This window comes from Phalacrocorax carbo, unplaced genomic scaffold, assembly GCF_963921805.1.
Source record: "Phalacrocorax carbo unplaced genomic scaffold, bPhaCar2.1 SCAFFOLD_38, whole genome shotgun sequence".
In the NCBI taxonomy this organism is placed as follows: domain Eukaryota; kingdom Metazoa; phylum Chordata; class Aves; order Suliformes; family Phalacrocoracidae; genus Phalacrocorax; species Phalacrocorax carbo.
In genome coordinates this window covers 691,733-763,515 of record NW_026990518.1, presented here as the reverse complement: position 1 = coordinate 763,515, position 71,783 = coordinate 691,733, and positions in this window count along the sequence as shown.

Sequence of the window (71,783 nt, the reverse complement as noted above, 5' to 3'; positions counted from 1 at the left end):
GGCAGAAAGTAAAGAATAATGTTTTGAAATTTTTAAATTTTCTGGGCCAAGGAAGATGCGGAGTTTCCAGAAACAAAACCCAAATAGGAGAAGCAACAGCCATTTATTTAGGATTCGAAATATCTCAAAGACAAAGACAATTAGAAAGTGAAAAGAAAGAAACTATTTGTCAAATTCCCGAACCTTGCGGCCCGAAGGAACTGAGAGCTTTTCTGAAAATAGTGAAATAGCGTCAGCTCTGGATTCTGAACTACAGACTGTATGTAAAACCATTATATGAGGCACTGAAAGAATCAAAGGATAAATATTTAACCTGGACGCCCGGATGCCAAACGGCATTCAAAGAACTGAAAAGAGCCTCAGTGATGGCCCCTGCATTAGGCCTACCCGATTTCGCTAAACCTTTTGAGTTGTTTGTCCACGAAAGACAACATTTAGCCCTTGGAGTGCTGACACAGCGACTGGGAACCTGGAAGAGACCCGTGGGCTACTTCTCCAAACAACTCGACCACGTGAGTAAAAGATGGCCTGGATGTTTACGGGCAGTGGCAACAGCAGCGCTGCCGATCCAGGAAGCCCCAAAGTTAACAATGGGACAAGAGATGACAGTATGTGTCCCGCACATAGCGGTGACTGTTTTAGAACAAAAGGGGGGTCGTTGGCTATCCCTTAGCAGAATGTTGAAATATCAAGTTGTTCTGTTAGAACAAGACCATGTGGAATCGAAGACTACTGCTATACTGAATCCTGCTATGTTTTTAACAACAGAAAACCTTACGGACAATTTCGAACACGATCGCTTGCTAACTATTGAACAAGTCTATTCCAGCAGACCAGGCCTGAGACACAAACCTCTGGGAAAATCCTGATCTGGAGTTGTTTACAGATGGAAGCAGCTCTGGGCGAGAAGAGAATGGCCGGATATGCTGTCGTTATCACCGCCGAGGGAATGGAGTCAGGGGCGCTGCCTGCGAACACCTCAGCACAGAAAGCAGCATTGGTAGCGTTGAAGCGAGCTCTGCGAATGGCAGAAGGACGAAGGATAAATATCTAGACTGATTCCAAACATGCATTTGGTGTGATCCACGATCATGGAGCTACTGGGAAGGAAAAAGGACTGCCATCAGCCCAAGAATCATTGATACAGCATAAAGAAGACATTCTCCAACTTCCGGAAGACGTGCAGAAACCAAAAGAAGTGGCGGTAAAGCGTTGCAAAGCTCATCGATTCGGCCAGACGGCTGTAAACATAAGCAAACGATTGACAGATAAAGCTGCAAAGAGGACTGCAGAGCAAGGTATCCTTGCACTAGTACCAGTAAAACAGATCGGAATTCCAAAGTTGAAACCGAGATTATTATAATAAATTGGATGAGCAATTAGCAGAACAATTGGAAGCATCACAAAACACAGAGATGGTAGGTAACACCAGAAAAACAAGTAATAATAATAACAACCCCACAAGTTATGACAGAACTTGCAAAAGAAAAGCATGAGCAAACACATTAGGGTGTAGATGCTACGGTTTTGAGTTTAAAAGCATCTGTAGCGTGTGTAGGCATGACAAGAACAGTTAAACCCATGGTAGCTAAGTGTCCAATCTGTCCTAGAAATAATCCCCTGAACCAAAGGAAACCACCTTTAGGAGTAACAAAACAAAAAATTCTCCCGGAAATTATTAGCAAATTAAGTTTTCTGAGTTACCCAGACAAAATAGATATAGCAGTATTTGTTAGTGCTGATGGACAAGTTTTCTAGTTGGCCAGAAGCTTTCTCGTGCTGCACCAACAAAGCTAGAGTAGTAGTTAAGATGTTGCTGAAAGAAATAATACCAAGATTTAGAGTGCCAACAGGAATGTCCTCTGAGAGAGGACCACATTTTTTTGCAGAGGTAGTTCAACAAATTAATAAAATTTTGGGTATAAAATGGAACCTGCATATGCCCTAGAGACCACAATCAAGTGAAAACTTTGAGAAGATGAACCAAACACTGAACTGACATAGTGGAATATTATTGATCTAAGATGGAAGTATTGAGAAAATGATTATTTCAAAACTTCCAAAGGGGGGAAATGTAACCAAAGCGATGAAATCAACCAACCAGAGACGGTGTTCCATTACGGGAACACGGAGCGTACGAATCAGCGCATCTGTCGATCTGCATTTTAGTCCCTAGGCGATCGTTAATGTCAGCAGAACAACAGACAACGTGCTTCTGTCAGAAACGGATGACAAAACGCGGTTTCGTGTAGCGCACTGAGAAAACTAGCCAAGACTGCCAAGATTAAGAGCCAAGAAGGTAAAAGGCAATTCTGGCAGGGGGAGATTGCGACCACCGACTCACGGACCACCACCGAGCCTGCGCAGCGATTTACATACGGAACGAGCAAGTTTGTACCGATCAGTAGACAGGACGATAATGAATATGTATGAATACGTAAAATTTTGATCTACAAATTCTACGGGAAAGGTGTGTGAGGTACGCACGCCAGGAGAAGCGATCCCCCGTGCATCTGGCGCCGTGAACAAAGAACGCCTGCTCTTTAATACTAAATCGGCGTTGAGGAGTTGTTTCCGATTTTACCGCGTTTTTCGGTAACACACGGAGTCAGACCAAGAGGGCCAGAGAAAGACAAAATACCGACAGGCTACAGAACAGAGCAGGAGGAATAAAAAAATAAAAACGGAGCCAGAGCCAGGCAGAGAGAGGCGGAGAAAGAACAAGTAGCCACAGGCTACAGGACAGAGAGAGGGAGGCCTGAAAAGACGGGGAGGCAGGGAGCCACTCAGAGCGAGATGGAGAAAGAAGGGGCGGGGGGGCGCCAAAAAAAAAAAAAAAAGAAATTTTGCAGCAGGTAAGGAAAGAGAGGGGGCCAGGGGGGAGAGACAGGGAGGGCCCAGGACGCACAAGAGAGGCAACGGGGCCCCAGTGGCCCAGGACTCACCGCGACTCTCGCTCTCAGCGCTGCTGGCACAATTTAGCCGTTCAGATGCTTCTTTCCCCTCCTCTCCGCCCTGCCTCTTCTGCAGCTCCAGACTCTAGGCCGTCCTCCACCTAAAGAGGATACATGGGTGTCTTACCGCTCTTACGAGATGAGGCTTCCTAGGCACGTAGCCTAGCTCGCTCGTGCACTACACGCCCGTACCCAACTCCCGGTTACGCGTACAGACCCTGCGGTGCACGTTGGTGGCCTGGCCCGCTGCGGGCTACGAAGGGGGATCCTCCCTCCCTCACCTGCAGGGACAGGCTCTCTCTTGCCTGCGGCAGGAAGGCAGCTGGCAGCCAGAGCGCCTTCAGTTTCTTCTGCTTTACCTTTCGTTGGCGTCTCCAGCTTCAGCCGAGGCAGCTCCTGTCCACAGCCGGGAAGGGCTCTGTGTGTCCCTTTTCGCCCCCGCGCTGCGAGGATGGCAACACCGGGCAGAGAGAAGCCACGCAAGCCTGAGACGGCCGCAGTCAACGGCATCCCCGGGGGAAGGACAGACAACCACGTCCTCAGCACGGTCTCTGGGAGAGGGAAAGAAGAAACAGCGACCGTCATTACCGTCGATCGACCCTGGCCAAAGCCCCTCCTTGCGCAGGGGCTTCTGGACACACCGCCCCTTCCCCGCGCTACTGCTAAGGGCCCCTGCGCCGAGGGGGAATCCAGTGCGCTCGAGGGCCGGCTCGCTGCCTTCACGACAGGGCCTGGGGGCGGCCAAGGGCTACGCAGCACGCTTACGGGGAGGTGCCGGGGCTGGGGGCAGGCGCACGGGGCAAGGGGGGGGCCAGGGGAGGCTGAGCGGGAGCTCCGGTGAGCCGGGGAGGCGGCGGCCATCATCTGCGCCCTGGGCAGGGGGAAAAGGTCCTCCTCCTTTCCCTCTTCCCTTCTGTCAGCTCCCGGGGAACTCACCGCTTCTCGGGGAGCGGCCGCACCTGGAAGCCCCCAGAAATCAACACGAATCCAACCCCAAAAATACACCGCGCCTACCGTACGCGGCACGGCCGCCCGGCACCCGAGCGCCGGAACACCGCGCCTCCCGCCGCGCCCCGGCGAGCCACGTGACAGGGCCGGCAGCCACTGCGCCAGGACTACAGCTCCCGGCATGCTCTGCGCCACAACACGGCCGCCCGGCAGCCCCCCGCCACAAGGACTACAGCTCCCGCCATGCTCTGCGCCACAACACGGCCGCCCGGCAGCCCCCCGCCACAAGGACTACAGCTCCCGCCATGCTCTGCGCCACAACACGGCCGCCCGGGAGCCGCGCGCCACAAGGACTACAGCTCCCGGCACGCTCTGCGCCACAACATGGCCGCCCGGCAGCCCCCCGCCACAAGGACTACAGCTCCCGCCATGCTCTGCGCCACAACACGGCCGCCCGCCCAGCCGCCACACGCACCACCACAGCTCCCGCCACGCCGCGAGCCCGCCCTCCCCGCTCTCTCACCCTGCGGGGCACCGCCCCTCCCGCCGATGCACCCGGAAGCCCCACCGAGCCCTCAGCACAGCCTCGCTCTCCCCACCGCCCGCTCCGACCCGCCGCTGCCCCGCCGCAGCCCTCCTCGGGGCTTGACCCGGCACGCAGCGGCCCCCACCCAGCCCCCGCTCACCTCCTCCCTCGCTACACTCGCAGCCCGCTGACGCTCGGCCACAGCTCCGCTCCGCTCCGCCCTCGGCTCACACTGGCCCCCCGGAGCAGGGCACCACCCCTTTTCCAGGGAGGAGCCGGCACCGCCAGCCCCACTGCCCGCACCTGGGGCTCCTCCAGCCAGACCCCGCCCACAGCTGAGGCGCAGCAGCAACGGGGGGCCCCCTCCCCTCACCCCCACAGTGCACCACCTCCTCCCTGGGCTCCATCACAGCCCCTTGCCCCACGCCAAGGGAGCGCAAACGCAGCCCTCAGGCCAAAGGAGAGGGCAGGTGTTGGTGCAGGCGCGCACGTAACAAGTCCCAGGAGCGATTCGTGGCTCAGGGTCCCCAACGCTCCCCCTGCCCCAAGGCCACCTCGGCCGCCGTTGCCGCAGCCGCACGGAGCTGGTGGTGGCTGGGATAGTGCTCATTTTCTCCACAGTAGCTAGGAAGGGATACGTTTTGGATTTATGCTCAAAACACCGTTAATAATGTAGAGATGTTTTGGTTCTTGCTGAGCACTGCTTCCACAGTCAGGGCCTCTTCTGGTTCTCTCAGTGCCCCACCAGCAAGTAGGCTGGGACAGCTGGGAAAGCTTTCCCAGCTAACTGACCAAAGGGATATTCCATACCATTTGACATCATGCTCAGCACACGCAGCTGGGGGAAGAAGGGGGAGTCCTTGGGGGGGGGGGGGCTACGGCATTTCTCTCCCTAAGTAACCATGACACATGACAGAGCCCTGCTTTCCCAGAGGTGGCTCAACACCTGCCCGCCGAAAAGGAGGAGTGAATTAATTCCTTGCTTTGCTTCCACGCACAGCTTTTGCTTTACCTATTAAACAGTCTTGATCTCAGCCCATGATTTTTCTCACTTTTACCCTTCCAGCTCTCTCCCCCAGCCCACTGAGGGTGGAGCGAGCAAGCAGCTCCCTGGTGCAGAGTTGCCAGCTGGGGCTAAACCACGGCACGCGCTTGTCCGCGTTTGGCAGGAAAGGGACCGTCCGTCGCCCGGCTCCTGGAGCGACAGGCTGCTGGGCAGAGGGGGAGGCCACCAAAGGTGAGGAGCAGGGCACAGGACATTAGGAAGAGAGAAGAGAAGAGCGGCAGCCAGCTGGACGGGGGCGGGGGGGCGTGTGTGCGTGTAGTGAGAAGGCACGAGGCAGGGAACAGGACGGCCAGAGAAGGACAGGGAGCCTGACGGAGGTGGAGATACAAGCAGCAGAGAGAGGGGAAGAGAGGCAGCAGAAAGAGGGGGGAAGAGCAGGACACAGACCAACAAAGAAGGAAGAGGAGCAGGCTGGAGACGCACAAAGAACCTGGGGCAGGCAGCACGACAGCGAGGGAGGAAAGAAGAATAGGGGCAGGAAGCTGGACCGAGCGCGATGGAGACAGACAAGACAAGCGACAAGAACAGGGCAGAAAGGGAAGAATGAAGCCACGGGGACAGGGAGCCGAGACAGCCAACAACGGAGGGAAGGAGCCGGGGAGGGAACACCACAAAACAAACCATGGGGCTACGTGGTACAGAGCACGAGAAGGCAGAGAATTAAGAATTAGGGACAGGGAGCCAGAGAAACAACAACAAAAAAAAACACCCAAAACAAAGGGAGATGGGGAGCAAAAGGAATCGCAATGCGTACAGAAAGGAGAGAGAAACAATTCTAAAACAGGGTCATGGGGAAGCCAGAGACAGCAAGATGGAGAAAGGACAAAAGCTACAGGCTACAGGGCAGAGAGGGAAGAATTAATGAATAGACACAGAGAGCTGGGCAGAAAGAGATGGAGAAAGGCTGAAGATCACACGGCCAACAGGGAAGAGAGAAGAGAGGGAGGAATTTTCAAAACAGGGGCAAGAAGCCAGAGAGAGGGAGAGAGGCGCAACAATAAAATGGGGACAAGCCACAGGGCGGCGAGGAGGGAATCGATGAATAAGAACAGGAGACCAAAGAGAACACAATGTAGAATGGAAAAAAGGAACAGCGGCCTACAGGGAAGGAGGAATTAAAGATCAGGCACTGGGAGGCAGACAGAGACACATGAAGAAACAAGTAGGAAAAAAAAAAAAAAAAACCACACAACGGCAATGGGCTACAAAGACAGACAGAGAGGGAAGAAATAAAACATAGCAGCAAGGAGCTGGACAGAGAGAGATGAGGACAAACAAATAGCACGGGTCTACGTGACAGAGAACGTGGAATTAGAACACAGAGAGGGGGAGCTGGACAGAGAGAGAGGCCGAGAGAAAAATCTAGACGGGCTACGGCGGGCAGAGGCAGGAATTAAAACCTAGGGACAGGGAGCTGGACAGAGAGAGACAGAGATCACAGGGAACAGCGGCGGGTGCAGGAAGAACAGGAATTCAAGAATAGGGAAAGGGAGCTGGACAGAGAAGAACTCAGGCAGGCAAGTAACAGTAGCAGGGTACAGAGCAGAGCAGACGAACTAAAAAGCGCGGCGGGAGCGTTGAGGCAGACAGAGAGAGATTAAGAAAAAAGTCACGGGCTACGTGGCAAAGCAGGAGGAACTCAGAAACGGGGATGGCAACCAAGGGAGAGTGAGCTGGTGAAGGATAACGGGTATTCAAAGTGAGGGACGGGGAGCTGGGAAAAGCGAGGCAGAGAAAAACAGAATCACAGAGAGAATCACACAAAGCCAAAAAAGAAGAAACTGAACAACAGGAACAGGTGTAACCAAAGCGATGAAATCAACCAACCAGAGACGGTGTTCCATTACGGGAACACGGAGCGTACGAATCAGCGCATCTGTCGATCTGCATTTTAGTCCCTAGGCGATCGTTAATGTCAGCAGAACAACAGACAACGTGCTTCTGTCAGAAAAGGATGACAAAACGCGGTTTCGTGTAGCGCACTGAGAAAACTAGCCAAGACTGCCAAGATTAAGAGCCAAGAAGGTAAAAGGCAATTCTGGCAGGGGGAGATCGCGACCACCGACTCACGGACCACCACCGAGCCTGCGCAGTGATTTACATACGGAACGAGCAAGTTTGTACCGATCAGTAGACAGGACGATAATGAATATGTATGAATACGTAAAATTTTGATCTACAAATTCTACGGGAAAGGTGTGTGAGGTACGCACGCCAGGAGGAGCGATCCCCCGTGCATCTGGCGCCGTGAATAAAGAACGCCTGCTCTTTAATACTAGATTGGTGTTGAATAGATATTTCCGATTTTACCGTGTTTTTTGGTAACAGTTTTGGCACCCCAGATGGGAACCTGCTTTTGAATCTCGACGGATCCGCAGGACCGTGGGACCTGCAGCCAGCCCCAAGGAATTCTTGGGGAGAGCTTCCGATCCCCAGGCCAGAGAATTCTGAGAAAGATCCCCTGGACTGAAGTAAACAAGGCATTCGTTTAAGAAGAAACTTAGGTAGAATAATATGTGGCGTTAGCTTCCCACATAGGACAGGATAGTGGGTTTGAGTCCCACAGGCCTGCCCGTAAGGCGCGGCGAAAGCCACGCAGGGTTGGGGCCAAGAGGTACCTCGGTTGGTAAGTCTCTGCTAGGCGAAAGCCTGTGGAGCGGGACCCGAGGGTAGGGGGGTCTTCAACAGGGGGTTGAAGTCTCCAGGGATATCTAGCAGGGGGCTACAGATCCCAGTGGCGGATTCCCAGTGAGACCTCTAACGGGGGTTGGAGTCCCTCTGACTACTATTTGTGATAGTGCACTATCACAACTGCTAGTCGACTGGGAGATGGGAGCATTTCTGAGTAAGAAACCTATCCCACAGAGAACACCTTTGGGATGTACTTTGAAGCACTGGAAAGACATCGGGGGTGATGACCCACTAACTCGGAAACCATTAATTGAATATTGCAATCATTGGTGCCCAACGTATCAATTGGAAGGTGGGCACGAATGGCCAGAACAGGAGACATTGCAATATCATACCATCTTGCAATTAATGTTGTTTTGTAAAAAGGGAAGGCAAATGGGAAGAAGTGGCATATGTTGATTTGTTCTTTACACTGTGGAATCATCCAGCGTGGCAGAAACAGCGTGAGATATGTCCACAGGATTCTACAGCAATGTTTCTGAAAAGAGGAAAATGTGGTGAGAACTTGAAGTGTTGCTCTACTTGTGATACTGGATACTTCACTTGATGGAACTGACAAGAAAATAGTATTGAATACAGCCAGAAGGCAGGTGCAGGGAGCACATGCTAACAGGAATTTACAGAGAACAACGAATAAGAATTTTCCATCTACAAATCCCGAGTGGGACCCTAATCAGCCAGGACCCAGGGGAATGTTGACTAGATGTCAGAGACAGATTTTATTTGGAGTAAGACATGCAATGCCAAAAGCCATAAATTTTGACCCATTTATTAAGTGAGACAAGAATTAAAGGAGTCCCCCCCTTCAGCCTTTATGGAAAGGCTGAAGGTGACCACCAGAAAATATACTCATTTGAACCCAGAAAAAAACAGAAAAAGCAATTCAGTTGGTCTCTATATTCATAAGACAATCAGCCCCAGATTGGGGGGGGTGGGGGGGGGGAGTAAAAAAACCTTCAGAAACTAGAAGAACCTGAATCCAGAGATCTGGGTAAAATGCTTGAAGTAGCTTGGCATGAAGGAGACCAGAGGAATCAACCCTAGCTGAACACCTGGTTACACTGAAGCTAGGGAATGAAGAAATAGAATTTTTGGTAGATACGGGAGCCACTTCTTTGGTATTGAATACACGTAAAGAGAAAGTTGATCATAAACCAGTAGGTGTTGTTAGTGTGACAGGGCAAAGAAAAATTAGCCTTTCTTAGAGCCATTAAAGTTTAAATTGGAGAAGCAATGGGCAACTCACCAGTTTCTGTATATGCCTGAATGTCCACTGCCTCTGTTATGATGAGATCTATTAAGTAAATTAGATGCTCAAGTAACTTTTAAAGATGGAGAGATTAAATTACTAATACCAGAACAGAATCAAAAGCCACAGAGGCGAGAGCGTTTATGTTACAGGATTCCTCCAGGGAGGAACAGGTTCCCGAAGAAGTGGAAAACGTAGTAATTCCTTTGGTTTGAGCGAGCGGAGCTCCGGAGCGACCTAAGCGGGCAGAGCCGGTAAAAGTAACCTTAAAGCCTGGAGCCAAGCCGGTAAGGCAAAAACAATACCGTATTAAGCGAGAGGCTCGAAAAGGATTAGAGAAGTTAATTATAAATTTTTTTCAGAATATGAGCTCTTAGTAGAATGTGAATCAGAATATAGTACTCCTGTGCCGCCAGTAAAGAAATCTAGAGGCAAAGAGTATTAGCTGGTTCACGATTTAAGGGCTATATCTCAGGTGGTCCAAGATCTACATCCGGTAGTAGCTAATCCATACACTTTACTGACCTCTTTTAAAGGAGGAGCATAAATGGTTTACTGTACTAGATTTGAAGGATGCCTTCTTTTGCATACCTCCAGGCATAAAAAGTCAAAGCCTATTTGCTTTGGAATGGGAAAGCCCCACCACAGAATGAAAGACACAGCTAACATGGACCGTACTTCCACAAGGATTTAAAATTAGTCCTACGATATTTGGGACTCAGCTGGCAAGAAAAAAAATTAGAAATATAGAAATGTCTAGAAAAAACAGAACCCAGGGAGAGGCATATTGTTACAGAATGCAGACGACATTCTGATAGTGGCAGAAAGTAAAGAATAATGTTTTGAAATTTTTAAATTTTCTGGGCCAAGGAAGATGCGGAGTTTCCAGAAACAAAACCCAAATAGGAGAAGCAACAGCCATTTATTTAGGATTCGAAATATCTCAAAGACAAAGACAATTAGAAAGTGAAAAGAAAGAAACTATTTGTCAAATTCCCGAACCTTGCGGCCCGAAGGAACTGAGAGCTTTTCTGAAAATAGTGAAATAGCGTCAGCTCTGGATTCTGAACTACAGACTGTATGTAAAACCATTATATGAGGCACTGAAAGAATCAAAGGATAAATATTTAACCTGGACGCCCGGATGCCAAACGGCATTCAAAGAACTGAAAAGAGCCTCAGTGATGGCCCCTGCATTAGGCCTACCCGATTTCGCTAAACCTTTTGAGTTGTTTGTCCACGAAAGACAACATTTAGCCCTTGGAGTGCTGACACAGCGACTGGGAACCTGGAAGAGACCCGTGGGCTACTTCTCCAAACAACTCGACCACGTGAGTAAAAGATGGCCTGGATGTTTACGGGCAGTGGCAACAGCAGCGCTGCCGATCCAGGAAGCCCCAAAGTTAACAATGGGACAAGAGATGACAGTATGTGTCCCGCACATAGCGGTGACTGTTTTAGAACAAAAGGGGGGTCGTTGGCTATCCCTTAGCAGAATGTTGAAATATCAAGTTGTTCTGTTAGAACAAGACCATGTGGAATCGAAGACTACTGCTATACTGAATCCTGCTATGTTTTTAACAACAGAAAACCTTACGGACAATTTCGAACACGATCGCTTGCTAACTATTGAACAAGTCTATTCCAGCAGACCAGGCCTGAGACACAAACCTCTGGGAAAATCCTGATCTGGAGTTGTTTACAGATGGAAGCAGCTCTGGGCGAGAAGAGAATGGCCGGATATGCTGTCGTTATCACCGCCGAGGGAATGGAGTCAGGGGCGCTGCCTGCGAACACCTCAGCACAGAAAGCAGCATTGGTAGCGTTGAAGCGAGCTCTGCGAATGGCAGAAGGACGAAGGATAAATATCTAGACTGATTCCAAACATGCATTTGGTGTGATCCACGATCATGGAGCTACTGGGAAGGAAAAAGGACTGCCATCAGCCCAAGAATCATTGATACAGCATAAAGAAGACATTCTCCAACTTCCGGAAGACGTGCAGAAACCAAAAGAAGTGGCGGTAAAGCGTTGCAAAGCTCATCGATTCGGCCAGACGGCTGTAAACATAAGCAAACGATTGACAGATAAAGCTGCAAAGAGGACTGCAGAGCAAGGTATCCTTGCACTAGTACCAGTAAAACAGATCGGAATTCCAAAGTTGAAACCGAGATTATTATAATAAATTGGATGAGCAATTAGCAGAACAATTGGAAGCATCACAAAACACAGAGATGGTAGGTAACACCAGAAAAACAAGTAATAATAATAACAACCCCACAAGTTATGACAGAACTTGCAAAAGAAAAGCATGAGCAAACACATTAGGGTGTAGATGCTACGGTTTTGAGTTTAAAAGCATCTGTAGCGTGTGTAGGCATGACAAGAACAGTTAAACCCATGGTAGCTAAGTGTCCAATCTGTCCTAGAAATAATCCCCTGAACCAAAGGAAACCACCTTTAGGAGTAACAAAACAAAAAATTCTCCCGGAAATTATTAGCAAATTAAGTTTTCTGAGTTACCCAGACAAAATAGATATAGCAGTATTTGTTAGTGCTGATGGACAAGTTTTCTAGTTGGCCAGAAGCTTTCTCGTGCTGCACCAACAAAGCTAGAGTAGTAGTTAAGATGTTGCTGAAAGAAATAATACCAAGATTTAGAGTGCCAACAGGAATGTCCTCTGAGAGAGGACCACATTTTTTTGCAGAGGTAGTTCAACAAATTAATAAAATTTTGGGTATAAAATGGAACCTGCATATGCCCTAGAGACCACAATCAAGTGAAAACTTTGAGAAGATGAACCAAACACTGAACTGACATAGTGGAATATTATTGATCTAAGATGGAAGTATTGAGAAAATGATTATTTCAAAACTTCCAAAGGGGGGAAATGTAACCAAAGCGATGAAATCAACCAACCAGAGACGGTGTTCCATTACGGGAACACGGAGCGTACGAATCAGCGCATCTGTCGATCTGCATTTTAGTCCCTAGGCGATCGTTAATGTCAGCAGAACAACAGACAACGTGCTTCTGTCAGAAACGGATGACAAAACGCGGTTTCGTGTAGCGCACTGAGAAAACTAGCCAAGACTGCCAAGATTAAGAGCCAAGAAGGTAAAAGGCAATTCTGGCAGGGGGAGATTGCGACCACCGACTCACGGACCACCACCGAGCCTGCGCAGCGATTTACATACGGAACGAGCAAGTTTGTACCGATCAGTAGACAGGACGATAATGAATATGTATGAATACGTAAAATTTTGATCTACAAATTCTACGGGAAAGGTGTGTGAGGTACGCACGCCAGGAGAAGCGATCCCCCGTGCATCTGGCGCCGTGAACAAAGAACGCCTGCTCTTTAATACTAAATCGGCGTTGAGGAGTTGTTTCCGATTTTACCGCGTTTTTCGGTAACACACGGAGTCAGACCAAGAGGGCCAGAGAAAGACAAAATACCGACAGGCTACAGAACAGAGCAGGAGGAATAAAAAAATAAAAACGGAGCCAGAGCCAGGCAGAGAGAGGCGGAGAAAGAACAAGTAGCCACAGGCTACAGGACAGAGAGAGGGAGGCCTGAAAAGACGGGGAGGCAGGGAGCCACTCAGAGCGAGATGGAGAAAGAAGGGGCGGGGGGGCGCCAAAAAAAAAAAAAAAAGAAATTTTGCAGCAGGTAAGGAAAGAGAGGGGGCCAGGGGGGAGAGACAGGGAGGGCCCAGGACGCACAAGAGAGGCAACGGGGCCCCAGTGGCCCAGGACTCACCGCGACTCTCGCTCTCAGCGCTGCTGGCACAATTTAGCCGTTCAGATGCTTCTTTCCCCTCCTCTCCGCCCTGCCTCTTCTGCAGCTCCAGACTCTAGGCCGTCCTCCACCTAAAGAGGATACATGGGTGTCTTACCGCTCTTACGAGATGAGGCTTCCTAGGCACGTAGCCTAGCTCGCTCGTGCACTACACGCCCGTACCCAACTCCCGGTTACGCGTACAGACCCTGCGGTGCACGTTGGTGGCCTGGCCCGCTGCGGGCTACGAAGGGGGATCCTCCCTCCCTCACCTGCAGGGACAGGCTCTCTCTTGCCTGCGGCAGGAAGGCAGCTGGCAGCCAGAGCGCCTTCAGTTTCTTCTGCTTTACCTTTCGTTGGCGTCTCCAGCTTCAGCCGAGGCAGCTCCTGTCCACAGCCGGGAAGGGCTCTGTGTGTCCCTTTTCGCCCCCGCGCTGCGAGGATGGCAACACCGGGCAGAGAGAAGCCACGCAAGCCTGAGACGGCCGCAGTCAACGGCATCCCCGGGGGAAGGACAGACAACCACGTCCTCAGCACGGTCTCTGGGAGAGGGAAAGAAGAAACAGCGACCGTCATTACCGTCGATCGACCCTGGCCAAAGCCCCTCCTTGCGCAGGGGCTTCTGGACACACCGCCCCTTCCCCGCGCTACTGCTAAGGGCCCCTGCGCCGAGGGGGAATCCAGTGCGCTCGAGGGCCGGCTCGCTGCCTTCACGACAGGGCCTGGGGGCGGCCAAGGGCTACGCAGCACGCTTACGGGGAGGTGCCGGGGCTGGGGGCAGGCGCACGGGGCAAGGGGGGGGCCAGGGGAGGCTGAGCGGGAGCTCCGGTGAGCCGGGGAGGCGGCGGCCATCATCTGCGCCCTGGGCAGGGGGAAAAGGTCCTCCTCCTTTCCCTCTTCCCTTCTGTCAGCTCCCGGGGAACTCACCGCTTCTCGGGGAGCGGCCGCACCTGGAAGCCCCCAGAAATCAACACGAATCCAACCCCAAAAATACACCGCGCCTACCGTACGCGGCACGGCCGCCCGGCACCCGAGCGCCGGAACACCGCGCCTCCCGCCGCGCCCCGGCGAGCCACGTGACAGGGCCGGCAGCCACTGCGCCAGGACTACAGCTCCCGGCATGCTCTGCGCCACAACACGGCCGCCCGGCAGCCCCCCGCCGCAAGGACTACAGCTCCCGGCATGCTCTACGGCCGCACGGCAGCCCGGCAGCCCCCCGCCACAAGGACTACAGCTCCCGGCATGCTCTGCGCCACAACATGGCCGCCCGGCAGCCCCCCGCCACAAGGACTACAGCTCCCGGCATGCTCTGCGCCACAACACGGCCGCCCGGCAGCCCCCCGCCACAAGGACTACAGCTCCCGCCATGCTCTGCGCCACAACACGGCCGCCCGGGAGCCGCGCGCCACAAGGACTACAGCTCCCGCCATGCTCTGCGCCACAACACGGCCGCCCGCCCAGCCGCCACACGCACCACCACAGCTCCCGCCACGCCGCGAGCCCGCCCTCCCCGCTCTCTCACCCTGCGGGGCACCGCCCCTCCCGCCGATGCACCCGGAAGCCCCACCGAGCCCTCAGCACAGCCTCGCTCTCCCCACCGCCCGCTCCGACCCGCCGCTGCCCCGCCGCAGCCCTCCTCGGGGCTTGACCCGGCACGCAGCGGCCCCCCACCCAGCCCCCGCTCACCTCCTCCCTCGCTACACTCGCAGCCCGCTGACGCTCGGCCACAGCTCCGCTCCGCTCCGCCCTCGGCTCACACTGGCCCCCCGGAGCAGGGCACCACCCCTTTTCCAGGGAGGAGCCGGCACCGCCAGCCCCACTGCCCGCACCTGGGGCTCCTCCAGCCAGACCCCGCCCACAGCTGAGGCGCAGCAGCAACGGGGGGCCCCCTCCCCTCACCCCCACAGTGCACCACCTCCTCCCCGGGCTCCATCACAGCCCCTTGCCCCACGCCAAGGGAGCGCAAACGCAGCCCTCAGGCCAAAGGAGAGGGCAGGTGTTGGTGCAGGCGCGCACGTAACAAGTCCCAGGAGCGATTCGTGGCTCAGGGTCCCCAACGCTCCCCCTGCCCCAAGGCCACCTCGGCCGCCGTTGCCGCAGCCGCACGGAGCTGGTGGTGGCTGGGATAGTGCTCATTTTCTCCACAGTAGCTAGGAAGGGATACGTTTTGGATTTATGCTCAAAACACCGTTAATAATGTAGAGATGTTTTGGTTCTTGCTGAGCACTGCTTCCACAGTCAGGGCCTCTTCTGGTTCTCTCAGTGCCCCACCAGCAAGTAGGCTGGGACAGCTGGGAAAGCTTTCCCAGCTAACTGACCAAAGGGATATTCCATACCATTTGACATCATGCTCAGCACACGCAGCTGGGGGAAGAAGGGGGAGTCCTTGGGGGGGGGGGGGCTACGGCATTTCTCTCCCTAAGTAACCATGACACATGACAGAGCCCTGCTTTCCCAGAGGTGGCTCAACACCTGCCCGCCGAAAAGGAGGAGTGAATTAATTCCTTGCTTTGCTTCCACGCACAGCTTTTGCTTTACCTATTAAACAGTCTTGATCTCAGCCCATGATTTTTCTCACTTTTACCCTTCCAGCTCTCTCCCCCAGCCCACTGAGGGTGGAGCGAGCAAGCAGCTCCCTGGTGCAGAGTTGCCAGCTGGGGCTAAACCACGGCACGCGCTTGTCCGCGTTTGGCAGGAAAGGGACCGTCCGTCGCCCGGCTCCTGGAGCGACAGGCTGCTGGGCAGAGGGGGAGGCCACCAAAGGTGAGGAGCAGGGCACAGGACATTAGGAAGAGAGAAGAGAAGAGCGGCAGCCAGCTGGACGGGGGCGGGGGGGCGTGTGTGCGTGTAGTGAGAAGGCACGAGGCAGGGAACAGGACGGCCAGAGAAGGACAGGGAGCCTGACGGAGGTGGAGATACAAGCAGCAGAGAGAGGGGAAGAGAGGCAGCAGAAAGAGGGGGGAAGAGCAGGACACAGACCAACAAAGAAGGAAGAGGAGCAGGCTGGAGACGCACAAAGAACCTGGGGCAGGCAGCACGACAGCGAGGGAGGAAAGAAGAATAGGGGCAGGAAGCTGGACCGAGCGCGATGGAGACAGACAAGACAAGCGACAAGAACAGGGCAGAAAGGGAAGAATGAAGCCACGGGGACAGGGAGCCGAGACAGCCAACAACGGAGGGAAGGAGCCGGGGAGGGAACACCACAAAACAAACCATGGGGCTACGTGGTACAGAGCACGAGAAGGCAGAGAATTAAGAATTAGGGACAGGGAGCCAGAGAAACAACAACAAAAAAAAACACCCAAAACAAAGGGAGATGGGGAGCAAAAGGAATCGCAATGCGTACAGAAAGGAGAGAGAAACAATTCTAAAACAGGGTCATGGGGAAGCCAGAGACAGCAAGATGGAGAAAGGACAAAAGCTACAGGCTACAGGGCAGAGAGGGAAGAATTAATGAATAGACACAGAGAGCTGGGCAGAAAGAGATGGAGAAAGGCTGAAGATCACACGGCCAACAGGGAAGAGAGAAGAGAGGGAGGAATTTTCAAAACAGGGGCAAGAAGCCAGAGAGAGGGAGAGAGGCGCAACAATAAAATGGGGACAAGCCACAGGGCGGCGAGGAGGGAATCGATGAATAAGAACAGGAGACCAAAGAGAACACAATGTAGAATGGAAAAAAGGAACAGCGGCCTACAGGGAAGGAGGAATTAAAGATCAGGCACTGGGAGGCAGACAGAGACACATGAAGAAACAAGTAGGAAAAAAAAAAAAAAAAACCACACAACGGCAATGGGCTACAAAGACAGACAGAGAGGGAAGAAATAAAACATAGCAGCAAGGAGCTGGACAGAGAGAGATGAGGACAAACAAATAGCACGGGTCTACGTGACAGAGAACGTGGAATTAGAACACAGAGAGGGGGAGCTGGACAGAGAGAGAGGCCGAGAGAAAAATCTAGACGGGCTACGGCGGGCAGAGGCAGGAATTAAAACCTAGGGACAGGGAGCTGGACAGAGAGAGACAGAGATCACAGGGAACAGCGGCGGGTGCAGGAAGAACAGGAATTCAAGAATAGGGAAAGGGAGCTGGACAGAGAAGAACTCAGGCAGGCAAGTAACAGTAGCAGGGTACAGAGCAGAGCAGACGAACTAAAAAGCGCGGCGGGAGCGTTGAGGCAGACAGAGAGAGATTAAGAAAAAAGTCACGGGCTACGTGGCAAAGCAGGAGGAACTCAGAAACGGGGATGGCAACCAAGGGAGAGTGAGCTGGTGAAGGATAACGGGTATTCAAAGTGAGGGACGGGGAGCTGGGAAAAGCGAGGCAGAGAAAAACAGAATCACAGAGAGAATCACACAAAGCCAAAAAAGAAGAAACTGAACAACAGGAACAGGTGTAACCAAAGCGATGAAATCAACCAACCAGAGACGGTGTTCCATTACGGGAACACGGAGCGTACGAATCAGCGCATCTGTCGATCTGCATTTTAGTCCCTAGGCGATCGTTAATGTCAGCAGAACAACAGACAACGTGCTTCTGTCAGAAAAGGATGACAAAACGCGGTTTCGTGTAGCGCACTGAGAAAACTAGCCAAGACTGCCAAGATTAAGAGCCAAGAAGGTAAAAGGCAATTCTGGCAGGGGGAGATCGCGACCACCGACTCACGGACCACCACCGAGCCTGCGCAGTGATTTACATACGGAACGAGCAAGTTTGTACCGATCAGTAGACAGGACGATAATGAATATGTATGAATACGTAAAATTTTGATCTACAAATTCTACGGGAAAGGTGTGTGAGGTACGCACGCCAGGAGGAGCGATCCCCCGTGCATCTGGCGCCGTGAATAAAGAACGCCTGCTCTTTAATACTAGATTGGTGTTGAATAGATATTTCCGATTTTACCGTGTTTTTTGGTAACAGTTTTGGCACCCCAGATGGGAACCTGCTTTTGAATCTCGACGGATCCGCAGGACCGTGGGACCTGCAGCCAGCCCCAAGGAATTCTTGGGGAGAGCTTCCGATCCCCAGGCCAGAGAATTCTGAGAAAGATCCCCTGGACTGAAGTAAACAAGGCATTCGTTTAAGAAGAAACTTAGGTAGAATAATATGTGGCGTTAGCTTCCCACATAGGACAGGATAGTGGGTTTGAGTCCCACAGGCCTGCCCGTAAGGCGCGGCGAAAGCCACGCAGGGTTGGGGCCAAGAGGTACCTCGGTTGGTAAGTCTCTGCTAGGCGAAAGCCTGTGGAGCGGGACCCGAGGGTAGGGGGGTCTTCAACAGGGGGTTGAAGTCTCCAGGGATATCTAGCAGGGGGCTACAGATCCCAGTGGCGGATTCCCAGTGAGACCTCTAACGGGGGTTGGAGTCCCTCTGACTACTATTTGTGATAGTGCACTATCACAACTGCTAGTCGACTGGGAGATGGGAGCATTTCTGAGTAAGAAACCTATCCCACAGAGAACACCTTTGGGATGTACTTTGAAGCACTGGAAAGACATCGGGGGTGATGACCCACTAACTCGGAAACCATTAATTGAATATTGCAATCATTGGTGCCCAACGTATCAATTGGAAGGTGGGCACGAATGGCCAGAACAGGAGACATTGCAATATCATACCATCTTGCAATTAATGTTGTTTTGTAAAAAGGGAAGGCAAATGGGAAGAAGTGGCATATGTTGATTTGTTCTTTACACTGTGGAATCATCCAGCGTGGCAGAAACAGCGTGAGATATGTCCACAGGATTCTACAGCAATGTTTCTGAAAAGAGGAAAATGTGGTGAGAACTTGAAGTGTTGCTCTACTTGTGATACTGGATACTTCACTTGATGGAACTGACAAGAAAATAGTATTGAATACAGCCAGAAGGCAGGTGCAGGGAGCACATGCTAACAGGAATTTACAGAGAACAACGAATAAGAATTTTCCATCTACAAATCCCGAGTGGGACCCTAATCAGCCAGGACCCAGGGGAATGTTGACTAGATGTCAGAGACAGATTTTATTTGGAGTAAGACATGCAATGCCAAAAGCCATAAATTTTGACCCATTTATTAAGTGAGACAAGAATTAAAGGAGTCCCCCCCTTCAGCCTTTATGGAAAGGCTGAAGGTGACCACCAGAAAATATACTCATTTGAACCCAGAAAAAAACAGAAAAAGCAATTCAGTTGGTCTCTATATTCATAAGACAATCAGCCCCAGATTGGGGGGGGTGGGGGGGGGGAGTAAAAAAACCTTCAGAAACTAGAAGAACCTGAATCCAGAGATCTGGGTAAAATGCTTGAAGTAGCTTGGCATGAAGGAGACCAGAGGAATCAACCCTAGCTGAACACCTGGTTACACTGAAGCTAGGGAATGAAGAAATAGAATTTTTGGTAGATACGGGAGCCACTTCTTTGGTATTGAATACACGTAAAGAGAAAGTTGATCATAAACCAGTAGGTGTTGTTAGTGTGACAGGGCAAAGAAAAATTAGCCTTTCTTAGAGCCATTAAAGTTTAAATTGGAGAAGCAATGGGCAACTCACCAGTTTCTGTATATGCCTGAATGTCCACTGCCTCTGTTATGATGAGATCTATTAAGTAAATTAGATGCTCAAGTAACTTTTAAAGATGGAGAGATTAAATTACTAATACCAGAACAGAATCAAAAGCCACAGAGGCGAGAGCGTTTATGTTACAGGATTCCTCCAGGGAGGAACAGGTTCCCGAAGAAGTGGAAAACGTAGTAATTCCTTTGGTTTGAGCGAGCGGAGCTCCGGAGCGACCTAAGCGGGCAGAGCCGGTAAAAGTAACCTTAAAGCCTGGAGCCAAGCCGGTAAGGCAAAAACAATACCGTATTAAGCGAGAGGCTCGAAAAGGATTAGAGAAGTTAATTATAAATTTTTTTCAGAATATGAGCTCTTAGTAGAATGTGAATCAGAATATAGTACTCCTGTGCCGCCAGTAAAGAAATCTAGAGGCAAAGAGTATTAGCTGGTTCACGATTTAAGGGCTATATCTCAGGTGGTCCAAGATCTACATCCGGTAGTAGCTAATCCATACACTTTACTGACCTCTTTTAAAGGAGGAGCATAAATGGTTTACTGTACTAGATTTGAAGGATGCCTTCTTTTGCATACCTCCAGGCATAAAAAGTCAAAGCCTATTTGCTTTGGAATGGGAAAGCCCCACCACAGAATGAAAGACACAGCTAACATGGACCGTACTTCCACAAGGATTTAAAATTAGTCCTACGATATTTGGGACTCAGCTGGCAAGAAAAAAAATTAGAAATATAGAAATGTCTAGAAAAAACAGAACCCAGGGAGAGGCATATTGTTACAGAATGCAGACGACATTCTGATAGTGGCAGAAAGTAAAGAATAATGTTTTGAAATTTTTAAATTTTCTGGGCCAAGGAAGATGCGGAGTTTCCAGAAACAAAACCCAAATAGGAGAAGCAACAGCCATTTATTTAGGATTCGAAATATCTCAAAGACAAAGACAATTAGAAAGTGAAAAGAAAGAAACTATTTGTCAAATTCCCGAACCTTGCGGCCCGAAGGAACTGAGAGCTTTTCTGAAAATAGTGAAATAGCGTCAGCTCTGGATTCTGAACTACAGACTGTATGTAAAACCATTATATGAGGCACTGAAAGAATCAAAGGATAAATATTTAACCTGGACGCCCGGATGCCAAACGGCATTCAAAGAACTGAAAAGAGCCTCAGTGATGGCCCCTGCATTAGGCCTACCCGATTTCGCTAAACCTTTTGAGTTGTTTGTCCACGAAAGACAACATTTAGCCCTTGGAGTGCTGACACAGCGACTGGGAACCTGGAAGAGACCCGTGGGCTACTTCTCCAAACAACTCGACCACGTGAGTAAAAGATGGCCTGGATGTTTACGGGCAGTGGCAACAGCAGCGCTGCCGATCCAGGAAGCCCCAAAGTTAACAATGGGACAAGAGATGACAGTATGTGTCCCGCACATAGCGGTGACTGTTTTAGAACAAAAGGGGGGTCGTTGGCTATCCCTTAGCAGAATGTTGAAATATCAAGTTGTTCTGTTAGAACAAGACCATGTGGAATCGAAGACTACTGCTATACTGAATCCTGCTATGTTTTTAACAACAGAAAACCTTACGGACAATTTCGAACACGATCGCTTGCTAACTATTGAACAAGTCTATTCCAGCAGACCAGGCCTGAGACACAAACCTCTGGGAAAATCCTGATCTGGAGTTGTTTACAGATGGAAGCAGCTCTGGGCGAGAAGAGAATGGCCGGATATGCTGTCGTTATCACCGCCGAGGGAATGGAGTCAGGGGCGCTGCCTGCGAACACCTCAGCACAGAAAGCAGCATTGGTAGCGTTGAAGCGAGCTCTGCGAATGGCAGAAGGACGAAGGATAAATATCTAGACTGATTCCAAACATGCATTTGGTGTGATCCACGATCATGGAGCTACTGGGAAGGAAAAAGGACTGCCATCAGCCCAAGAATCATTGATACAGCATAAAGAAGACATTCTCCAACTTCCGGAAGACGTGCAGAAACCAAAAGAAGTGGCGGTAAAGCGTTGCAAAGCTCATCGATTCGGCCAGACGGCTGTAAACATAAGCAAACGATTGACAGATAAAGCTGCAAAGAGGACTGCAGAGCAAGGTATCCTTGCACTAGTACCAGTAAAACAGATCGGAATTCCAAAGTTGAAACCGAGATTATTATAATAAATTGGATGAGCAATTAGCAGAACAATTGGAAGCATCACAAAACACAGAGATGGTAGGTAACACCAGAAAAACAAGTAATAATAATAACAACCCCACAAGTTATGACAGAACTTGCAAAAGAAAAGCATGAGCAAACACATTAGGGTGTAGATGCTACGGTTTTGAGTTTAAAAGCATCTGTAGCGTGTGTAGGCATGACAAGAACAGTTAAACCCATGGTAGCTAAGTGTCCAATCTGTCCTAGAAATAATCCCCTGAACCAAAGGAAACCACCTTTAGGAGTAACAAAACAAAAAATTCTCCCGGAAATTATTAGCAAATTAAGTTTTCTGAGTTACCCAGACAAAATAGATATAGCAGTATTTGTTAGTGCTGATGGACAAGTTTTCTAGTTGGCCAGAAGCTTTCTCGTGCTGCACCAACAAAGCTAGAGTAGTAGTTAAGATGTTGCTGAAAGAAATAATACCAAGATTTAGAGTGCCAACAGGAATGTCCTCTGAGAGAGGACCACATTTTTTTGCAGAGGTAGTTCAACAAATTAATAAAATTTTGGGTATAAAATGGAACCTGCATATGCCCTAGAGACCACAATCAAGTGAAAACTTTGAGAAGATGAACCAAACACTGAACTGACATAGTGGAATATTATTGATCTAAGATGGAAGTATTGAGAAAATGATTATTTCAAAACTTCCAAAGGGGGGAAATGTAACCAAAGCGATGAAATCAACCAACCAGAGACGGTGTTCCATTACGGGAACACGGAGCGTACGAATCAGCGCATCTGTCGATCTGCATTTTAGTCCCTAGGCGATCGTTAATGTCAGCAGAACAACAGACAACGTGCTTCTGTCAGAAACGGATGACAAAACGCGGTTTCGTGTAGCGCACTGAGAAAACTAGCCAAGACTGCCAAGATTAAGAGCCAAGAAGGTAAAAGGCAATTCTGGCAGGGGGAGATTGCGACCACCGACTCACGGACCACCACCGAGCCTGCGCAGCGATTTACATACGGAACGAGCAAGTTTGTACCGATCAGTAGACAGGACGATAATGAATATGTATGAATACGTAAAATTTTGATCTACAAATTCTACGGGAAAGGTGTGTGAGGTACGCACGCCAGGAGAAGCGATCCCCCGTGCATCTGGCGCCGTGAACAAAGAACGCCTGCTCTTTAATACTAAATCGGCGTTGAGGAGTTGTTTCCGATTTTACCGCGTTTTTCGGTAACACACGGAGTCAGACCAAGAGGGCCAGAGAAAGACAAAATACCGACAGGCTACAGAACAGAGCAGGAGGAATAAAAAAATAAAAACGGAGCCAGAGCCAGGCAGAGAGAGGCGGAGAAAGAACAAGTAGCCACAGGCTACAGGACAGAGAGAGGGAGGCCTGAAAAGACGGGGAGGCAGGGAGCCACTCAGAGCGAGATGGAGAAAGAAGGGGCGGGGGGGCGCCAAAAAAAAAAAAAAAAGAAATTTTGCAGCAGGTAAGGAAAGAGAGGGGGCCAGGGGGGAGAGACAGGGAGGGCCCAGGACGCACAAGAGAGGCAACGGGGCCCCAGTGGCCCAGGACTCACCGCGACTCTCGCTCTCAGCGCTGCTGGCACAATTTAGCCGTTCAGATGCTTCTTTCCCCTCCTCTCCGCCCTGCCTCTTCTGCAGCTCCAGACTCTAGGCCGTCCTCCACCTAAAGAGGATACATGGGTGTCTTACCGCTCTTACGAGATGAGGCTTCCTAGGCACGTAGCCTAGCTCGCTCGTGCACTACACGCCCGTACCCAACTCCCGGTTACGCGTACAGACCCTGCGGTGCACGTTGGTGGCCTGGCCCGCTGCGGGCTACGAAGGGGGATCCTCCCTCCCTCACCTGCAGGGACAGGCTCTCTCTTGCCTGCGGCAGGAAGGCAGCTGGCAGCCAGAGCGCCTTCAGTTTCTTCTGCTTTACCTTTCGTTGGCGTCTCCAGCTTCAGCCGAGGCAGCTCCTGTCCACAGCCGGGAAGGGCTCTGTGTGTCCCTTTTCGCCCCCGCGCTGCGAGGATGGCAACACCGGGCAGAGAGAAGCCACGCAAGCCTGAGACGGCCGCAGTCAACGGCATCCCCGGGGGAAGGACAGACAACCACGTCCTCAGCACGGTCTCTGGGAGAGGGAAAGAAGAAACAGCGACCGTCATTACCGTCGATCGACCCTGGCCAAAGCCCCTCCTTGCGCAGGGGCTTCTGGACACACCGCCCCTTCCCCGCGCTACTGCTAAGGGCCCCTGCGCCGAGGGGGAATCCAGTGCGCTCGAGGGCCGGCTCGCTGCCTTCACGACAGGGCCTGGGGGCGGCCAAGGGCTACGCAGCACGCTTACGGGGAGGTGCCGGGGCTGGGGGCAGGCGCACGGGGCAAGGGGGGGGCCAGGGGAGGCTGAGCGGGAGCTCCGGTGAGCCGGGGAGGCGGCGGCCATCATCTGCGCCCTGGGCAGGGGGAAAAGGTCCTCCTCCTTTCCCTCTTCCCTTCTGTCAGCTCCCGGGGAACTCACCGCTTCTCGGGGAGCGGCCGCACCTGGAAGCCCCCAGAAATCAACACGAATCCAACCCCAAAAATACACCGCGCCTACCGTACGCGGCACGGCCGCCCGGCACCCGAGCGCCGGAACACCGCGCCTCCCGCCGCGCCCCGGCGAGCCACGTGACAGGGCCGGCAGCCACTGCGCCAGGACTACAGCTCCCGGCATGCTCTGCGCCACAACACGGCCGCCCGGCAGCCCCCCGCCGCAAGGACTACAGCTCCCGGCATGCTCTACGGCCGCACGGCAGCCCGGCAGCCCCCCGCCACAAGGACTACAGCTCCCGGCATGCTCTGCGCCACAACATGGCCGCCCGGCAGCCCCCCGCCACAAGGACTACAGCTCCCGGCATGCTCTGCGCCACAACACGGCCGCCCGGCAGCCCCCCGCCACAAGGACTACAGCTCCCGCCATGCTCTGCGCCACAACACGGCCGCCCGGGAGCCGCGCGCCACAAGGACTACAGCTCCCGCCATGCTCTGCGCCACAACACGGCCGCCCGCCCAGCCGCCACACGCACCACCACAGCTCCCGCCACGCCGCGAGCCCGCCCTCCCCGCTCTCTCACCCTGCGGGGCACCGCCCCTCCCGCCGATGCACCCGGAAGCCCCACCGAGCCCTCAGCACAGCCTCGCTCTCCCCACCGCCCGCTCCGACCCGCCGCTGCCCCGCCGCAGCCCTCCTCGGGGCTTGACCCGGCACGCAGCGGCCCCCCACCCAGCCCCCGCTCACCTCCTCCCTCGCTACACTCGCAGCCCGCTGACGCTCGGCCACAGCTCCGCTCCGCTCCGCCCTCGGCTCGCACTGGCCCCCCGGAGCAGGGCACCACCCCTTTTCCAGGGAGGAGCCGGCACCGCCAGCCCCACTGCCCGCACCTGGGGCTCCTCCAGCCAGACCCCGCCCACAGCTGAGGCGCAGCAGCAACGGGGGGCCCCCTCCCCTCACCCCCACAGTGCACCACCTCCTCCCCGGGCTCCATCACAGCCCCTTGCCCCACGCCAAGGGAGCGCAAACGCAGCCCTCAGGCCAAAGGAGAGGGCAGGTGTTGGTGCAGGCGCGCACGTAACAAGTCCCAGGAGCGATTCGTGGCTCAGGGTCCCCAACGCTCCCCCTGCCCCAAGGCCACCTCGGCCGCCGTTGCCGCAGCCGCACGGAGCTGGTGGTGGCTGGGATAGTGCTCATTTTCTCCACAGTAGCTAGGAAGGGATACGTTTTGGATTTATGCTCAAAACACCGTTAATAATGTAGAGATGTTTTGGTTCTTGCTGAGCACTGCTTCCACAGTCAGGGCCTCTTCTGGTTCTCTCAGTGCCCCACCAGCAAGTAGGCTGGGACAGCTGGGAAAGCTTTCCCAGCTAACTGACCAAAGGGATATTCCATACCATTTGACATCATGCTCAGCACACGCAGCTGGGGGAAGAAGGGGGAGTCCTTGGGGGGGGGGGGGCTACGGCATTTCTCTCCCTAAGTAACCATGACACATGACAGAGCCCTGCTTTCCCAGAGGTGGCTCAACACCTGCCCGCCGAAAAGGAGGAGTGAATTAATTCCTTGCTTTGCTTCCACGCACAGCTTTTGCTTTACCTATTAAACAGTCTTGATCTCAGCCCATGATTTTTCTCACTTTTACCCTTCCAGCTCTCTCCCCCAGCCCACTGAGGGTGGAGCGAGCAAGCAGCTCCCTGGTGCAGAGTTGCCAGCTGGGGCTAAACCACGGCACGCGCTTGTCCGCGTTTGGCAGGAAAGGGACCGTCCGTCGCCCGGCTCCTGGAGCGACAGGCTGCTGGGCAGAGGGGGAGGCCACCAAAGGTGAGGAGCAGGGCACAGGACATTAGGAAGAGAGAAGAGAAGAGCGGCAGCCAGCTGGACGGGGGCGGGGGGGCGTGTGTGCGTGTAGTGAGAAGGCACGAGGCAGGGAACAGGACGGCCAGAGAAGGACAGGGAGCCTGACGGAGGTGGAGATACAAGCAGCAGAGAGAGGGGAAGAGAGGCAGCAGAAAGAGGGGGGAAGAGCAGGACACAGACCAACAAAGAAGGAAGAGGAGCAGGCTGGAGACGCACAAAGAACCTGGGGCAGGCAGCACGACAGCGAGGGAGGAAAGAAGAATAGGGGCAGGAAGCTGGACCGAGCGCGATGGAGACAGACAAGACAAGCGACAAGAACAGGGCAGAAAGGGAAGAATGAAGCCACGGGGACAGGGAGCCGAGACAGCCAACAACGGAGGGAAGGGGCCGGGGAGGGAACACCACAAAACAAACCATGGGGCTACGTGGTACAGAGCACGAGAAGGCAGAGAATTAAGAATTAGGGACAGGGAGCCAGAGAAACAACAACAAAAAAAAACACCCAAAACAAAGGGAGATGGGGAGCAAAAGGAATCGCAATGCGTACAGAAAGGAGAGAGAAACAATTCTAAAACAGGGTCATGGGGAAGCCAGAGACAGCAAGATGGAGAAAGGACAAAAGCTACAGGCTACAGGGCAGAGAGGGAAGAATTAATGAATAGACACAGAGAGCTGGGCAGAAAGAGATGGAGAAAGGCTGAAGATCACACGGCCAACAGGGAAGAGAGAAGAGAGGGAGGAATTTTCAAAACAGGGGCAAGAAGCCAGAGAGAGGGAGAGAGGCGCAACAATAAAATGGGGACAAGCCACAGGGCGGCGAGGAGGGAATCGATGAATAAGAACAGGAGACCAAAGAGAACACAATGTAGAATGGAAAAAAGGAACAGCGGCCTACAGGGAAGGAGGAATTAAAGATCAGGCACTGGGAGGCAGACAGAGACACATGAAGAAACAAGTAGGAAAAAAAAAAAAAAAAACCACACAACGGCAATGGGCTACAAAGACAGACAGAGAGGGAAGAAATAAAACATAGCAGCAAGGAGCTGGACAGAGAGAGATGAGGACAAACAAATAGCACGGGTCTACGTGACAGAGAACGTGGAATTAGAACACAGAGAGGGGGAGCTGGACAGAGAGAGAGGCCGAGAGAAAAATCTAGACGGGCTACGGCGGGCAGAGGCAGGAATTAAAACCTAGGGACAGGGAGCTGGACAGAGAGAGACAGAGATCACAGGGAACAGCGGCGGGTGCAGGAAGAACAGGAATTCAAGAATAGGGAAAGGGAGCTGGACAGAGAAGAACTCAGGCAGGCAAGTAACAGTAGCAGGGTACAGAGCAGAGCAGACGAACTAAAAAGCGCGGCGGGAGCGTTGAGGCAGACAGAGAGAGATTAAGAAAAAAGTCACGGGCTACGTGGCAAAGCAGGAGGAACTCAGAAACGGGGATGGCAACCAAGGGAGAGTGAGCTGGTGAAGGATAACGGGTATTCAAAGTGAGGGACGGGGAGCTGGGAAAAGCGAGGCAGAGAAAAACAGAATCACAGAGAGAATCACACAAAGCCAAAAAAGAAGAAACTGAACAACAGGAACAGGTGTAACCAAAGCGATGAAATCAACCAACCAGAGACGGTGTTCCATTACGGGAACACGGAGCGTACGAATCAGCGCATCTGTCGATCTGCATTTTAGTCCCTAGGCGATCGTTAATGTCAGCAGAACAACAGACAACGTGCTTCTGTCAGAAACGGATGACAAAACGCAGTTTCGTGTAGCGGACTGAGAAAACTAGCCAAGACTGCCAAGATTAAGAGCCAAGAAGGTAAAAGGCAATTCTGGCAGGGGGAGATTGCGACCACCGACTCACGGACCACCACCGAGCCTGCGCAGCGATTTACATACGGAACGAGCAAGTTTGTACCGATCAGTAGACAGGACGATAATGAATATGTATGAATACGTAAAATTTTGATCTACAAATTCTACGGGAAAGGTGTGTGAGGTACGCACGCCAGGAGGAGCGATCCCCCGTGCATCTGGCGCCGTGAATAAAGAACGCCTGCTCTTTAATACTAGATTGGTGTTGAATAGATATTTCCGATTTTACCGTGTTTTTTGGTAACAGTTTTGGCACCCCAGATGGGAACCTGCTTTTGAATCTCGACGGATCCGCAGGACCGTGGGACCTGCAGCCAGCCCCAAGGAATTCTTGGGGAGAGCTTCCGATCCCCAGGCCAGAGAATTCTGAGAAAGATCCCCTGGACTGAAGTAAACAAGGCATTCGTTTACGAAGAAACTTAGGTAGAATAATATGTGGCGTTAGCTTCCCACATAGGACAGGATAGTGGGTTTGAGTCCCACAGGCCTGCCCGTAAGGCGCGGCAAAAGCCACGCAGGGTTGGGGCCAAGAGGTACCTCGGTTGGTAAGTCTCTGCTAGGCGAAAGCCTGTGGAGCGGGACCCGAGGGTAGGGGGGTCTTCAACAGGGGGTTGAAGTCTCCAGGGATATCTAGCAGGGGGCTACAGATCCCAGTGAGACCTCTAACGGGGGTTGGAGTCCCTCTGACTACTATTTGTGATAGTGCACTATCACAACTGCTAGTCGACTGGGAGATGGGAGCATTTCTGAGTAAGAAACCTATCCCACAGAGAACACCTTTGGGATGTACTTTGAAGCACTGGAAAGACATCGGGGGTGATGACCCACTAACTCGGAAACCATTAATTGAATATTGCAATCATTGGTGCCCAACGTATCAATTGGAAGGTGGGCACGAATGGCCAGAACAGGAGACATTGCAATATCATACCATCTTGCAATTAATGTTGTTTTGTAAAAAGGGAAGGCAAATGGGAAGAAGTGGCATATGTTGATTTGTTCTTTACACTGTGGAATCATCCAGAGTGGCAGAAACAGCGTGAGATATGTCCACAGGATTCTACGGCAATGTTTCTGAAAAGAGGAAAATGTGGTGAGAACTTGAAGTGTTGCTCTACTTGTGATACTGGATACTTCACTTGATGGAACTGACAAGAAAATAGTATTGAATACAGCCAGAAGGCAGGTGCAGGGAGCACATGCTAACAGGAATTTACAGAGAACAACGAATAAGAATTTTCCATCTACAAATCCCGAGTGGGACCCTAATCAGCCAGGACCCAGGGGAATGTTGACTAGATGTCAGAGACAGATTTTATTTGGAGTAAGACATGCAATGCCAAAAGCCATAAATTTTGACCCATTTATTAAGTGAGACAAGAATTAAAGGAGTCCCCCCCTTCAGCCTTTATGGAAAGGCTGAAGGTGACCACCAGAAAATATACTCATTTGAACCCAGAAAAACACAGAAAAAGCAATTCAGTTGGTCTCTATATTCATAAGACAATCAGCCCCAGATTGGGGGGGGTGGGGGGGGGGGAGTAAAAAAACCTTCAGAAACTAGAAGAACCTGAATCCAGAGATCTGGGTAAAATGCTTGAAGTAGCTTGGCATGAAGGAGACCAGAGGAATCAACCCTAGCTGAACACCTGGTTACACTGAAGCTAGGGAATGAAGAAATAGAATTTTTGGTAGATACGGGAGCCACTTCTTTGGTATTGAATACACGTAAAGAGAAAGTTGATCATAAACCAGTAGGTGTTGTTAGTGCGACAGGGCAAAGAAAAATTAGCCTTTCTTAGAGCCATTAAAGTTTAAATTGGAGAAGCAATGGGCAACTCACCAGTTTCTGTATATGCCTGAATGTCCACTGCCTCTGTTATGATGAGATCTATTAAGTAAATTAGATGCTCAAGTAACTTTTAAAGATGGAGAGATTAAATTACTAATACCAGAACAGAATCAAAAGCCACAGAGGCGAGAGCGTTTATGTTACAGGATTCCTCCAGGGAGGAACAGGTTCCCGAAGAAGTGGAAAACGTAGTAATTCCTTTGGTTTGAGCGAGCGGAGCTCCGGAGCGACCTAAGCGGGCAGAGCCGGTAAAAGTAACCTTAAAGCCTGGAGCCAAGCCGGTAAGACAAAAACAATACCGTATTAAGCGAGAGGCTCGAAAAGGATTAGAGAAGTTAATTATAAATTTTTTTCAGAATATGAGCTCTTAATAGAATGTGAATCAGAATATAGTACTCCTGTGCCGCCAGTAAAGAAATCTAGAGGCAAAGAGTATTAGCTGGTTCACGATTTAAGGGCTATATCTCAGGTGGTCCAAGATCTACATCCGGTAGTAGCTAATCCATACACTTTACTGACCTCTTTTAAAGGAGGAGCATAAATGGTTTACTGTACTAGATTTGAAGGATGCCTTCTTTTGCATACCTCCAGGCATAAAAAGTCAAAGCCTATTTGCTTTGGAATGGGAAAGCCCCACCACAGAATGAAAGACACAGCTAACATGGACCGTACTTCCACAAGGATTTAAAATTAGTCCTACGATATTTGGGACTCAGCTGGCAAGAAAAAAAATTAGAAATATAGAAATGTATAGAAAAAACAGAACCCAGGGAGAGGCATACTGTTACAGAATGCAGACGACATTCTGATAGTGGCAGAAAGTAAAGAATAATGTTTTGAAATTTTTAAATTTTCTGGGCCAAGGAAGATGCGGAGTTTCCAGAAACAAAACCCAAATAGGAGAAGCAACAGCCATTTATTTAGGATTCGAAATATCTCAAAGACAAAGACAATTAGAAAGTGAAAAGAAAGAAACTATTTGTCAAATTCCCGAACCTTGCGGCCCGAAGGAACTGAGAGCTTTTCTGAAAATAGTGAAATAGCGTCAGCTCTGGATTCTGAACTACAGACTGTACGTAAAACCATTATATGAGGCACTGAAAGAATCAAAGGATAAATATTTAACCTGGACGCCCGGATGCCAAACGGCATTCAAAGAACTGAAAAGAGCCTCAGTGATGGCCCCTGCATTAGGCCTACCCGATTTCGCTAAACCTTTTGAGTTGTTTGTCCACGAAAGACAACATTTAGCCCTTGGAGTGCTGACACAGCGACTGGGAACCTGGAAGAGACCCGTGGGCTACTTCTCCAAACAACTCGACCACGTGAGTAAAAGATGGCCTGGATGTTTACGGGCAGTGGCAACAGCAGCGCTGCCGATCCAGGAAGCCCCAAAGTTAACAATGGGACAAGAGATGACAGTATGTGTCCCGCACATAGCGGTGACTGTTTTAGAACAAAAGGGGGGTCGTTGGCTATCCCTTAGCAGAATGTTGAAATATCAAGTTGTTCTGTTAGAACAAGACCATGTGGAATCGAAGACTACTGCTATACTGAATCCTGCTATGTTTTTAACAACAGAAAACCTTACGGACAATTTCGAACACGATCGCTTGCTAACTATTGAACAAGTCTATTCCAGCAGACCAGGCCTGAGACACAAACCTCTGGGAAAATCCTGATCTGGAGTTGTTTACAGATGGAAGCAGCTCTGGGCGAGAAGAGAATGGCCGGATATGCTGTCGTTATCACCGCCGAGGGAATGGAGTCAGGGGCGCTGCCTGCGAACACCTCAGCACAGAAAGCAGTATTGGTAGCGTTGAAGCGAGCTCTGCGAATGGCAGAAGGACGAAGGATAAATATCTAGACTGATTCCAAACATGCATTTGGTGTGATCCACGATCATGGAGCTACTGGGAAGGAAAAAGGACTGCCATCAGCCCAAGAATCATTGATACAGCATAAAGAAGACATTCTCCAACTTCCGGAAGACGTGCAGAAACCAAAAGAAGTGGCGGTAAAGCGTTGCAAAGCTCATCAATTCGGCCAGACGGCTGTAAACATAAGCAAACGATTGACAGATAAAGCTGCAAAGAGGACTGCAGAGCAAGGTATCCTTGCACTAGTACCAGTAAAACAGATCGGAATTCCAAAGTTGAAACCGAGATTATTATAATAAATTGGATGAGCAATTAGCAGAACAATTGGAAGCATCACAAAACACAGAGATGGTAGGTAACACCAGAAAAACAAGTAATAATAATAACAACCCCACAAGTTATGACAGAACTTGCAAAAGAAAAGCATGAGCAAACACATTAGGGTGTAGATGCTACGGTTTTGAGTTTAAAAGCATCTGTAGCGTGTGTAGGCATGACAAGAACAGTTAAACCCATGGTAGCTAAGTGTCCAATCTGTCCTAGAAATAATCCCCTGAACCAAAGGAAACCACCTTTAGGAGTAACAAAACAAAAAATTCTCCCGGAAATTATTAGCAAATTAAGTTTTCTGAGTTACCCAGACAAAATAGATATAGCAGTATTTGTTAGTGCTGATGGACAAGTTTTCTAGTTGGCCAGAAGCTTTCTCGTGCTGCACCAACAAAGCTAGAGTAGTAGTTAAGATGTTGCTGAAAGAAATAATACCAAGATTTAGAGTGCCAACAGGAATGTCCTCTGAGAGAGGACCACATTTTTTTGCAGAGGTAGTTCAACAAATTAATAAAATTTTGGGTATAAAATGGAACCTGCATATGCCCTAGAGACCACAATCAAGTGAAAATTTTGAGAAGATGAACCAAACACTGAACTGACATAGTGGAATATTATTGATCTAAGATGGAAGTATTGAGAAAATGATTATTTCAAAACTTCCAAAGGGGGGAAATGTAACCAAAGCGATGAAATCAACCAACCAGAGACGGTGTTCCATTACGGGAACACGGAGCGTACGAATCAGCGCATCTGTCGATCTGCATTTTAGTCCCTAGGCGATCGTTAATGTCAGCAGAACAACAGACAACGTGCTTCTGTCAGAAACGGATGACAAAACGCGGTTTCGTGTAGCGGACTGAGAAAACTAGCCAAGACTGCCAAGATTAAGAGCCAAGAAGGTAAAAGGCAATTCTGGCAGGGGGAGATTGCGACCACCGACTCACGGACCACCACCGAGCCTGCGCAGCGATTTACATACGGAACGAGCAAGTTTGTACCGATCAGTAGACAGGACAATAACGACTATATATGAGTATGTAAAATTTTGATCTACAAATTCTACGGGAAAGGTGTGTGAGGTACGCACGCCAGGAGGAGCGATCCCCCGTGCATCTGGCGCCGTGAATAAAGAACGCCTGCTCTTTAATACTAGATTGGTGTTGAATAGATATTTCCGATTTTACCGCGTTTTTCGGTAACACAGGGAGTCAGACCAAGAGAGCCAGAGAAAGACACAATACCGACAGGCTACAGGACAGAGCAGGAGGAATGAAAAAATAAAAACGGAGCCAGAGCCAGGCAGAGAGAGGCAGAGAAAGAACAAGTAGCCACAGGCTACAGGACAGAGAGAGGGAGGACCAAAAAGACGGGGAGGCAGGGAGCCACTCAGAGCGAGATGGAGAAAGAAGGGGCGGGGGGGGGGTGCAAAAAAAAAAACTAAAAAAAATTTTGCAGCAGGTAAGGAAAGAGAGGGGGCCAGGGGAGAGACAGGGAGGGCCCAGGATGCACAAGAGAGGCAACGGGGCCCCAGTGGCCCAGGACTCACCGCGACTCTCGCTCTCAGCGCTGCTGGCACAATTTAGCCGTTCAGATGCTTCTTTCCCCTCCTCTCCGCCCTGCCTCTTCTGCAGCTCCAGACTCTAGGCCATCCTCCACCTGAAGAGAATACAAGGGTGTCTCACAGCTCTTACGAGATGAGGCTTCCTAGGCACGTAGCCTAGCTCGCTCGTGCCGGAGCTGGGGGCAGGAGCACGGGGCAAGTGGGGCCAGGGGAGGCTGAGGGGGAGCTCTGGTGAGCTGGGGAGTCGGCTATCTTCTGCACCCTGGGCAGGGGGAAAATGTCATCATCCTCCTCCTCCTTTCCCTCTTCCCTTCTATCAGCTCCCGGGTAACTCCTGGGGCTGCCCTCACCCGCTCGCCTTTAGCATACCAGAAGCCTGCCTCGGCAGGTCGTTTGAAGCTTCCCATCCCACCAGCCCCAGTAGTGCAGGCACACAAGGAGACACCCCTGCACCCACCAAAGGGGCTCGCTCACCTCACCGGCAGCCCTAGGCCTCACCCGACACAGGGAATCGTGTCCGACACACCACCACGCTGCAGCAGGAGCGGAGGAGGCCTTTCCTTACCAGGAAGCAGCAACGAGCACGGCGGCATCACCTCGCAGGCACCGCAGCATCGCAGGGCTGTCACCTGCGGAGAGAGCAATGGGGATCACAGGGACGCCACCGCGCGTGCGCGGCTCCCGGGCTCAGTACCCAACTCTGGTCGCTGGGCAGCAGCATTATCTGAATTACTCTTCTCGATTAATACCATCCAGAAACCGTAACTTGGCTGCATCCACAGAGCTTCTATTCCTCTGCACCTTTCCCCCTCGCAGCCCCGGCAGCACCGTTCATTGCCTCTGCACCAAACAGCAAAGCGTCTCGAGCATTTCAGTCCTTTCCTCTCGACTGCTTAAAAAAATCTGGTGCTTGCTACTGTCCATGCCACTGCCCGCCCCCCCCATGCCCGAGGGAGGAGAAGCAGCACAGCAAACCTGGGGAACAAGGTTGGGTCCCCCACCCCCGCAGAATAAGCCCCAGGAACTGCTTGTAGGCATGTGGCATCAGGGTTGTGATAGGGTTTTGTTTTGGTTTTTTTTTTCCCCTGCCTTCTTTACATAATGTAATAATTGGGGTTGCTTTTCCAAACTACTGAGTTCTGTGGGGACTTTTTGTGCTTTTACCCTACAAAAAATGGTCATTTTCACTTTCGGTTTTGTGCATGAGAATGGTTGGTGGGTGCTTTTAGGTGGTTGTTCCTTCCCCACCACCACCCTTTTTTTCCTTTCCAGCTGCACAAATCCAGCTGAGTTGGCTTTCCCAGAAGCCCCAAGTTGTTTTCTTTCCACCAGAATTCTTCCTGTATTTTCACCCCCCATTGCAGACCCAGAGTCAGGGGGTTTGAGGTATTTTTGTGCCCAGGCAGCAGCTCCCAGGCTGCATAAGCAGCCCCACAGGGGGAAGTCCCCGTTTGAGGGAATCGGCCCCAAATTGGGATGGGAAAGTGAAGACAAGGGAAAAAAAAACCTGAATAACCTGAAAAAGAACACCTACTCCAGCCCACCAAGCACCCGTCACCTTGCCTGACTCACCTCCAGGGCCCAGATCACGCTCGGCTCATCGCTTAGCGCCCTCAGATCACAAAAAAAAAAAAGAGTAAAACCCATAATGGAGCCCTATAGCCATCAGTCACATCTTCCCTCCAGTACTACACAGACTCACCTTCTTACAGCGCTCCCCTGGGCTCTCCTCCGTTGCCCTGCACGACTCATCCATCTGCACCTGGAAAAACAGTGTTACTGAACAAGTCACCTGGAGGCACAGCAACAGCTTAACCATTCCACAGCTCTTGCGCCCCCGTAGGAATACCATCTAGAGCCCAACTACAGCCTGCCGTTAAAGGAAATGCGTTAAATCAAACGTTAAGCCCTCGCACGTACAAGCCGGAACAGCAAACACACGGCACGCTCGCGCACCCAGGGCGCAGCCCGACGGAGGTCCACGCGCACCTCGCCGGTCTGATGCGGAGCCGCCCAGCATCCCTGAGAGCACAGCTGCAGGCGCAACAGCAGTTTCACCTACACCCATCTCAGCGCGCAGCGCTTCTGAAGCTTTAAGCTGAAAGCCCTACCTTGACCCTTGGCCACACTAGAAGCGAGCCGTGGCTAGGACTCCACAGAAACACAGCAACACAAATTGCACACCCACAGCGGCGACAGCCTTGCAGCTATTTAGACCAGGAACAACAGAGAAAAGTAAAACAGCTTCATCACCCGCACAGGAAAAGCGGCAGACGGAGACAAAGGGTCAGCATTCACAGCCCTTACAGAACACAGGCGTTCTCTCTCCTTCCACTCCTAAACCCATCCCCACTTAGGTCTAAATATCGCAGCCCTGCTGGGGCAATATCGAGAGCGGGGAACAAGAGCCCTGCCGCCCGCCGTTTGTGCGGCAGGACACAAAAACAGAGGGACATGTTTTGCCACACACAACCCTGAATCTCCTGAAAATTTATGTTTACCAAAAATAGCCATTTGGAACATATTCCCAAAAACATTCGGCAATGAAACGCTTACGTGTTTGACACCCGCACATTTTTGGGGAACTTGCTATTTGCTTCCTGGTTTTGCTGGTCTTCCCTCAGAAGTTCTACCTGCAGCCAAGTTATTCCCACCCGCCCGACCGGTTCAAGCGTTCACCTTCCTGGTATTATCAGCACATTGACACAGGCGAGGAACTTAACTGCTCTTCTAAAACTATCCAAATGACAATTACAGCCCTGAAAGAGGAGTGGAAGAGAAGAAAAGGAGAGATCAGGCAGCAAAAATGCCCTGCAGGCTGCTGCCAGCCAACACTGCACTCTTTTGTTAAAGCCACCCCGCCCCCCCAAACGCAAAAATAAACCCCATGACTTTGTGGAGTGCGGTTTTTTCTTCTTTTCAGCAGTCCTTCTGGAGCTCATCCCTGTCTCAGCATCTTGTCTTGTCAGAGCATGAAGATGCAGATGATCTGTATCCCGATGACATCTGCATGGGATGAATACATTTTCAGAAAACGCCCGACTGAGCCATTTGCCACAGTCACGAGACTCACGACATGACACACGAGGTGGGCCCAGAGTTTTAAGGCAAAAATACCTCCCCCGCCCCCCACCCGAGATCTTTCAGGCTCCAGACCTGCCATCTCCCCGCACCAAACCTCCCCGGCCAAAGGGTTTCAGGTGGCCCAAAACACAGTACACAGAAAATAAACGGGGAAAGCCCTACATTGTGCAAAAGCGAACGATGCCCGACCAGGGCTTCTCTGCGGGGCCCGGGCTCGGCACGGAGCCCCCCCCCGGCACGAGCACGGGCCCGGGCCGGTCACGGAGCCCCCCCCCGCCCGGCCCCGGGCCCGGCACGGAGGAGCCAGCCCCCCCCTCCCCCGCCCGGCCCCGGGCCCGGCACGGAGGAGCCAGCCCCCCCCTCCCCCGCCCGGCCCCGGGCCCGGCACGGAGGAGCCAGCCCCCCCCTCCCCCGCCCGGCCCCGGGCCCGGCACGGAGGAGCCAGCCCCCCCCTCCCCCGCCCGGCCCCGGGCCCGGCACGGAGGAGCCAGCCCCCCCCTCCCCCGCCCGGCCCCGGGCCCGGCACGGAGGAGCCAGCCCCCCCCTCCCCCGCCCGGCCCCGGGCCCGGCACGGAGGAGCCAGCCCCCCCCTCCCCCGCCCGGCCCCGGGCCCGGCACGGAGGAGCCAGCCCCCCCCTCCCCCGCCCGGCCCCGGGCCCGGCACGGAGGTGCCAGCCCCCCCCTCCCCCGCCCGGCCCCGGGCCCGGCACGGAGGAGCCAGCCCCCCCCTCCCCCGCCCGGCCCCGGGCCCGGCACGGAGGTGCCAGCCCCCCCCTCCCCCGCCCGGCCCCGGGGCCGGCACGGAGGAGCCAGCCCCCCCCTCCCCCGCCCGGCCCCGGGCCCGGCACGGAGGAGCCAGCCCCCCCCTCCCCCGCCCGGCCCCGGGGCCGGCACGGAGGAGCCAGCCCCCCCCTCCCCCGCCCGGCCCCGGGGCCGGCGCGACGGAGCTCCCCCCGCCCGGCACCGAGCCCGGCCCGGGCCGGCGACGGAGGCCCCCCCCGCCCGGCCCAGGGTCGGGCCCGCACGGAGCCCCCCCCACCCCCGGCCCACACGGAGCCCCCACCGCTGCCCGAACTCACCCACCAGCGCTCTCCGGCCCCCGGCTACGGCCGCGCTGCTCTCTCAGGCGGCTGCCGCAGACGAGGATCGGGAGCCGCCAGGCCTCCAGGAGTCCCGAGGGGATGCCGGCCACCGCAGGGGATGGCTGCCTGCGGCCGGACTGCCGCGGCGCTCCCCGCCCAGCTCCGAGCAGTCTCCGCCGGCCACGGGCTTCCCACGCCGGGCCGCAGAGGGGCCCCGGCACCGCAAAGAGACCCCTCGCGACCCGGCCGCCCCACGCACCTCTCCCACCTCCGCTCCGCCGCGCACGCGCCACCGGAAGCCCGGGCCCCGCGGGGCGGCCCTTAGAGGGCGGCCGGAAGGACCGGCCCCCACCGGCCCCGCCCCCGCGCCGGACCGCCCCCGCGCCCAGCCGGTGAGCGCCAGCGCCCCCTGCTGGCCGGGCCGCGCTCAGCTCGCGAGGGCGCCGAGGGCCGGGCGGGGCGGGACGCGCCGGCTCGGGGCCGGCTCCTTTCGGGGCGAGCGGGCGAGCGAGAGACCCCTGCGGGCCCCGGTCACGGCCGGGCAGAGCCGCGCGCCCTCCGGGAGCGGCTGAACGGGGCTGCCGCTCGTGACACGTACCGAGCCGTCCGCGACGGGAGCGAGCAGAGGAGGAAGGGGCCGGCGGCCGCGGGGCCCTGCCCGCAGGCACGGGGGGGGGGGTGCGGGCTGGGGCCCGTGGGGCCGCCCTGCTGGGCCGCTGCCCTGCGCCGCACCGCGCTGGGGGCTGGGGCCCGACCGGCGCCGGGGGACCGGGGGCAGCCACGAGCAGGGGGCCTGAGCTTAGCCACGGCCTGCAAAACACCCCGCAGCGTGAGACGCTGCGAGGCCAAGGTGGTCCTTGGCAATGGGGGCGCCTGGGCTCGGCCTCCGCCGTACCCGTCCTGGGTCTGCGTGGCGTTCCAGGGGAACGGTGTTCTCCTTGTGCGGAAGGTGGGCTGGCCGTTCGGCCGTGCCCCGGCCGTTACCGATACTGCCAGAGGCGCTCGCACGCTCTGGCCCGTTACTGCTGCGGTACCGCGCCGTAGCCGAAAGAAGAGGTGTTGTGTTTTCTCACAGAAAAGCCTCCTACGGTCAGTGGAAGAAATAACCTCCTTCCGTGGCACTGACTCTTTTCGTCCAGTCCATAGCCGGCTTTCGGCTTTTGTCTTTACAGCATTCAGTTTGCTTTCTGCCAAGCTTTCTACCTGCTGTGAAACATTTGGATGGTTTTTTCCTGTTGCTTTTTTTCCCCCCTACTTGCTCCACAACTCCCACACCAACCACCCAGCGCGGCTCGCCTTTCAGCCCCCAGACCCAGGAGCCTTGCCCTGGGACGGCCCGTACATGTCAGCAGAGTTGTTCCAGCTCTCACCCTGTCCCTACCCAGCTGAGGACGTCTGTGTCCGTGGCAGACACCCAGACACTGCCCTTGCAGCGTGGCAGTCCCCTGCCCCGTCAGTGAAAACTGCGGCAATATCGGCTAAGTTTAAAAGCGTCGGCAGGAGGTGCAGGATACGTAAATAAAGCGGCGGTTGGCTGCCGGGTACGGGTGCGATATAAATACATTTTGTTTACAGGCCTTCGTGCCTATTCAGCGTTGAACGGCACCGCAGCCCACCCACCCCGGGGCTCACGGGGCTCGGAGAAGGGTCTCTCCAAGGGCACAACCTAAGGCAGCGCAGGAAGCCCAGCTGCCACGCTCCCAGTCGCTACGGGACGCTTGCTTACAGCTACACCGACGAGGGTGCGGATGAGGCTGGAACTAGCAGAAATGCTGACTCTTCTGGCCTTTTATTTGCGGAAGGCACAGCGCGCGAGCCTCGGCGGCTCACAGGAGAAGCGTGCGGCGCTGCCGGACTCTCATTCTCAGCTCACGTACTACTGCCAAAGCTCCTGCCCTGTGCTGTGCCAGATGCCGGCTGGCGTGAGCACCTGGGCTCCTGAGGGACCCCCTTGTCCTGAGAGCCAGAGGTACTCGCTTCCCTTTGCATGAGGCCTGTAGGAGATAGACCCTGCAATTTAAAAAATCTGTATCAAACGTGGCAGACTCAAAGGGGGGCATTTTAAAAAAGGCAGGTTTGTTTTCTTTTTTAACTTTACGATCTACAGCCTAGCAAAGAGATCCCTTTCAGTGTCAGTCGCTTGGCCTTCTCCCCTACTGACGAGGTCCCAGCCTCCCGGTGAGATCTCGCTGGAGATATTCTCAGTTTCCCTCAGGTACGGGGCTGCCCTGGCCCGAGGCCAGCGAAGAAGCTGACTTTGCCCGTGCCTGAATCAGCAACACGTCCAGCAGGCGACTTGCAGAGCCCAGGGAACCCTCGTAAAGAGGTTTGGGGGTGGGCCGCGCCACATCTGCGGCATCGGCCGTGGGAAAGGACCGGCGCAGTAAAGCAGGTGGGTGAAACCGCGGTCCGCGCCAATACGTGCTGCTGCCTGGGGCATGGCTTTGCTGCAGGTCAAGTCAGATGCTCTCTGTAAGAGTCAGTCAGGGCAAAGGCAGCAGCAGATGTCTTTTCTGCTCATTTTAACAAAGGCTGGACGGAGCCCATAGAGGAAGGCACTACGCGTCTTGCTGGGTCTGTTTGCCTGCCTTCTCGTAAGCCGTCGCGGAAACTTGCACGAGCAAAGCCTGTGCAAGCTGATGACAGCCACGCACGGTTGAAGAGGGAGCAGATGGTGAGAGCAGAGGTGCGCGCTCAGGCTGTGCGCTGGAAGCTAATGCTAATGCTGCAAAATAAAGAGTGGATTTTCTTTTTTGGGTTTAGGTGAGCGCTAAACATGACATGTGCGTGTGTGCGTGTGTCTCTCGCAGGTTTTTGTCATACACCCCACCCCCCCGCCCCAAAAAAACCACCCGCACATGCCACGCGTTAAACAGTGGTTTTCCATTGTACTTAGACGTGCTTACATAGGTGTGTTGGTTTTTTCTTTTTTAATGCAGAAACAGCAATACGATAGATTTAATACAGCTAGCAATTAGATGGGTGTAGCTTTAGAGCGTCGGCTGTTTACAAAGCAACTGCACACCTTCTTTAACTCACAGTTTAAACAGGTAAACTTGCAGTGCATCACACGTGCTTTGTACAGTCACGGTCCACACGGCAGGCCAGATGCTTCACCCTGCCTTGTCCTTGTTCCCCCGACTCCGACGGGACCGCCGAGGCCACCCTGGGGACAGCGCCGCTTTCTAGCAGCTGGGTTGCTTGCCTGGACGCCCCACAGACAAACAGTCATTTCCCCGCTGAACCTCTTCTCAAATATTTTCCTAGCCCTGCAGGCCCCAGGTCCTTTGGTTCATATTTCCTTTTTTCCGGGCTTGATGCACAGGACCGACGATTTCCAGAAATAGAAACAGAGGCTGATTCAGTCCAGGCTAAACATTCTCTGACCTAAACCAAACTGCCTTCGAAGAGATAGCTGTACTGTAGGCACCACCTCGGGAACAGAAGTTGCCCTGTCATTAAAAAAAAAAAAAAGAAGAAAAACAAGGCATTTCAGGCTGAGGAGGCTGAACGGTGTGCTGGGGGCAGTGGGGGGTTGGAAAGAAACAGTTCAGACGATTAGAGTGAGCTTAGCGTTGCAAAGCGTGCCATTATTTTTAATTCGGCAGTCAGAAGAAAATAGATTCTGACACTGATTTCCTGTGTGCTGCGGGAGTTCTCTCCTCAGCATTCCTGTGCACCATTTTACTTTTGTGTCCCGTCCGCTTCGCTTTTGTGCTGTAGCTCTCCGGTTCTAGCTACGCTTCCCACCACCCCCATTACGCTTTGACAAGCCCAGCTCTCACTGTGCTTCCCTTCCCTTCCCTTCCCGTATGCGCGTGCAGGGAAAAGCCCGCGCGTCTGGCACTACAGGACACGCTCTGGGGGGCAGGAGAGATGACGACGCTCCCTGACAGAGGACACAGCTGAGGGGCGGTCCGCCGGGGCCGGGGAGATGGCAGCACCTTCCCTCAGCTGCCCCATCCGAGCACAGGTGCAGGTGCGCACTGAGGAGAGACAAGCAGGCAGGAGCCGCAGAGCGAGAGAGAAAATAAAATTCACGGGTGGGTGCTACTTGCGTCTCATTTTTAGCGCAAGACATTAATTCTCAGCACATTCTTGGAGCTGCCCCTTTGGGACTCACGGAGAAGAGGGAGGTTGGCCACGCGGTGCAGCCCAGCTCTGCTTCCCCTAAATGGTTTTACTGTTCAGGTGTTGCCCTAATCTGGCCGGTACCCCCGCAAAGAGTTTGGGATTTCTGCTGCCTCTCCGGGCCAGCCACAGACCCTGACTTCATCGCAGCGAATGACCCTGCACTCGTCAGAGCGGTTGCCGAGTCACATCCCGCTGCCTTCCCTGCAGAACTGGAGACCCTTTTTCAGCCCTTGCCCCCTCTTCTCTCAGCTCGTCGCCCGTCCCTTTACCAGTGCCGGCACCGATCCTGCCTCCAGCTCGCCCTGTCCCCACCTGCGAGCGCCCAACAGGAGCTAAATGTCTCCTCAAGGATGCACGGAAGAGACGCGCAGGTAACCCAGCACAGACCCCCTGCAAACATCTTCTTTCCATTTGCTTTCCTCTCCTGACACGAAGGGATGACTTAGGAAAAGCGTACTGCTCGCATTTCACCTGCACCGCTTCTACTTTCACTCTCGCTCTCCTTGGCAGTAATTAATAGCGGTGGCTGGGGGGGCTGGGGCATTCCCCCAAAGCGGCTGCGGTTACATCCGGGCGGTTGTGGCACTCCATTAGCTTTGTAATTTTTAAATCTAAATCTTCTGGAATTGTTAGTTCTGGTCAGGAATCACCCGTACCTGCAAATTTTCTTAATAGCTACGCTTGACCCCAGCCACTGTTTAACAGCTCACCTTTATTTCTCTTCATTTAAGAACCCAAAGCTTCGTTTACTGCTTGGGTTGGAAGCAGGAGCTGTCGCTGCCTCCGAACTTTCTAACAGCCCTGTTACAATTTCAGTACTACCCGCTCCCAATTTAGCTTTCCGGGTCGATTTTCATTCTAGATTCTAAAATTTCCTTATTTTGTTTCTGATCAGGAGTCATTAATGCCTGCAGTTGATTTAATAACGGCTGCATTTAGATTGAGCTATTAATGACTCGCAACTCTATTTATGGCATAAAAAAGGACTGCCTTTATTTTTTTTAATTACAGATTAGGAATAATGACTGCCTGGTTTGTTCAGTAATAGCTGCGATTAAATTGAGTCACGACTCCTCCCTAAATAATATGTGTTTATTTGCACTCTAACAATTTAACCTCCCCTTCACCGGTCAGGGGCACCGACAAGTGCCCGCGCGTACCTCCGCGCCCCCTGCGCCGGCTCCCCAGGGAGCAGCCTCGTACCCTGACCAGAGTCTGCAGCGGCCCGTTGTCGGCCCAGCTCCTCGCCCTCGAGCGGCGGATCCGCTGCTGCCCAGAGGGGACGGAAATGGCGCGGGGTAAATGATAATGTGAAATGATAAGCGAATAAAATGATCTCACAAGGGGGAAGAAAACCAGCAAAGCAAAAACCAAACCCCAAACAGAACACCATACCACTAAACCGCCTCACCGCCCCCTCAGCGCCCAAAACAGCATCCCGGGAGAAAAAAAGCAAAGCAGGCCACAAGGGACCTTTCTAGTACAGCTGCTGCCAAAGAGCGCCAAGCTCTGGAAGCCTTACCTCAGGCAACGCCTCCGCTTCTCTAAACGCCAGAGCACGCCTGCCCGGGGGGCTGAGACAGCCCCAGAGCTGCGACCGCCCGAGGGAACACGGGAGCCCCGGCGCCAGAGGAGCCCGGGGGCAGCGAGAGCTGCCCGAGCCCCGGCTGGGGCTCTTCGACCCCCGGGCCCCGCCCCCGCCCTTCCCACAGCGCCCCGCGAAAGGGGCGGGCCGAGCCCCCCGAGGGGGGAAGGCCCCGGGAGCCGTACGGGAGCCGCCTGGAGCTCCCGGCGCGGGAGGGGGGGGGAGAGAAAACACCCAAACCGAGCCCCCCCCCCGAGCGGAGCAAACACAGGCTCGGGCCGTTGCCGGGGGGCGGGGCCTGTCGCTAAGGGGAGAGAGCCGGCACCGCCCCCTGGGCCGTTGCCAGGGGGCGGGGCCTGTCGCTAAGGGGAGAGAGCCGGCACCGCCCCCCGGGCCGTTGCCAGGGGGCGGGGCCTGTCGCTAAGGGGAGAGAGCCGGCACCGCCCCCCGGGCCGTTGCCAGGGGGCGGGGCCTGTCGCTAAGGGGAGAGAGCCGGCACCGCCCCCTGGGCCGTTGCCAGGGGGCGGGGCCTGTCGCTAAGGGGAGAGAGCCGGCACCGCCCCCCGGGCCGTTGCCAGGGGGTGGGGCCTGTCGCTAAGGGGAGAGAGCCGGCACCGCCCCCCGGGCCGTTGCCAGGGGGTGGGGCCTGTCGCTAAGGGGAGAGAGCCGGCACCGCCCCCCGGGCCGTTGCCAGGGGGCTGGGCCTGTCGGTAAGGGGAGAGAGCCGGCACCGCCCCCGGGCCGTTGCCAGGGGGCGGGGCCTGTCGCTAAGGGGAGAGAGCCGGCACCGCCCCCCGGGCCGTTGCCAGGGGGCTGGGCCTGTCGGTAAGGGGAGAGAGCCGGCACCGCCCCCGGGCCGTTGCCAGGGGGCTGGGCCTGTCGGTAAGGGGAGAGAGCCGGCACCGCCCCCGGGCCGTTGCCAGGGGGCGGGGCCTGTCGCTAAGGGGAGAGAGCCGGCACCGCCCCCCGGGCCGTTGCCAGGGGGCGGGGCCTGTCGCTAAGGGGAGAGAGCCGGCACCGCCCCCCGGGCCGTTGCCAGGGGGCTGGGCCTGTCGCTAAGGGGAGAGAGCCGGCACCGCCCCCCGGGCCGTTGCCAGGGGGCGGGGCCTGTCGCTAAGGGGAGAGAGCCGGCACCGCCCCCCGGGCCGTTGCCAGGGGGCGGGGCCTGTCGCTAAGGGGAGAGAGCCGGCACCGCCCCCCGGGCCGTTGCCAGGGGCGGGGCCTGTCGCTAAGGGGAGAGAGCCGGCACCGCCCCCCGGGCCGTTGCCAGGGGGCGGGGCCTGTCGCTAAGGGGAGAGAGCCGGCACCGCCCCCCGGGCCGTTGCCAGGGGGCGGGGCCTGTCGCTAAGGGGAGAGAGCCGGCACCGCCCCCCGGGCCGTTGCCAGGGGGCGGGGCCTGTCGCTAAGGGGAGAGAGCCGGCACCGTCCCCCGGGCCGTTGCCAGGGGGCTGGGCCTGTCGCTGAGGGGAGAGAGCCGGCACCGCCCCCCGGGCCGTTGCCAGGGGGCTGGGCCTGTCGCTAAGGGGAGAGAGCCGGCACCGCCCCCCGGGCCGTTGCCAGGGGGCTGGGCCTGTCGCTAAGGGGAGAGAGCCGGCACCGCCCCCCGGGCCGTTGCCAGGGGGCGGGGCCTGTCGCTAAGGGGAGAGAGCCGGCACCGCCCCTCGGGCCGTTGCCAGGGGCGGGGCCTGTCGCTAAGGGGAGAGAGCCGGCACCGCCCCCCGGGCCGTTGCCAGGGGGCGGGGCCTGTCGCTAAGGGGAGAGAGCCGGCACCGCCCCCCGGGCCGTTGCCAGGGGGCGGGGCCTGTCGCTAAGGGGAGAGAGCCGGCACCGCCCCCCGGGCCGTTGCCAGGGGGCGGGGCCTGTCGCTAAGGGGAGAGAGCCGGCACCGCCCCCTGGGCCGTTGCCAGGGGGCTGGGCCTGTCGCTAAGGGGAGAGAGCCGGCACCGCCCCCCGGGCCGTTGCCAGGGGGCGGGGCCTGTCGCTAAGGGGAGAGAGCCGGCACCGCCCCCCGGGCCGTTGCCAGGGGGTGGGGCCTGTCGCTAAGGGGAGAGAGCCGGCACCGCCCCCCGGGCCGTTGCCAGGGGGCTGGGCCTGTCGCTAAGGGGAGAGAGCCGGCACCGCCCCCCGGGCCGTTGCCAGGGGGCTGGGCCTGTCGCTGAGGGGAGAGAGCCGGCACCGCCCCCCGGGCCGTTGCCAGGGGGCGGGGCCTGTCGCTAAGGGGAGAGAGCCGGCACCGCCCCCCGGGCCGTTGCCAGGGGGCGGGGCCTGTCGCTACGGGGAGAGAGCCGGCACCGCCCCCCGGGCCGTTGCCAGGGGGCGGGGCCTGTCGCTAAGGGGAGAGAGCCGGCACCGCCCCCGGGCCGTTGCCAGGGGGCGGGGCCTGTCGCTAAGGGGAGAGAGCCGGCACCGCCCCCCAGGCCGTTGCCAGGAGGTGGGGCCTGTCGCTAAGGGGAGAGAGCCGGCACCGCCCCCCGGGCCGTTGCCAGGGGGCGGGGCCTGTCGGTAAGGGGAGAGAGCCGGCACCGCCCCCGGGCCGTTGCCAGGGGGCGGGGCCTGTCGCTAAGGTGGGTGGGGCCAGGTGGGTCAGCCATCAGACCGCCTGCCCGCCCATCGCCGGGGGCGGGGCCCGTTGCTAAGAGCGTGGCGAGGAGTATCAGCACCACCCTCACCGGGCTATCGCAAGGGGTCAACACCTGTCGCTAAGGGCTGTGGTACACGGCTCCAGCCCCCACGGTGCCGTCACCAGGTAGCGGGGGGGGGTGTCACTAAGTGGCGTGGAGAAGTGAGCGCGGCGAAGTGTCGCTACAGCCCGTGCACGGCTGCTGGCTGCAGTACCGCGGTTTGGCCGCACGGTGGCGGCAGAGAGCAGAAAAGGGCGCCACTGCGCATGCGCGGCTGCCCGCCTGCAGTACCGCGCCTTGGTCGCACGGTGGCGGTAGAGAGCTAAAATGGCGCCACTGCGCATGCGCGGCTCCCCGCCAGCAGTACCGCGCCTTGGTCGCACGGTGGCGGTAGAGAGCTAAAATGGCGCCACTGCGCATGCGCGGCTGCCCGCCTGCAGTACCGCGCCTTGGTCGCACGGTGGCGGCAGAGAGCAGAAAAGGGCGCCACTGCGCATGCGCGGCTGCCCGCCTGCAGTACCGCTGTTTGGTCGCACGGTGGCGGTAGAGAGCAGAAAAGGGCGCCACTGCGCATGCGCGGCTGCCCGGCTGCAGTACCGCTGTTTGGTCGCACGGTGGCGGCAGAGAGCAGAAAAGGGCGTCACTGCGCATGCGCGGCTGCCCGCCTGCAGTACCGCGGGTTGGTCGCACGGTGGCGGCAGAGAGCAGAAAAGGGCGCCACTGCGCATGCGCGGCCGCCCGCCTGCAGTACCAGCATCTGCTTGCACGGCAACAGCAGCGGCCAGAGGAAAACTTCACCCTCGGGAACGGGCGGCTTCCCGTCTGCCGTACCCGGTTTTGATCGACCGGTGACTGCCGCGAACGGATAAGGGGCGGGTGGAAATCTCTACCAGGGTAGCGGAGCTCCCGCCTGCAGTCCCGGGGTTCGGTCGCTCGGTGAAAGCAGCGCGCAGAAAACAACAGGTGGCCAGTGCGCATGCGCGGCTGCCCGCCTGCAGTACCGCGCCTTGGTCGCACGGTGGCGGCAGAGAGCTAAAATGGCGCCACTGCGCATGCGCGGCTGCCCGCCTGCAGTACCGCGGTTTGGCCGCACGGTGGCGGCAGAGAGCAGAAAAAGGGCGCCACTGCGCATGCGCGGCCGTCCGCCTGCAGTACCGCGGTTTGGCCGCACGGTGGCGGTAGAGAGGAGAAAAGGGCGTCACTGCGCATGCGCGGCTGCCCGCCTGCAGTACCGCGCCTTGGTCGCACGGTGGCGGCAGAGAGCAGCAAAGGCGCCACTGCGCATGCGCACTGTCCTCCCGCCTGCCCCACTCGCCCCCACCCCACGCCCGAGGGAGGAGAAGCAGCACAAACCACCTGGGGAAAAAGGTCCCCTTTCCCACCCCCACACCCGCCCGGAGTAAGCCCCATCAGTTGCTGTAGGCCTGCGGCATCAGGGCTGGGACAGGGAGAGCAGCAAGTCAACACGTCCTGGAGGGTTAAAGAAGAAAATCCATCAGGGGAACACAGCTGCCCTTCTGAAGGCAGGCTGCCCGGGGTGAGGGGGGCAGCTGTGCGTCGGGGCACAGGGCAGCCAGGCAGACCAGATGCCAGCGGCTGCCCTGCAAAGGAGTTGTGCGCTGCTGAGCCTTGGGCTTCGTTGGCTTGGCAGCGCCTCGCCACTGCTCATCCTGCGTAAGCACGAGGCTTCAGCGAGCCCAGAACAGGAGGCCAGGGGAAGCGGGGGGGAGGAATGTCACCGGGGAAAAAAAGTCATGCAGGGGGGCCATCTCAGGGGACAGCGTCTGGGAGGGCACAGACACACGCAGAGGGAGGGCGGGGGAGGAGGCGGACACTGCCGGACAGGGGCATGTCTGGGCAGACACGCCATGGGGAACATGCATGGGGATGACTGACACCAGGGGGGTCCCCCCAGGATAATCCACAACGGGCAACTCACCTGGGCTCACCTGCAGCAGATGATCCGCTCCAGATAACCGACCCACTCCGGAGAATCCATTCCGGATAAGCCCCAGCAATGCCCCTCAAACTGCTGCTGTTTCACCCCAAATTTTCCCCAATTTGGGGTTTTTGGGGCGGTCGTTTGGTGGTGCTGATTTCTGTTTGGATGGCTTGGCTTTTTTTGTTGTTGGGGTTTTTGGGGGTTTTACCTTATGGAAAAGCAAAAAAAGCCAAAGGAACAAAGTTGGGATTGCTTTTCCAAACGGTTCACTTCTGGGTCTCTTTGGCCCTTTCCACAACAAAGAAATCGGTGATTTTTGCTCCTGGTTTTGTGCATGAGAATGGTTAGTGGGGTTCCACCCCACCCCACCCCCCCACCGCTTCCCCCCCCCCCCTTTCCAGCTGCACAAACCCAGCAGGAGTGGGCTTTCCCAGGAGCCCCCAATTGTTTTCTTTCCCCCAAACCTGTTTGGGTGTTTTGCCTGTTTGGGGTTTTTCACCCCCCATTGCAGACCCAGACTTGGGGGCTTTGGGGTGTTTGTCTGCCCTGGCAGCAGCTCCCAGGCTGCCTGCGCAGCCCCAGAGGGGGAAGTCCCCATCTGGGGGAATCGGCCCCAAATCGGGATGGGAGAGGGAGAACGGGAAAGGGGCAGCATTTGAAAGCGCTTTTGTGTCTTCAGTTGATTGGGGGGTGGGGGTGGGGTGTGTGTCCAATTTTTAAATCCTCTCTATAAACATCTCTATCAACATGGTTTCTTTGCATTTTAAAACCTTATATAGCATAGACATTTGCACTTGTGTGTCTGCTTACACATCCTTACAGACTACATCTATAGTTTATATATACTATCTATTTTACATTTACATACAACACCTGTTTAGACTTAGCTATTAAATTTACACTTACACCTACTTAGGCTATTTACACTTACACAGCATATCTATTTACACATACCTGTTCAGACTTCCATATTAACACGTATATAAACCACCTATTTAGGCTAGCTATCTGCTTACTTACCCTTTGACACTTCAATCTTTTTCGACTTCTCTATTTAGACATCTACTTACAGTTATACCTAGGCTTATTTCACTCTATATAACCTCTATTTAGATTACACATCTGCTTAGACTATGTAACACACACTAAGCGTAGATGCTCGCTCTAGCCAGACTTTCTTCTGCTTTGAATTCCTTCATCTGTCCTTTTTCTTCATTTTAAACTCCTTTATTGTTTAATTTAGATATTTAGACAGTCGAGTTACTTTTGTGTTTTAAAACCCTGTATCTCGATGTAGAATTTTTGTATCCTGAAATACGTTATATAATATAGGAGAGAGAAGTTCTTATTTTATATATATTGACATGTAATATTAATTGATAGATGTATAAAGGGATTTTAAAATAAGAGGGTTTTGTAATAGCCCCCCTGAATTTTCAGGCATTTGGGGGCTGCAACCCCCCTTTTTGGGGGGGAACCCCTACATGACGCCCCCACTCACCTGTTCCTCTGACGCATTATCAGCTCCCCCAGTGACACCGGGGCGCCCCGCATGACATCATCACACCGCCACCCCCCCCCCCCCCCCCCAATTTTATTCACCCCCAAGAAGGGCACTAAACAAGGGAATCTACTCCAACCTGCAGCTCATTACTTTAATAGTGCCATTTACAAAGGTACACACACACACACCCCCACACCCCCCAGAAAAGGGGGAGCTCTGCTAAAATCTAAAAGGTGGGGCAGCCCCCCAAACAGCTGCAGCCCCCCCAGCCCCTGTCCACAGGCTAGCGGCCGCCCCACGGCGGAGCGGGAGCGTGCCAGAGGACAGTGTCACATCTCTCTCGGGCTCTGCTCGGCCACGCTCCCGCGCTGGGATGGGCTCCCCGGGGCGACAAACAGCCCCGGTCCCTGGGGGCCCCGACTCTCCCCACCAGGCAGCCCTCGCGGCCGCACCTGCGGGGCACCCGCTGGAGACAGAGCCGGGAGCCCCCAGGCAGAGGGATGGCCCCTTACCTTCACCACGCTTAACGACCGGCAGGCAAACCCGGGCCGGGGGGCATCTCTTGAGCATCACGAGACACTGAGAAGACATCTGAAAAACAGAAATCCCAAACTATATTTCAGCACGTGAATAAAATAGCACAGAAGAAAATGGAGGAACTCAGTCAGCACAAGGGATAGGAAGGAAATTGAGCCGCAGCAAGATTCTGGGCAAACGGGTCACGTCAAAACACAACACCTCCTTTAAAAGCTAGAGGGACTGGAACACTTGAAAACGGTATTAAGACTAACCGATACCATTTTGAACAGATTCTTCGCGTAACACTGAACGCTCTGGCTGGTGCTGGAAAACGTCTCATCCCTTCCTTACGGCACCGCTGCGGGGAGATAACCCCGTGAGGCTGCGGGGCAAAGTTGTACCGGAACCGGAACCTCCGCTTACAGATCCGCCGCAGCAGCTACAGCCCTCGCCCTGCCGCCGCACGTCTTGCTGCCTGGCTCCATGAAGCCTGAAGCGAAGCGTCAAACTTGAAAGAGTAACGTAAAAAATTAAGAATAAATCTCAGTAATGCACTTTGTGCTGAGAAGGCGGGCGCGTGTTTACGCACATCTAATATGAGCGTCTAGGCTCTGAAAGCTTTCCATTTTCCTTCTGCGTTCATTTAACTCACACAGCCGTTCACACCCGCCATAAGATTATCTATCTCCAAAATACACAGCAGCAACGTGACTGGGGGGTTTTGGCGTGTTATGGAGTCGGGAGGGACGTCCGCCCAGCTGCCCCGCCCAAGAGATGCTGCTGAACTGCCAGGGAAACGCGCATCCAAAGCGAGACTGAAATAAAATACTTAAGAGCGCTCCCTCAAAATACTGGTGGGAAAAAACCGCCCCCACCCCAACATTCAGTCGCCCCTCGTTAAAGGGGAGAAATAAAACATAGCAGCAAGGAGCTGGACAGAGAGAGATGAGGACAAACAAACAGCACGGTCTACGTGACAGAGAACGTGGAATTAGAACACAGAGAGGGGGAGCCGGACAGAGAGAGAGGCCGAGAGAAAAATCTAGACGGGCTACGGCGGGCAGAGGCAGGAATTAAAACCTAGGGACAGGGAGCTGGACAGAGGGAGACGGAGATCACAGGGAACAGCGGCGGGTGCAGGAAGAACAGGAATTCAAGAATAGGGAAAGGGAGCTGGACAGAGAAGAACTCAGGCAGGCAAGTAACAGTAGCAGGGTACAGAGCAGAGCAGACGAACTAAAAAGCGCGGCGGGAGCGTTGAGGCAGACAGAGAGAGATTAAGAAAAAAGTCACGGGCTACGTGGCAAAGCAGGAGGAACTCAGAAACGGGGATGGCAACCAAGGGAGAGTGAGCTGGTGAAGGATAACGGGTATTCAAAGTGAGGGACGGGGAGCTGGGAAAAGCGAGGCAGAGAAAAACAGAATCACAGAGAGAATCACACAAAGCCAAAAAAGAAGAAACTGAACAACAGGAACAGGTGTAACCAAAGCGATGAAATCAACCAACCAGAGACGGTGTTCCATTACGGGAACACGGAGCGTACGAATCAGCGCATCTGTCGATCTGCATTTTAGTCCCTAGGCGATCGTTAATGTCAGCAGAACAACAGACAACGTGCTTCTGTCAGAAAAGGATGACAAAACGCGGTTTCGTGTAGCGGACTGAGAAAACTAGCCAAGACTGCCAAGATTAAGAGCCAAGAAGGTAAAAGGCAATTCTGGCAGGGGGAGATCGCGACCACCGACTCACGGACCACCACCGAGCCTGCGCAGCGATTTACATACGGAACGAGCCAGTTTGTACCGATCAGTAGACAGGACGATAATGAATATGTATGAATACGTAAAATTTTGATCTACAAATTCTACGGGAAAGGTGTGTGAGGTACGCACGCCAGGAGGAGCGATCCCCCGTGCATCTGGCGCCGTGAATAAAGAACGCCTGCTCTTTAATACTAGATTGGTGTTGAATAGATATTTCCGATTTTACCGTGTTTTTTGGTAACAGTTTTGGCACCCCAGATGGGAACCTGCTTTTGAATCTCGACGGATCCGCAGGACCGTGGGACCTGCAGCCAGCCCCAAGGAATTCTTGGGGAGAGCTTCCGATCCCCAGGCCAGAGAATTCTGAGAAAGATCCCCTGGACTGAAGTAAACAAGGCATTCGTTTAAGAAGAAACTTAGGTAGAATAATATGTGGCGTTAGCTTCCCACATAGGACAGGATAGTGGGTTTGAGTCCCACAGGCCTGCCCGTAAGGCGCGGCGAAAGCCACGCAGGGTTGGGGCCAAGAGGTACCTCGGTTGGTAAGTCTCTGCTAGGCGAAAGCCTGTGGAGCGGGACCCGAGGGTAGGGGGGTCTTCAACAGGGGGTTGAAGTCTCCAGGGATATCTAGCAGGGGGCTACAGATCCCAGTGGCGGATTCCCAGTGAGACCTCTAACGGGGGTTGGAGTCCCTCTGACTACTATTTGTGATAGTGCACTATCACAACTGCTAGTCGACTGGGAGATGGGAGCATTTCTGAGTAAGAAACCTATCCCACAGAGAACACCTTTGGGATGTACTTTGAAGCACTGGAAAGACATCGGGGGTGATGACCCACTAACTCGGAAACCATTAATTGAATATTGCAATCATTGGTGCCCAACGTATCAATTGGAAGGTGGGCACGAATGGCCAGAACAGGAGACATTGCAATATCATACCATCTTGCAATTAATGTTGTTTTGTAAAAAGGGAAGGCAAATGGGAAGAAGTGGCATATGTTGATTTGTTCTTTACACTGTGGAATCATCCAGCGTGGCAGAAACAGCGTGAGATATGTCCACAGGATTCTACGGCAATGTTTCTGAAAAGAGGAAAATGTGGTGAGAACTTGAAGTGTTGCTCTACTTGTGATACTGGATACTTCACTTGATGGAACTGACAAGAAAATAGTATTGAATACAGCCAGAAGGCAGGTGCAGGGAGCACATGCTAACAGGAATTTACAGAGAACAACGAATAAGAATTTTCCATCTACAAATCCCGAGTGGGACCCTAATCAGCCAGGACCCAGGGGAATGTTGACTAGATGTCAGAGACAGATTTTATTTGGAGTAAGACATGCAATGCCAAAAGCCATAAATTTTGACCCATTTATTAAGTGAGACAAGAATTAAAGGAGTCCCCTTCAGCCTTTATGGAAAGACTGAAGGTGACCACCAGAAAATATACTCATTTGAACCCAGAAAAACACAGAAAAAGCAATTCAGTTGGTCTCTATATTCATAAGACAATCAGCCCCAGATTGGGGGGGGTGGGGGGGGGGAGTAAAAAAACCTTCAGAAACTAGAAGAACCTGAATCCAGAGATCTGGGTAAAATGCTTGAAGTAGCTTGGCATGAAGGAGACCAGAGGAATCAACCCTAGCTGAACACCTGGTTACACTGAAGCTAGGGAATGAAGAAATAGAATTTTTGGTAGATACGGGAGCCACTTCTTTGGTATTGAATACACGTAAAGAGAAAGTTGATCATAAACCAGTAGGTGTTGTTAGTGCGACAGGGCAAAGAAAAATTAGCCTTTCTTAGAGCCATTAAAGTTTAAATTGGAGAAGCAATGGGCAACTCACCAGTTTCTGTATATGCCTGAATGTCCACTGCCTCTGTTATGATGAGATCTATTAAGTAAATTAGATGCTCAAGTAACTTTTAAAGATGGAGAGATTAAATTACTAATACCAGAACAGAATCAAAAGCCACAGAGGCGAGAGCGTTTATGTTACAGGATTCCTCCAGGGAGGAACAGGTTCCCAAAGAAGTGGAAAACGTAGTAATTCCTTTGGTTTGAGCGAGCGGAGCTCCGGAGCGACCTAAGCGGGCAGAGCCGGTAAAAGTAACCTTAAAGCCTGGAGCCAAGCCGGTAAGGCAAAAACAATACCGTATTAAGCGAGAGGCTCGAAAAGGATTAGAGAAGTTAATTATAAATTTTTTTCAGAATATGAGCTCTTAGTAGAATGTGAATCAGAATATAGTACTCCTGTGCCGCCAGTAAAGAAATCTAGAGGCAAAGAGTATTAGCTGGTTCACGATTTAAGGGCTATATCTCAGGTGGTCCAAGATCTACATCCGGTAGTAGCTAATCCATACACTTTACTGACCTCTTTTAAAGGAGGAGCATAAATGGTTTACTGTACTAGATTTGAAGGATGCCTTCTTTTGCATACCTCCAGGCATAAAAAGTCAAAGCCTATTTGCTTTGGAATGGGAAAGCCCCACCACAGAATGAAAGACACAGCTAACATGGACCGTACTTCCACAAGGATTTAAAATTAGTCCTACGATATTTGGGACTCAGCTGGCAAGAAAAAAAATTAGAAATATAGAAATGTATAGAAAAAACAGAACCCAGGGAGAGGCATACTGTTACAGAATGCAGACGACATTCTGATAGTGGCAGAAAGTAAAGAATAATGTTTTGAAATTTTTAAATTTTCTGGGCCAAGGAAGATGCGGAGTTTCCAGAAACAAAACCCAAATAGGAGAAGCAACAGCCATTTATTTAGGATTTGAAATATCTCAGAGACAAAGACAATTAGAAAGTGAAAAGAAAGAAACTATTTGTCAAATTCCCGAACCTTGCGGCCCGAAGGAACTGAGAGCTTTTCTGAAAATAGTGAAATAGCGTCAGCTCTGGATTCTGAACTACAGACTGTATGTAAAACCATTATACGAGGCACTGAAAGAATCAAAGGATAAATATTTAACCTGGACGCCCGGATGCCAAACGGCATTCAAAGAACTGAAAAGAGCCTCAGTGATGGCCCCTGCATTAGGCCTACCCGATTTCGCTAAACCTTTTGAGCTGTTTGTCCACGAAAGACAACATTTAGCCCTTGGAGTGCTGACACAGCGACTGGGAACCTGGAAGAGACCCGTGGGCTACTTCTCCAAACAACTCGACCACGTGAGTAAAAGATGGCCTGGATGTTTACGGGCAGTGGCAACAGCAGCGCTGCCGATCCAGGAAGCCCCAAAGTTAACAATGGGACAAAAGATGACAGTATGTGTCCCGCACATAGCAGTGACTGTTTTAGAACAAAAGGGGGGTCGTTGGCTATCCCTTAGCAGAATGTTGAAATATCAAGTTGTTCTGTTAGAACAAGACCATGTGGAATCGAAGACTACTGCTATACTGAATCCTGCTATGTTTTTAACAACAGAAAACCTTACGGACAACTTCGAACACGATCGCTTGCTAACTATTGAACAAGTCTATTCCAGCAGACCAGGCCTGAGACACAAACCTCTGGGAAAATCCTGATCTGGAGTTGTTTACAGATGGAAGCAGCTCTGGGCGAGAAGAGAATGGCCGGATATGCTGTCGTTATCACCGCCGAGGGAATGGAGTCAGGGGCGCTGCCTGCGAACACCTCAGCACAGAAAGCAGTATTGGTAGCGTTGAAGCGAGCTCTGCGAATGGCAGAAGGACGAAGGATAAATATCTAGACTGATTCCAAACATGCATTTGGTGTGATCCATGATCATGGAGCTACTGGGAAGGAAAAAGGACTGCCATCAGCCCAAGAATCATTGATACAGCATAAAGAAGACATTCTCCAACTTCCGGAAGACGTGCAGAAACCAAAAGAAGTGGCGGTAAAGCGTTGCAAAGCTCATCGATTCGGCCAGACGGCTGTAAACATAAGCAAACGATTGACAGATAAAGCTGCAAAGAGGACTGCAGAGCAAGGTATCCTTGCACTAGTACCAGTAAAACAGATCGGAATTCCAAAGTTGAAACCGAGATTATTATAATAAATTGGATGAGCAATTAGCAGAACAATTGGAAGCATCACAAAACACAGAGAGATGGTAGGTAACACCAGAAAAACAAGTAATAATAATAACAACCCCACAAGTTATGACAGAACTTGCAAAAGAAAAGCATGAGCAAACACATTAGGGTGTAGATGCTACGGTTTTGAGTTTAAAAGCATCTGTAGCGTGTGTAGGCATGACAAGAATAATTAAACCCATGGTAGCTAAGTGTCCAATCTGTCCTAGAAATAATCCCCTGAACCAAAGGAAACCACCTTTAGGAGTAACAAAACAAAAAATTCTCCCGGAAATTATTAGCAAATTAAGTTCTCTGAGTTACCCAGACAAAATAGATATAGCAGTATTTGTTAGTGATGATGGACAAGTTTTCTAGTTGGCCAGAAGCTTTCTCGTGCTGCACCAACAAAGCTAGAGTAGTAGTTAAAATGTTGCTGAAAGAAATAATACCAAGATTTAGAGTGCCAACAGGAATGTCCTCTGGGAGAGGACCACATTTTTTTGCAGAGGTAGTTCAACAAATTAATAAAATTTTGGGTATAAAATGGAACCTGCATATGCCCTAGAGACCACAATCAAGTGAAAATTTTGAGAAGATGAACCAAACACTGAACTGACATAGTGGAATATTATTGATCTAGGATGGAAGTATTGAGAAAATGATTATTTCAAAACTTCCAAAGGGGGGAAATGTAACCAAAGCGATGAAATCAACCAACCAGAGACGGTGTTCCATTACGGGAACACGGAGCGTACGAATCAGCGCATCTGTCGATCTGCATTTTAGTCCCTAGGCGATCGTTAATGTCAGCAGAACAACAGACAACGTGCTTCTGTCAGAAACGGATGACAAAACGCGGTTTCGTGTAGCGCACTGAGAAAACTAGCCAAGACTGCCAAGATTAAGAGCCAAGAAGGTAAAAGGCAATTCTGGCAGGGGGAGATTGCGACCACCGACTCACGGACCACCACCGAGCCTGCGCAGCGATTTACATACGGAACGAGCAAGTTTGTACCGATCAGTAGACAGGACGATAATGAATATGTATGAATACGTAAAATTTTGATCTACAAATTCTACGGGAAAGGTGTGTGAGGTACGCACGCCAGGAGAAGCGATCCCCCGTGCATCTGGCGCCGTGAACAAAGAACGCCTGCTCTTTAATACTAAATCGGCGTTGAGGAGTTGTTTCCGATTTTACCGCGTTTTTCGGTAACACACGGAGTCAGACCAAGAGGGCCAGAGAAAGACAAAATACCGACAGGCTACAGAACAGAGCAGGAGGAATAAAAAAATAAAAACGGAGCCAGAGCCAGGCAGAGAGAGGCGGAGAAAGAACAAGTAGCCACAGGCTACAGGACAGAGAGAGGGAGGCCTGAAAAGACGGGGAGGCAGGGAGCCACTCAGAGCGAGATGGAGAAAGAAGGGGCGGGGGGGCGCCAAAAAAAAAAAAAAAAGAAATTTTGCAGCAGGTAAGGAAAGAGAGGGGGCCAGGGGGGAGAGACAGGGAGGGCCCAGGACGCACAAGAGAGGCAACGGGGCCCCAGTGGCCCAGGACTCACCGCGACTCTCGCTCTCAGCGCTGCTGGCACAATTTAGCCGTTCAGATGCTTCTTTCCCCTCCTCTCCGCCCTGCCTCTTCTGCAGCTCCAGACTCTAGGCCGTCCTCCACCTAAAGAGGATACATGGGTGTCTTACCGCTCTTACGAGATGAGGCTTCCTAGGCACGTAGCCTAGCTCGCTCGTGCACTACACGCCCGTACCCAACTCCCGGTTACGCGTACAGACCCTGCGGTGCACGTTGGTGGCCTGGCCCGCTGCGGGCTACGAAGGGGGATCCTCCCTCCCTCACCTGCAGGGACAGGCTCTCTCTTGCCTGCGGCAGGAAGGCAGCTGGCAGCCAGAGCGCCTTCAGTTTCTTCTGCTTTACCTTTCGTTGGCGTCTCCAGCTTCAGCCGAGGCAGCTCCTGTCCACAGCCGGGAAGGGCTCTGTGTGTCCCTTTTCGCCCCCGCGCTGCGAGGATGGCAACACCGGGCAGAGAGAAGCCACGCAAGCCTGAGACGGCCGCAGTCAACGGCATCCCCGGGGGAAGGACAGACAACCACGTCCTCAGCACGGTCTCTGGGAGAGGGAAAGAAGAAACAGCGACCGTCATTACCGTCGATCGACCCTGGCCAAAGCCCCTCCTTGCGCAGGGGCTTCTGGACACACCGCCCCTTCCCCGCGCTACTGCTAAGGGCCCCTGCGCCGAGGGGGAATCCAGTGCGCTCGAGGGCCGGCTCGCTGCCTTCACGACAGGGCCTGGGGGCGGCCAAGGGCTACGCAGCACGCTTACGGGGAGGTGCCGGGGCTGGGGGCAGGCGCACGGGGCAAGGGGGGGGCCAGGGGAGGCTGAGCGGGAGCTCCGGTGAGCCGGGGAGGCGGCGGCCATCATCTGCGCCCTGGGCAGGGGGAAAAGGTCCTCCTCCTTTCCCTCTTCCCTTCTGTCAGCTCCCGGGGAACTCACCGCTTCTCGGGGAGCGGCCGCACCTGGAAGCCCCCAGAAATCAACACGAATCCAACCCCAAAAATACACCGCGCCTACCGTACGCGGCACGGCCGCCCGGCACCCGAGCGCCGGAACACCGCGCCTCCCGCCGCGCCCCGGCGAGCCACGTGACAGGGCCGGCAGCCACTGCGCCAGGACTACAGCTCCCGGCATGCTCTGCGCCACAACACGGCCGCCCGGCAGCCCCCCGCCACAAGGACTACAGCTCCCGCCATGCTCTGCGCCACAACACGGCCGCCCGGCAGCCCCCCGCCACAAGGACTACAGCTCCCGCCATGCTCTGCGCCACAACACGGCCGCCCGGGAGCCGCGCGCCACAAGGACTACAGCTCCCGGCACGCTCTGCGCCACAACATGGCCGCCCGGCAGCCCCCCGCCACAAGGACTACAGCTCCCGCCATGCTCTGCGCCACAACACGGCCGCCCGCCCAGCCGCCACACGCACCACCACAGCTCCCGCCACGCCGCGAGCCCGCCCTCCCCGCTCTCTCACCCTGCGGGGCACCGCCCCTCCCGCCGATGCACCCGGAAGCCCCACCGAGCCCTCAGCACAGCCTCGCTCTCCCCACCGCCCGCTCCGACCCGCCGCTGCCCCGCCGCAGCCCTCCTCGGGGCTTGACCCGGCACGCAGCGGCCCCCACCCAGCCCCCGCTCACCTCCTCCCTCGCTACACTCGCAGCCCGCTGACGCTCGGCCACAGCTCCGCTCCGCTCCGCCCTCGGCTCACACTGGCCCCCCGGAGCAGGGCACCACCCCTTTTCCAGGGAGGAGCCGGCACCGCCAGCCCCACTGCCCGCACCTGGGGCTCCTCCAGCCAGACCCCGCCCACAGCTGAGGCGCAGCAGCAACGGGGGGCCCCCTCCCCTCACCCCCACAGTGCACCACCTCCTCCCTGGGCTCCATCACAGCCCCTTGCCCCACGCCAAGGGAGCGCAAACGCAGCCCTCAGGCCAAAGGAGAGGGCAGGTGTTGGTGCAGGCGCGCACGTAACAAGTCCCAGGAGCGATTCGTGGCTCAGGGTCCCCAACGCTCCCCCTGCCCCAAGGCCACCTCGGCCGCCGTTGCCGCAGCCGCACGGAGCTGGTGGTGGCTGGGATAGTGCTCATTTTCTCCACAGTAGCTAGGAAGGGATACGTTTTGGATTTATGCTCAAAACACCGTTAATAATGTAGAGATGTTTTGGTTCTTGCTGAGCACTGCTTCCACAGTCAGGGCCTCTTCTGGTTCTCTCAGTGCCCCACCAGCAAGTAGGCTGGGACAGCTGGGAAAGCTTTCCCAGCTAACTGACCAAAGGGATATTCCATACCATTTGACATCATGCTCAGCACACGCAGCTGGGGGAAGAAGGGGGAGTCCTTGGGGGGGGGGGGGCTACGGCATTTCTCTCCCTAAGTAACCATGACACATGACAGAGCCCTGCTTTCCCAGAGGTGGCTCAACACCTGCCCGCCGAAAAGGAGGAGTGAATTAATTCCTTGCTTTGCTTCCACGCACAGCTTTTGCTTTACCTATTAAACAGTCTTGATCTCAGCCCATGATTTTTCTCACTTTTACCCTTCCAGCTCTCTCCCCCAGCCCACTGAGGGTGGAGCGAGCAAGCAGCTCCCTGGTGCAGAGTTGCCAGCTGGGGCTAAACCACGGCACGCGCTTGTCCGCGTTTGGCAGGAAAGGGACCGTCCGTCGCCCGGCTCCTGGAGCGACAGGCTGCTGGGCAGAGGGGGAGGCCACCAAAGGTGAGGAGCAGGGCACAGGACATTAGGAAGAGAGAAGAGAAGAGCGGCAGCCAGCTGGACGGGGGCGGGGGGGCGTGTGTGCGTGTAGTGAGAAGGCACGAGGCAGGGAACAGGACGGCCAGAGAAGGACAGGGAGCCTGACGGAGGTGGAGATACAAGCAGCAGAGAGAGGGGAAGAGAGGCAGCAGAAAGAGGGGGGAAGAGCAGGACACAGACCAACAAAGAAGGAAGAGGAGCAGGCTGGAGACGCACAAAGAACCTGGGGCAGGCAGCACGACAGCGAGGGAGGAAAGAAGAATAGGGGCAGGAAGCTGGACCGAGCGCGATGGAGACAGACAAGACAAGCGACAAGAACAGGGCAGAAAGGGAAGAATGAAGCCACGGGGACAGGGAGCCGAGACAGCCAACAACGGAGGGAAGGAGCCGGGGAGGGAACACCACAAAACAAACCATGGGGCTACGTGGTACAGAGCACGAGAAGGCAGAGAATTAAGAATTAGGGACAGGGAGCCAGAGAAACAACAACAAAAAAAAACACCCAAAACAAAGGGAGATGGGGAGCAAAAGGAATCGCAATGCGTACAGAAAGGAGAGAGAAACAATTCTAAAACAGGGTCATGGGGAAGCCAGAGACAGCAAGATGGAGAAAGGACAAAAGCTACAGGCTACAGGGCAGAGAGGGAAGAATTAATGAATAGACACAGAGAGCTGGGCAGAAAGAGATGGAGAAAGGCTGAAGATCACACGGCCAACAGGGAAGAGAGAAGAGAGGGAGGAATTTTCAAAACAGGGGCAAGAAGCCAGAGAGAGGGAGAGAGGCGCAACAATAAAATGGGGACAAGCCACAGGGCGGCGAGGAGGGAATCGATGAATAAGAACAGGAGACCAAAGAGAACACAATGTAGAATGGAAAAAAGGAACAGCGGCCTACAGGGAAGGAGGAATTAAAGATCAGGCACTGGGAGGCAGACAGAGACACATGAAGAAACAAGTAGGAAAAAAAAAAAAAAAAACCACACAACGGCAATGGGCTACAAAGACAGACAGAGAGGGAAGAAATAAAACATAGCAGCAAGGAGCTGGACAGAGAGAGATGAGGACAAACAAATAGCACGGGTCTACGTGACAGAGAACGTGGAATTAGAACACAGAGAGGGGGAGCTGGACAGAGAGAGAGGCCGAGAGAAAAATCTAGACGGGCTACGGCGGGCAGAGGCAGGAATTAAAACCTAGGGACAGGGAGCTGGACAGAGAGAGACAGAGATCACAGGGAACAGCGGCGGGTGCAGGAAGAACAGGAATTCAAGAATAGGGAAAGGGAGCTGGACAGAGAAGAACTCAGGCAGGCAAGTAACAGTAGCAGGGTACAGAGCAGAGCAGACGAACTAAAAAGCGCGGCGGGAGCGTTGAGGCAGACAGAGAGAGATTAAGAAAAAAGTCACGGGCTACGTGGCAAAGCAGGAGGAACTCAGAAACGGGGATGGCAACCAAGGGAGAGTGAGCTGGTGAAGGATAACGGGTATTCAAAGTGAGGGACGGGGAGCTGGGAAAAGCGAGGCAGAGAAAAACAGAATCACAGAGAGAATCACACAAAGCCAAAAAAGAAGAAACTGAACAACAGGAACAGGTGTAACCAAAGCGATGAAATCAACCAACCAGAGACGGTGTTCCATTACGGGAACACGGAGCGTACGAATCAGCGCATCTGTCGATCTGCATTTTAGTCCCTAGGCGATCGTTAATGTCAGCAGAACAACAGACAACGTGCTTCTGTCAGAAAAGGATGACAAAACGCGGTTTCGTGTAGCGCACTGAGAAAACTAGCCAAGACTGCCAAGATTAAGAGCCAAGAAGGTAAAAGGCAATTCTGGCAGGGGGAGATCGCGACCACCGACTCACGGACCACCACCGAGCCTGCGCAGTGATTTACATACGGAACGAGCAAGTTTGTACCGATCAGTAGACAGGACGATAATGAATATGTATGAATACGTAAAATTTTGATCTACAAATTCTACGGGAAAGGTGTGTGAGGTACGCACGCCAGGAGGAGCGATCCCCCGTGCATCTGGCGCCGTGAATAAAGAACGCCTGCTCTTTAATACTAGATTGGTGTTGAATAGATATTTCCGATTTTACCGTGTTTTTTGGTAACAGTTTTGGCACCCCAGATGGGAACCTGCTTTTGAATCTCGACGGATCCGCAGGACCGTGGGACCTGCAGCCAGCCCCAAGGAATTCTTGGGGAGAGCTTCCGATCCCCAGGCCAGAGAATTCTGAGAAAGATCCCCTGGACTGAAGTAAACAAGGCATTCGTTTAAGAAGAAACTTAGGTAGAATAATATGTGGCGTTAGCTTCCCACATAGGACAGGATAGTGGGTTTGAGTCCCACAGGCCTGCCCGTAAGGCGCGGCGAAAGCCACGCAGGGTTGGGGCCAAGAGGTACCTCGGTTGGTAAGTCTCTGCTAGGCGAAAGCCTGTGGAGCGGGACCCGAGGGTAGGGGGGTCTTCAACAGGGGGTTGAAGTCTCCAGGGATATCTAGCAGGGGGCTACAGATCCCAGTGGCGGATTCCCAGTGAGACCTCTAACGGGGGTTGGAGTCCCTCTGACTACTATTTGTGATAGTGCACTATCACAACTGCTAGTCGACTGGGAGATGGGAGCATTTCTGAGTAAGAAACCTATCCCACAGAGAACACCTTTGGGATGTACTTTGAAGCACTGGAAAGACATCGGGGGTGATGACCCACTAACTCGGAAACCATTAATTGAATATTGCAATCATTGGTGCCCAACGTATCAATTGGAAGGTGGGCACGAATGGCCAGAACAGGAGACATTGCAATATCATACCATCTTGCAATTAATGTTGTTTTGTAAAAAGGGAAGGCAAATGGGAAGAAGTGGCATATGTTGATTTGTTCTTTACACTGTGGAATCATCCAGCGTGGCAGAAACAGCGTGAGATATGTCCACAGGATTCTACAGCAATGTTTCTGAAAAGAGGAAAATGTGGTGAGAACTTGAAGTGTTGCTCTACTTGTGATACTGGATACTTCACTTGATGGAACTGACAAGAAAATAGTATTGAATACAGCCAGAAGGCAGGTGCAGGGAGCACATGCTAACAGGAATTTACAGAGAACAACGAATAAGAATTTTCCATCTACAAATCCCGAGTGGGACCCTAATCAGCCAGGACCCAGGGGAATGTTGACTAGATGTCAGAGACAGATTTTATTTGGAGTAAGACATGCAATGCCAAAAGCCATAAATTTTGACCCATTTATTAAGTGAGACAAGAATTAAAGGAGTCCCCCCCTTCAGCCTTTATGGAAAGGCTGAAGGTGACCACCAGAAAATATACTCATTTGAACCCAGAAAAAAACAGAAAAAGCAATTCAGTTGGTCTCTATATTCATAAGACAATCAGCCCCAGATTGGGGGGGGTGGGGGGGGGGAGTAAAAAAACCTTCAGAAACTAGAAGAACCTGAATCCAGAGATCTGGGTAAAATGCTTGAAGTAGCTTGGCATGAAGGAGACCAGAGGAATCAACCCTAGCTGAACACCTGGTTACACTGAAGCTAGGGAATGAAGAAATAGAATTTTTGGTAGATACGGGAGCCACTTCTTTGGTATTGAATACACGTAAAGAGAAAGTTGATCATAAACCAGTAGGTGTTGTTAGTGTGACAGGGCAAAGAAAAATTAGCCTTTCTTAGAGCCATTAAAGTTTAAATTGGAGAAGCAATGGGCAACTCACCAGTTTCTGTATATGCCTGAATGTCCACTGCCTCTGTTATGATGAGATCTATTAAGTAAATTAGATGCTCAAGTAACTTTTAAAGATGGAGAGATTAAATTACTAATACCAGAACAGAATCAAAAGCCACAGAGGCGAGAGCGTTTATGTTACAGGATTCCTCCAGGGAGGAACAGGTTCCCGAAGAAGTGGAAAACGTAGTAATTCCTTTGGTTTGAGCGAGCGGAGCTCCGGAGCGACCTAAGCGGGCAGAGCCGGTAAAAGTAACCTTAAAGCCTGGAGCCAAGCCGGTAAGGCAAAAACAATACCGTATTAAGCGAGAGGCTCGAAAAGGATTAGAGAAGTTAATTATAAATTTTTTTCAGAATATGAGCTCTTAGTAGAATGTGAATCAGAATATAGTACTCCTGTGCCGCCAGTAAAGAAATCTAGAGGCAAAGAGTATTAGCTGGTTCACGATTTAAGGGCTATATCTCAGGTGGTCCAAGATCTACATCCGGTAGTAGCTAATCCATACACTTTACTGACCTCTTTTAAAGGAGGAGCATAAATGGTTTACTGTACTAGATTTGAAGGATGCCTTCTTTTGCATACCTCCAGGCATAAAAAGTCAAAGCCTATTTGCTTTGGAATGGGAAAGCCCCACCACAGAATGAAAGACACAGCTAACATGGACCGTACTTCCACAAGGATTTAAAATTAGTCCTACGATATTTGGGACTCAGCTGGCAAGAAAAAAAATTAGAAATATAGAAATGTCTAGAAAAAACAGAAGCCAGGGAGAGGCATATTGTTACAGAATGCAGACGACATTCTGATAGTGGCAGAAAGTAAAGAATAATGTTTTGAAATTTTTAAATTTTCTGGGCCAAGGAAGATGCGGAGTTTCCAGAAACAAAACCCAAATAGGAGAAGCAACAGCCATTTATTTAGGATTCGAAATATCTCAAAGACAAAGACAATTAGAAAGTGAAAAGAAAGAAACTATTTGTCAAATTCCCGAACCTTGCGGCCCGAAGGAACTGAGAGCTTTTCTGAAAATAGTGAAATAGCGTCAGCTCTGGATTCTGAACTACAGACTGTATGTAAAACCATTATATGAGGCACTGAAAGAATCAAAGGATAAATATTTAACCTGGACGCCCGGATGCCAAACGGCATTCAAAGAACTGAAAAGAGCCTCAGTGATGGCCCCTGCATTAGGCCTACCCGATTTCGCTAAACCTTTTGAGTTGTTTGTCCACGAAAGACAACATTTAGCCCTTGGAGTGCTGACACAGCGACTGGGAACCTGGAAGAGACCCGTGGGCTACTTCTCCAAACAACTCGACCACGTGAGTAAAAGATGGCCTGGATGTTTACGGGCAGTGGCAACAGCAGCGCTGCCGATCCAGGAAGCCCCAAAGTTAACAATGGGACAAGAGATGACAGTATGTGTCCCGCACATAGCGGTGACTGTTTTAGAACAAAAGGGGGGTCGTTGGCTATCCCTTAGCAGAATGTTGAAATATCAAGTTGTTCTGTTAGAACAAGACCATGTGGAATCGAAGACTACTGCTATACTGAATCCTGCTATGTTTTTAACAACAGAAAACCTTACGGACAATTTCGAACACGATCGCTTGCTAACTATTGAACAAGTCTATTCCAGCAGACCAGGCCTGAGACACAAACCTCTGGGAAAATCCTGATCTGGAGTTGTTTACAGATGGAAGCAGCTCTGGGCGAGAAGAGAATGGCCGGATATGCTGTCGTTATCACCGCCGAGGGAATGGAGTCAGGGGCGCTGCCTGCGAACACCTCAGCACAGAAAGCAGCATTGGTAGCGTTGAAGCGAGCTCTGCGAATGGCAGAAGGACGAAGGATAAATATCTAGACTGATTCCAAACATGCATTTGGTGTGATCCACGATCATGGAGCTACTGGGAAGGAAAAAGGACTGCCATCAGCCCAAGAATCATTGATACAGCATAAAGAAGACATTCTCCAACTTCCGGAAGACGTGCAGAAACCAAAAGAAGTGGCGGTAAAGCGTTGCAAAGCTCATCGATTCGGCCAGACGGCTGTAAACATAAGCAAACGATTGACAGATAAAGCTGCAAAGAGGACTGCAGAGCAAGGTATCCTTGCACTAGTACCAGTAAAACAGATCGGAATTCCAAAGTTGAAACCGAGATTATTATAATAAATTGGATGAGCAATTAGCAGAACAATTGGAAGCATCACAAAACACAGAGATGGTAGGTAACACCAGAAAAACAAGTAATAATAATAACAACCCCACAAGTTATGACAGAACTTGCAAAAGAAAAGCATGAGCAAACACATTAGGGTGTAGATGCTACGGTTTTGAGTTTAAAAGCATCTGTAGCGTGTGTAGGCATGACAAGAACAGTTAAACCCATGGTAGCTAAGTGTCCAATCTGTCCTAGAAATAATCCCCTGAACCAAAGGAAACCACCTTTAGGAGTAACAAAACAAAAAATTCTCCCGGAAATTATTAGCAAATTAAGTTTTCTGAGTTACCCAGACAAAATAGATATAGCAGTATTTGTTAGTGCTGATGGACAAGTTTTCTAGTTGGCCAGAAGCTTTCTCGTGCTGCACCAACAAAGCTAGAGTAGTAGTTAAGATGTTGCTGAAAGAAATAATACCAAGATTTAGAGTGCCAACAGGAATGTCCTCTGAGAGAGGACCACATTTTTTTGCAGAGGTAGTTCAACAAATTAATAAAATTTTGGGTATAAAATGGAACCTGCATATGCCCTAGAGACCACAATCAAGTGAAAACTTTGAGAAGATGAACCAAACACTGAACTGACATAGTGGAATATTATTGATCTAAGATGGAAGTATTGAGAAAATGATTATTTCAAAACTTCCAAAGGGGGGAAATGTAACCAAAGCGATGAAATCAACCAACCAGAGACGGTGTTCCATTACGGGAACACGGAGCGTACGAATCAGCGCATCTGTCGATCTGCATTTTAGTCCCTAGGCGATCGTTAATGTCAGCAGAACAACAGACAACGTGCTTCTGTCAGAAACGGATGACAAAACGCGGTTTCGTGTAGCGCACTGAGAAAACTAGCCAAGACTGCCAAGATTAAGAGCCAAGAAGGTAAAAGGCAATTCTGGCAGGGGGAGATTGCGACCACCGACTCACGGACCACCACCGAGCCTGCGCAGCGATTTACATACGGAACGAGCAAGTTTGTACCGATCAGTAGACAGGACGATAATGAATATGTATGAATACGTAAAATTTTGATCTACAAATTCTACGGGAAAGGTGTGTGAGGTACGCACGCCAGGAGAAGCGATCCCCCGTGCATCTGGCGCCGTGAACAAAGAACGCCTGCTCTTTAATACTAAATCGGCGTTGAGGAGTTGTTTCCGATTTTACCGCGTTTTTCGGTAACACACGGAGTCAGACCAAGAGGGCCAGAGAAAGACAAAATACCGACAGGCTACAGAACAGAGCAGGAGGAATAAAAAAATAAAAACGGAGCCAGAGCCAGGCAGAGAGAGGCGGAGAAAGAACAAGTAGCCACAGGCTACAGGACAGAGAGAGGGAGGCCTGAAAAGACGGGGAGGCAGGGAGCCACTCAGAGCGAGATGGAGAAAGAAGGGGCGGGGGGGCGCCAAAAAAAAAAAAAAAAGAAATTTTGCAGCAGGTAAGGAAAGAGAGGGGGCCAGGGGGGAGAGACAGGGAGGGCCCAGGACGCACAAGAGAGGCAACGGGGCCCCAGTGGCCCAGGACTCACCGCGACTCTCGCTCTCAGCGCTGCTGGCACAATTTAGCCGTTCAGATGCTTCTTTCCCCTCCTCTCCGCCCTGCCTCTTCTGCAGCTCCAGACTCTAGGCCGTCCTCCACCTAAAGAGGATACATGGGTGTCTTACCGCTCTTACGAGATGAGGCTTCCTAGGCACGTAGCCTAGCTCGCTCGTGCACTACACGCCCGTACCCAACTCCCGGTTACGCGTACAGACCCTGCGGTGCACGTTGGTGGCCTGGCCCGCTGCGGGCTACGAAGGGGGATCCTCCCTCCCTCACCTGCAGGGACAGGCTCTCTCTTGCCTGCGGCAGGAAGGCAGCTGGCAGCCAGAGCGCCTTCAGTTTCTTCTGCTTTACCTTTCGTTGGCGTCTCCAGCTTCAGCCGAGGCAGCTCCTGTCCACAGCCGGGAAGGGCTCTGTGTGTCCCTTTTCGCCCCCGCGCTGCGAGGATGGCAACACCGGGCAGAGAGAAGCCACGCAAGCCTGAGACGGCCGCAGTCAACGGCATCCCCGGGGGAAGGACAGACAACCACGTCCTCAGCACGGTCTCTGGGAGAGGGAAAGAAGAAACAGCGACCGTCATTACCGTCGATCGACCCTGGCCAAAGCCCCTCCTTGCGCAGGGGCTTCTGGACACACCGCCCCTTCCCCGCGCTACTGCTAAGGGCCCCTGCGCCGAGGGGGAATCCAGTGCGCTCGAGGGCCGGCTCGCTGCCTTCACGACAGGGCCTGGGGGCGGCCAAGGGCTACGCAGCACGCTTACGGGGAGGTGCCGGGGCTGGGGGCAGGCGCACGGGGCAAGGGGGGGGCCAGGGGAGGCTGAGCGGGAGCTCCGGTGAGCCGGGGAGGCGGCGGCCATCATCTGCGCCCTGGGCAGGGGGAAAAGGTCCTCCTCCTTTCCCTCTTCCCTTCTGTCAGCTCCCGGGGAACTCACCGCTTCTCGGGGAGCGGCCGCACCTGGAAGCCCCCAGAAATCAACACGAATCCAACCCCAAAAATACACCGCGCCTACCGTACGCGGCACGGCCGCCCGGCACCCGAGCGCCGGAACACCGCGCCTCCCGCCGCGCCCCGGCGAGCCACGTGACAGGGCCGGCAGCCACTGCGCCAGGACTACAGCTCCCGGCATGCTCTGCGCCACAACACGGCCGCCCGGCAGCCCCCCGCCGCAAGGACTACAGCTCCCGGCATGCTCTACGGCCGCACGGCAGCCCGGCAGCCCCCCGCCACAAGGACTACAGCTCCCGGCATGCTCTGCGCCACAACATGGCCGCCCGGCAGCCCCCCGCCACAAGGACTACAGCTCCCGGCATGCTCTGCGCCACAACACGGCCGCCCGGCAGCCCCCCGCCACAAGGACTACAGCTCCCGCCATGCTCTGCGCCACAACACGGCCGCCCGGGAGCCGCGCGCCACAAGGACTACAGCTCCCGCCATGCTCTGCGCCACAACACGGCCGCCCGCCCAGCCGCCACACGCACCACCACAGCTCCCGCCACGCCGCGAGCCCGCCCTCCCCGCTCTCTCACCCTGCGGGGCACCGCCCCTCCCGCCGATGCACCCGGAAGCCCCACCGAGCCCTCAGCACAGCCTCGCTCTCCCCACCGCCCGCTCCGACCCGCCGCTGCCCCGCCGCAGCCCTCCTCGGGGCTTGACCCGGCACGCAGCGGCCCCCCACCCAGCCCCCGCTCACCTCCTCCCTCGCTACACTCGCAGCCCGCTGACGCTCGGCCACAGCTCCGCTCCGCTCCGCCCTCGGCTCACACTGGCCCCCCGGAGCAGGGCACCACCCCTTTTCCAGGGAGGAGCCGGCACCGCCAGCCCCACTGCCCGCACCTGGGGCTCCTCCAGCCAGACCCCGCCCACAGCTGAGGCGCAGCAGCAACGGGGGGCCCCCTCCCCTCACCCCCACAGTGCACCACCTCCTCCCCGGGCTCCATCACAGCCCCTTGCCCCACGCCAAGGGAGCGCAAACGCAGCCCTCAGGCCAAAGGAGAGGGCAGGTGTTGGTGCAGGCGCGCACGTAACAAGTCCCAGGAGCGATTCGTGGCTCAGGGTCCCCAACGCTCCCCCTGCCCCAAGGCCACCTCGGCCGCCGTTGCCGCAGCCGCACGGAGCTGGTGGTGGCTGGGATAGTGCTCATTTTCTCCACAGTAGCTAGGAAGGGATACGTTTTGGATTTATGCTCAAAACACCGTTAATAATGTAGAGATGTTTTGGTTCTTGCTGAGCACTGCTTCCACAGTCAGGGCCTCTTCTGGTTCTCTCAGTGCCCCACCAGCAAGTAGGCTGGGACAGCTGGGAAAGCTTTCCCAGCTAACTGACCAAAGGGATATTCCATACCATTTGACATCATGCTCAGCACACGCAGCTGGGGGAAGAAGGGGGAGTCCTTGGGGGGGGGGGGGCTACGGCATTTCTCTCCCTAAGTAACCATGACACATGACAGAGCCCTGCTTTCCCAGAGGTGGCTCAACACCTGCCCGCCGAAAAGGAGGAGTGAATTAATTCCTTGCTTTGCTTCCACGCACAGCTTTTGCTTTACCTATTAAACAGTCTTGATCTCAGCCCATGATTTTTCTCACTTTTACCCTTCCAGCTCTCTCCCCCAGCCCACTGAGGGTGGAGCGAGCAAGCAGCTCCCTGGTGCAGAGTTGCCAGCTGGGGCTAAACCACGGCACGCGCTTGTCCGCGTTTGGCAGGAAAGGGACCGTCCGTCGCCCGGCTCCTGGAGCGACAGGCTGCTGGGCAGAGGGGGAGGCCACCAAAGGTGAGGAGCAGGGCACAGGACATTAGGAAGAGAGAAGAGAAGAGCGGCAGCCAGCTGGACGGGGGCGGGGGGGCGTGTGTGCGTGTAGTGAGAAGGCACGAGGCAGGGAACAGGACGGCCAGAGAAGGACAGGGAGCCTGACGGAGGTGGAGATACAAGCAGCAGAGAGAGGGGAAGAGAGGCAGCAGAAAGAGGGGGGAAGAGCAGGACACAGACCAACAAAGAAGGAAGAGGAGCAGGCTGGAGACGCACAAAGAACCTGGGGCAGGCAGCACGACAGCGAGGGAGGAAAGAAGAATAGGGGCAGGAAGCTGGACCGAGCGCGATGGAGACAGACAAGACAAGCGACAAGAACAGGGCAGAAAGGGAAGAATGAAGCCACGGGGACAGGGAGCCGAGACAGCCAACAACGGAGGGAAGGAGCCGGGGAGGGAACACCACAAAACAAACCATGGGGCTACGTGGTACAGAGCACGAGAAGGCAGAGAATTAAGAATTAGGGACAGGGAGCCAGAGAAACAACAACAAAAAAAAACACCCAAAACAAAGGGAGATGGGGAGCAAAAGGAATCGCAATGCGTACAGAAAGGAGAGAGAAACAATTCTAAAACAGGGTCATGGGGAAGCCAGAGACAGCAAGATGGAGAAAGGACAAAAGCTACAGGCTACAGGGCAGAGAGGGAAGAATTAATGAATAGACACAGAGAGCTGGGCAGAAAGAGATGGAGAAAGGCTGAAGATCACACGGCCAACAGGGAAGAGAGAAGAGAGGGAGGAATTTTCAAAACAGGGGCAAGAAGCCAGAGAGAGGGAGAGAGGCGCAACAATAAAATGGGGACAAGCCACAGGGCGGCGAGGAGGGAATCGATGAATAAGAACAGGAGACCAAAGAGAACACAATGTAGAATGGAAAAAAGGAACAGCGGCCTACAGGGAAGGAGGAATTAAAGATCAGGCACTGGGAGGCAGACAGAGACACATGAAGAAACAAGTAGGAAAAAAAAAAAAAAAAACCACACAACGGCAATGGGCTACAAAGACAGACAGAGAGGGAAGAAATAAAACA